The sequence below is a fragment of the Aquila chrysaetos genome, chromosome 5 (genome assembly GCF_900496995.4).
Source record: "Aquila chrysaetos chrysaetos chromosome 5, bAquChr1.4, whole genome shotgun sequence".
Lineage (NCBI taxonomy): Eukaryota > Metazoa > Chordata > Aves > Accipitriformes > Accipitridae > Aquila > Aquila chrysaetos.
In genome coordinates, this window is record NC_044008.1 from 74336563 (window position 1) to 74408651 (window position 72089).

A 72089-nucleotide genomic window follows, 5' to 3' on the forward strand; every position below is an offset into this window, starting at 1 on the left:
TGCCGAAGCCTGGGTAAACATGACGGGCACGGTGGAGGAAATGCCCGCGCGCTGCCGAGCCAGAAGCTACCGCTGGTTTGTGCGAGGGAAGTGGCGAAATGCCGGTTTAATAAGGTAGCGAAACCGGCCTCTGAGCTTCACCTACCCTCACGTGGCTCAGAAGTAAAATATGAAGCGTTTCGTAACATGATATCAGGCACTGAAGATGGTTTCTGTTCCCAAATAGTGACCTTATTGCAAGGTACACCAGCATTTTGTGAGATGTCTCCTCCACTATTTTTCTGTACAAGATAATAATATAATAAATTATCCTGAAATAGAATAACAGATCCTCCTTAAAGCATAACATTGAGATCCTGAATTGTTTCTCAAAAGAAAATTAAATAGCCCATTATATGATTTATTCTCTTTTGCTACACATGCGAGGCATAGCTTATTTTTCCATTAAAATTCAGCTGGTCTACAAGCACAGGAAAGAAGAATGCTTGCAAACACCACATTTTTTAGGACTAAACACCACATTTTTTAGGACTAGTTGAGTTGGAATAAACTTCAAGTGTCACCTTTTTATATTTAATACATATACCGAAGCTGTGCCGTCTCATTTGAGGTCTTTTTCAGGACCATAACACCAAACAGAGGTGCTTCAGCTTTCCTTGCAAGGAACTGACTCAGCCCCGTGATCCGAGTTTTGTCCATGTATGATTTGGGTGGGTGGGTGGGTACATTTTCTGCCCAGTGTATCACACAATAACAGTGCTAAGCCTAAAAACAGTCAGTGAAATAGGCTCTGGTTTTTGCGGGGTTGATTAAGCAAGACAAAATCAATTAGTGTCTGAGACCTCACAGGTTTCTGTAGGCAAATTGTTCCAATTACCAGCACCCAAGAGCAAATTAGGAGGCAATTAAAAGGAGCAGCTGTGATTTCACTAAGTTACTCTTGTCACTGTCATATACATTCCGGCTTAGGCTCATTAAAAAGGTATTTTGTCATTTCAATTTTTCTTTAACAGTGGCGTTTTTCTTTTGAAAACTTGAAACACACACTTATTACATTTGGAAATATTTCCTAAAATTGAGATAGGTGAGAGTATATGGATGTGATTCAGGTAAACACCTCTGGAGGGGCTGTTGCTGCTACTTACTCCAAGACCTGATTTGCATGCACAGAAGTCTCCCTAAAAAACAGACCTCTGTGCACAACATATGCTTTCTTGCAAAGTACCTATCAGAAAGAAAAACAAGAAGAGAGAAAAATCCATTATCTATCCATCTTGTTGCCTGAAACAAAACAATGAAGTCCTGCTTTACTGGCATACATTCACACAAATCATGTACAAACCATACTCAAGAGTCTACTGTTATGAAGTCTTTAGTCAAGGATCTCGGGTCACATTGCAAATACGAATTAATTATGCTTCGCTCTAGTTTTGCCTCACAGTCAGACGAAGTGGGGAATTAAGATTTAAATTACTCAGCATCACACAGGAAATAATAATCCTAACCTATAATACTTCCTAAGCAAATTCACCATCCTTAACTCATTCCAATTGAAAGAAAAATTCACGCTATGCAGCCTTGCACCGTCAAGTCCAACTTTCCTCATCTGACTTTTTTTCCCTAAACACTGTCTGCTGTCACCAGCCATTCTGCCCTGGGCTCTGCCTTTTCCCATTCACATTTCTAAACCTTTTGGAGATTCTCCGCCTTCTGTACCTTCAGTCTCAGGGCACTGGCTAATCCCAACGTGTTTAATGCTTTGGGTGCTGGCTGGTTTCCTTGGGCTTGGAGCTGTTCAGTGGTGAAAGGCTTCATGCCAAGGAGGGAACATTTCTGGTCAGTGGGAGGCAGAATCAGCCCCAAGCGTGGGGAGGAACAAAGCCACTTTCCTTGGATTTTACCCGTCGATTGATCCACCTCGTCTCTTCACCCAGCCCGTATTTTTAGCTGGAGCAGTCCCCACTCACTGCTGAATCCAAATCCCCTTGTAAGAGTGGAGGCAAATCACATCAGGAGCAGAGCCGAGTACAAATGTCCAGAGTGAGTGTTATTTTTGGCGAGAGAGGCATTTGCAGTCATACTGAATCACTGCACAAATCCATCTTGTTTGGGGGCAAGGGAAGGAAGAGTTGGTGGAGATATGGCACTTGGCACTGCAAAGGGCGACCGGAGAGGACACGGGACCTCCTCTCCAGCACTTGAGGAGATGCTTGATCCTGATAAAGGAAAGTCGAGGTGGGAGAGACCCCCACCTTCCGGGAATTGGGAAGGAGAGATAAGGCTGCAGTTCAAAGCAGGAGCAAGGAAAGGATGTGGAGATTCAGAAACATACATTTCAAGGAGCTGGGATGCCAATTGCATTTGTTCTTGACCATTTAAAAGGTTAATAGTCTTCTCGGTTAAACCCCATGTGTTAGTCTGAGAGGTACCACCCAAGGGAAAAAAAAAAGGCAGATTAAAAAATAAGCCTCACACCCACTAGTCTGCAATCAAATCTGCTCCGTCATGCTGAGGGACCGGTGGAGGAGAGGAGAGAAAAGGAAAGCAGCTCGCTCCAGCCCTCATAATTCTGATGATTCATCGCTCCGAATTAACAGAGGTCTTTGGGGACAGAAGCAACAGGATCACGCTGCTTCTTTAGGGACAATAAACACTCCTGGTAAACATGCCTTCCCCATCCCCTAAATATTCACCTCACGCAAATAACGTGAGTCATAGATCCCACCCAACGGCAGGTCACCGGCTGCTCAGACCTTCCTTTAGCACAGCACTTATACCACCCAGCATCAATCCTCCCCGGGCAAAGCTGCTGGAAAGCATACAGGGTTTATTTATTCGGATGGAGATGCACATACGCACATGCACACATGCACACTCACACATATATCTGTATAAGAAAGACTTTTTTTTTTTTTTTTTAAGGGAGCATGGAAAGGCATCCTGCCAAATAAACGACACTAAGCGGCGCGTTCCATTTTAGGTGTTGACAGTGTATAATAAATCCCGGCCCTACCTAACATTTACAGGAACATTATAAAATAAGTGAAACGGCGTGAGCTGGTTCCCAGGGCAACCAGACAAACACAATAAACAGGCCGCAGAGGCAAGAGTAAGTTACACCATACTCCTGGGTCTCAAATATATCACTTTACATTAGCCTTCTGCTGTTGCTGCTCCTGAAAGCTCTTTGTTTTATTACTATTTGAAAAAAAAAAAAAGACGACTGGTATTTTTTTAGTGCAGATCGGCGTGAAATCGATGAGTTCCTTTGGTTGCTTGTCTTTATAGGTCTTTTACTGCACATTAAAGCTTCTGTGAAAATAATAATGACTATTAATAAAACTTTATAAAGAACTGCATCCCTCTCCTGTAGAAGAATATTATTAATAAGGTGTCTAGCAACCCAGGGTCTTTGTTGGCCCACTAAACACTACTTTTGAGGGGTATTTTTCCTCAACACAGATACAAGATTAACTGTAAAATATATGGGGTGGCTAAGCCAGCATCCTCGTGATTCAGCAGTCTTCCTCCAACTTTTCATGTAACCAATCGACAGGTTTGGATCTGGCTGTCACTAATTTTAGAGGACTGTTCGGGACCCAAGCAGATCATTGCAGCTTGGGCTCATCAAGTCCCATGACGAGCTGTCCAAAACAATGACATTTAGTTCTCCTATTAACCAGCCAATACATTTCTCTTCACCTACGTACTGGGGGACTGAGCATATATTAAATCAGTATTTTCACACGTATTCCCTAAATACATGATTTTCACAATACAGACTGCCCAAGAACACGAACAAGGAACTTCATTTGAGATGGGAGAAGGAAGGCGAGATTTTTAGAGAGGCACAGAAGCCGTGATAGGTTTGGGAATGATGTGATAGTTTGGGGAAGATGACCTTAGAAGCTCCTCAGCTTTTAAGACCAGCCACGAGTGATTTATCCATTGATGCATCATCAGTGCTGAAGGAACTGATTTTTGCAATTTTTTCTCTAGTCCTGCCCAGCCACTACTGCAAACCATGTTGTGCTTAAAGCTCTCTTGTTTATGCTCGTCGAGCCACCTTTTTGTGGTTTCCGTAACTGTTTTGGCTTGTCCTGTTTCAGGATGGACAAATATGGGGAGGCTCCATGTCAGAGAAGTGTCCTGGTGATTCTACCCGATTATAAACCGGGTGAGTCAAAAGCAGTGTATGGAACATGTGAATCTGGAAGCTCTAAATGAAGTAGCAGGAGTCACTTGGTTCATCTGCCTCTGCTTCTCCTGACCTGTCCTTGTGCGAGGAGCAAGTAACAGTGACCAAAGGGAAATTGCTGGGAAACAAGTGGGTGCCATTTAATAGCCCCCAAATTTTAAAGGCGCTTCAGCATTGACTGGAACCCTTCTTCGTGTGTTAGCCAAGGTTTTCTGCACAGTAATGACATTTGGAAGTGTGGATACCAGACTGACTTACAAGTGAAGGGTGGGGTAATCACATGCTCCTGGTTTCTTTGCCATATTTAGCTCCATCCTTTCCAGACTGCCGCAGCTTACGGGCTTAGGTTGAGTGGCCCTGCCAAGAAACAAGCTGTTGGCCCGCAAACACCAGGGTGGATGGCTGCTGAGTGAGAACACATCCACCCGCTCCAGCCTGAGAGCAAAGGAGACAGCTTTGTGTGTAATAACTGTGTGTAAAGGCAGGGCTAAGAAAGTGGAGGTGGCTTTTTTTTTTTTTTTTTTTAATGACAAAATCACCACCCTATTGATGACTAATTAGAATGAGTGAGGTCCAGATGGCCAGCTTCTTTAATGAGGCCAATTAAGGATCCAGATGTTTTCATACAGTGCCCTTTTTCCTAGAAAGACTAAGCATCAATGGAGGTCCCACCTTCTGCTCCAGACACAGGCCAGCAACGTGATCCTAGAGGACTTTTAAAAAAAAAAAAGGCAAATGTGATAAGGAAAAAACCAGTGCAGGTTTTCAGCAGGGAGGCTTTGTGTCATGCCTCAGTCTCCAAGACTTATGCCAAAGTCCGTCCCTGAATACCTTGTCAGACGAAAAACCTTTTCTTGGGAGGCTTGCCCAGCTTCATTTTTCTCTATTTTATTATTTTTTGCTGCTGCAAACTCTGCACTCCTGAGTCATGGTCATGAGGAGAAGAGTCGTAACAGTGTGAAACAGAATTTCCGATTTCTAACCTGAGCAGACACAGTGAGTAGCTCACGAGGTTTCCACCCTTGTTTTGCAGGTTTTCAATAGGGTGTCTAAGCAACTGGCTTTGGAGTGTTTATTTGAACTGAAGGAGCTTCCTGAGGCTCTGTCGTGGCAAGAGGTCCTTCTGTCTGGCCACCTGAGGTTTATAGGACATCCATTCCTACATTACAATACTACCTGAGGACCTCTTGCGTTTTTAGCCTGTTTCTCTTCACAAGACTCCCATGAAAACACTTGCATTTTACAGATGGGGAATCTGGGAGAAGAAGGACTATTTGTATTGCACAGAATGCAGGAAATGAAACAAAGAACCGAACCCCAATTTTCAAACTCCGGGCTAGTCTTTAGGCTGCCAAATCAATCTTCTTGCTACCGCACTTCATGGACATTAAGGAAGAAAGCAGACTCCAATTCTATCATGGGTCAGATATCTGCAACCTTTACTCTGATTAAGAAATGCTTATGTACAAAGGCAACCACACTGATGTCCTTTCAGTAGAGATGCTCAGATTAAAAACTCCCAGACCTGCAGCCAGTTCTGCTTCCCAGTGACACTGGGGATGCAAAATTTGTCTCAGTCCTGGACTGGTCTGCAAGCATGAAACTTAAACATTGGGGTTTTTGATAAATGAAACAACCGATTTTTTTAATCCTTCTATTCACAAAACATTTAATTTTTACCAAACAGATTTTTGTTTTTAATAATCCAAAGGGATGAATAAACATGCCATTTTAACATTTCCAATAACTAGAGTAACTCCACCTGATCGTCAGCTTGGTTTCAGGGTAGCTGAGGGCCTGACTGAGATGTTTCAGGGTCACAGGCTCCTCAGGTGAGTGAGCTCTCTCGCCTGGGAAATGGCAGCAGAGGAATGCTGTGCATTCCAAAATGTCTAAGGGCTACTTGGAAACGTACATGTCTGAGTGCACTGGACTGGATCAACCACAGACATTATGAGGTTTGCGGTGTGTCTGAGTGTAACAATAGCAACCCAAGTCTATATGAGATTTCCCGGACGTGTAAGGCTAATATAGATTACATATGTTCCATTAAATACCCTGTGAACTCCAGGAAAGCTGAACTGGAGTTGTAGCGCAGTTAGCTCCTCAGATGTGTAGGAAATAATGTCAGCGTTGCCAGGATTCACGACGACGTGGTGTTATATATGTTTCACTATTATCAGAAACACAGGAAACTTTACCCATCACGTGTTGTCCACTCACCCCTGTTTCGGGAGGCTGGGTCCCAGTCCTGGTAAGGACCGTATAGTGACCACAGCTGTCTCACGCAGAAGGCAGGGAACCCAGTGTTTCTTGTGATAAGAGATCTGGGTTTTTTCTTCCATCAAAACTGGCAGAGATAATATAGGCTTTAGAAAAGTTGGTGCTCTAAAACGTTGGAGGTACAGAGAACTTTTGAAGCCTCTGGCAGCTGAAATTGTCAATGTGTTTGAGGAATGATTGACCAAGGAGCTACTGCAAGCATTGCTGCAGTTTTCAAGGTGTTATTGGGTGAGTGGCAGGAAATATCTGTGACAGTGAATCTTTTCCCCAAATTCCTTAATGAACAAAACAAACAGAAAGAAATATATGTCTGGAGAGAAACCCTCGGGTTGGGCAGCGAAGGGGAGTCCAAATGCTCTACCTGATGTGAATATAGAGGCACTCGCTTTCATTTAGATTAGAAAAATATGAACAAAGTTACAAATTTCTTTGTTGAGTTGATAAATTCATGCAAGACATGTGCCTGGACCAAATGGGCAAACTGAAGCTCCTAAAGGAAATGTCTGAATGGTTTGGGTAGTTACAGGGAGAGTCTGACAGAGACCAAAAAAACATGCTGCCCACTGGTCCTGTGGGTGCGTGAGCAAATGGAAGCTCGAAGGAAGCACAAGGCCATTTAAGGGCAGAAAAGCCTCCTGGGAATTTCTGACATATTTTGGGGATAAGCTGAGGCAAACAGAAAAAGGACTTGAAACACTAATAGTGGGCAGAGTAGAGACAGCCTAAAAACCCAGAGGTTGAGCTCCCTTTGTAGTTATTTGTGGTGCTGGGTAGGATTTCACTAGTGGTTTCTATTCTTTCCCTCACCCTTAAAAAATGTGATGAATTCAATAAGCTTTCTGACTGGCAATCAGGTCCAGCATTGCAAAACCAGCCCACCCTCCCCATTCGCACAGTCCCTGCTCCAAAGTGGGCTTTCACGCTGGGCATCCAGAGTGTGTCAGGGTTATCCAGGTGGTCTTCAAAGGCTGTGTCACAGCACACAGCTTACCAGACTTGTCAGTATTTCACAGCAATCGTCTCAGGTTTTGCAGCATGTCCGAAGAAAACGTTTCTTTCTGCCATTCGTATAGGCTGTCAGTAGTGGGAGTCTGATGGCACTGGGTGTAAGGCTAACAGACCTGATTTCCCAATTTATTTTGTTCTTCCCTGAAATCTTTGTCCGGGTATTATCTTCTCCAACTGTTTCTCCCGTGTCAATGCCTTTGCCCCAAAGCACAGGACTCCTGCCAGCTTAGCCCCAGTCCAGTCCCCGTAATGAGTCTGAATCTCCAGTAGCTCCTGCTGCCCTTTGCTTTACTGCACTCAGACACGCCAGCGCTAGCCGGGCTGCCAGGTCACCTCACCGTGCCACTGCCGCAAGCACGGGCTTCACGAATTTCCAGGCAGGGTAAGGAAGGGTGTGAATGTGCTATAAGCCATGTTTTAAATGATTATCTGTAGCTATATTAAGCAGCAAGGAATGTATTTGTAAAGCTTTAGGGAAAGTTTCTGGCCTTCAGCCTAAACACTTGATTTACCCTGTTTCACGTTTGGGAACCAGCTTAATTTCCTTTAGAATTCAGCTATCGGTCCTAGCCTAGATGTCCCATCCTGCCCACAGGACATGGGCACAACGACACAGAGGAGACCACTGCCTTTGCTCCCCTGCTCCCAGGTGCCATTACCCTGGGAAGGTACCACCGACACCTGCTCAGGGATGGGGGATTTGACCCCAGGGTTTTGGATTCATCATGGGTCACCCTAAATACCCTTCCACTACAGCCACATCACCTAAGCCACGGTGGAAATCTTACCAAATTCCAGTGCAAATGCCTCTACTTTGGTCAGGTACTCTGTGGTTTTCCCCACATTAGTGCAGAAATGATGACTTAACATACTAGATAGAAAAAGTCATTTTCTGTCCACTTGTGTTAATGGTTCAAGTGCAAATCAAAACCTTTTTCCAGATGCATCTTTCCACCCATAATTTAATAAAACAGATCTGAGACTCAAAGCTACCCATAAGCCATTTGCAGAGTGCTATTTACCAACACTACCAAGGCAACCAGGTGTCCTCTAAGCTATTGCTCTGTATGTGGGGGCAGGTTATAAACATCTATTCGGTCCCTATTTCAGAAGCCCCTTCCAGCATCAAGCCAGCTAGCTGGGCCATTTCCCTCAACACATTCCTGGCAGCTTCACTGTACTGCTCTGAGAGCTCCTTGGCCAGGCTGATTTTTTGGATGTTCTCTCTCAGATTACCTTCTAGCCGTACCTGGTCCAGATACTCCACATTTGCGGTTTTGATCCTCTCTTCCAGCTGAGTCTGGCTCTGAAGCACCGAGCAGATCATCTCCTGGAGTATAGTTTTTCTAGCAAGGACACGCTTTGTGGAACGACTCAGCTCCCCCACCTGCTGCTGGACCTGCTTCAGTTTGTCAGGCACTTTCTTCTCCTTTACAATAAGCGAAAAGCTATAGCCCTCCATGTGCACCTGCACCTTGTAGGCACCTGAAAAGACAAAACAACATCTATCATCTTGTGACTTGCATCTGGTTGGAGTTCAACAAAGGGATGTCTAAACACTTCTGTTTCTCCAAAACTGAACACATGATGCGATAACTCTCCGGTGACTGACTCTGAAAAGCATCCATAAAATAAGCTTGTTTCCAGTTTCCTTATCACTGTAGCTGCTCTGTGTGTGTGTGCACTATATAATAGAGGCGTTTGCCAGTAAGAACCCCATAGACTCATATATAACTCCATTAAGGACTTCCTTAAACACACAGGGCCAAAATCATCCCTGATACAGCTGCTCTGCCTTCCCTCCAGTGAAATCAATAGTCTGTCCACCTGGTTAAATTTGAACTATCTTTTCTGTTTGTTCATTTAGTGAAAAGCATAGGGTATTGGGTGAGTCTTTTCTGAAAAGCGTCTTGCAAATCTATCCTAATCTTCCATTAGACACCTCATTGTTCTCCTGATCAGGTCCCCACAGGTTTCGGGCTGGTTCTGCAGAATTGCAAAGGCAGACGTCACAGGGCAGGGCTGGAGTTAGTGCCACGTGAAATAGCACTAGAAAAGCCAAATCTCACGACATGTGTTTTCAAGATCAGTCAGCCCAGTCGGAAACGTTATATTGTACCATAAAGTAGAAACAAGCTATAAAAATGGCCAGAATCTCCATGAAATCTGAAATCTATCTATACTGTGTCAAACAGCATGCGAAGCAGCAATGATGGGGCCTCTGAGCAGGCTCCAGACCCAGGTACTGGGACACAGCAGCACCCATGAGAATGCTGTTAATTCACATGGTCCTCATTATTTGAATGTTGGCCTCAATTTGTTCTTAGCTTTCGCGTGCTTACTGTGCTCCTGCTGCACAGCCTCTATGCAGGCTGTAAGACTAGCAGTGGGAGCGCAGCCAGAAACCTCTTTCAGCTTTTGGGCGCCCTTCATCATGGCAGCGTGATCGTCGTGCTGCTCGTTGAAAGTGTTGGCAATATCGGAGAACAGGGTGTCAATGGCACGTACGTTTACCAGCTTCAGCGTGAGGGTCCCCTCCTTATTGAAGACCCCTGGGGAAATTAAAAATGCAAAGGAATTTCAGATTTAGCAACAGAGTAAATCAAGCAGGGACTTGGGGAAGGGGTAAAAGACAGTGAAAACCTGTTTGAAATGAGCATGGGACCCTGACTTAGATGCTGTGATCAGCTACAGATCCTTCGTTTGGCTTTGGGAGTTCTTTTGTTACCTGAAATCAAAACTTCACAAAAGGAAGGATGGATTCTGAGCAGCTTCTAACAAAGCTGTTTAGAGCAGGAGTGGGGGGGATCACTGAAGCGGTTGAAACAGTCCATATTAATGTTTTCCAAAGTATAACAAAAATGGCAATGACTCTTTAGTTTGAAATGTAAATTGACTGTTGGATCATTCTTCTCACTCTCTGCAAGTTTTGGAAATGCCATATAGGCAAAGAACTCTCCGTAGTTAGCAGAAACACATAATCTGTTATCAGGTCTGAGAGAAGATCATGGTGAAAAGCTCTCCAAAGCAGAAAGTGTGATATCGTTATGCCAGATGCTTCAGGGGGAAGGCGAAGAACCCCTCAGTTCGGAGGGTGGCTTATGTGGCCTCCACAAGGCTCTTCCTTTGCCAGAAGGAAAAAAGACAGTGGCTTTTATACTTCAGGGCTAAAAATCATCTTGGTTCCACTGAAATTGGATAAAAAATGCTGATTTACAGTAGCAGAGGATCTTGTTCAGTAATTTTTCATACCTCTAGTAGATTAAAGTTTTTCTCCACTAAGCAAATCCTTCCTTCTTATACAAAGGGAATATATAGGCCAAAAGTTTCAAATCCTCTTAGAGCATGCTCAGTTCACAATAACTTTAATCAGAATTTGACATTCAAATCCCTTAGGCAGCTTTAGAAATTGCAAAGCAGTTGCACCACTGGAGCCCTAATTAAAAGCTCAGTTATCCAACTGGAAATCAGACCACTGGTTCCATGACAGCACTCCTAGACCATAGTTTGTTTTACAAACCTGCAGAAATCTAATTGCATCTCCTGTGCAATGGAATACATGATCCATTTGCTAGCAATATTTCCAACAAATGTCAGAGAGGTTTGTTTTTTTATAGAAGGAAAACTTCAGTCTCAGTTTTAAACAATAAAATCTGTTTTAGTAAGTTTCCCTGTTGCCAAATTAATGCTGACTGTGCTTTGCTTTGCTTCTCTGTTTTGCTTTTATGTGTCTAAGTTTCCTAAAAAAAAAAAGGGGGGGGGGGGGGGGGGAGGAGGGAACATGGGGTTTTTTCCAACAAAGTGATGGATCCTAATGATAAATAGAAATGAAGAATCTGTTCTCTGGCGTGCCACAGAAGATCAAGATGTTCCTACAGATTTACAATAGTATGAGAGAAGGAAAAATTACTTTCTATCAAATTCCATCTAGTTCCATAAAGTTTATTTAAAGTAGAGTCAAAGAATAAATAAATACTTCATTAGACTACCCTGAAGTGTGTTATACAGTATTAATTTAATGCAAATTCGGAGCAAAGTCTGAGCTAATTATTGATTCCATAGCTTACCCTCTTCACCACTGGTTCTTGGCTCCCTTCCCACTAAACAACTAAGACTGGTCTGAGAGAAAATGGGTTTTTAAGAAAATGAAAATATTCAAATAAAATGCCTTGTTTTCTGGAGAAAATCAGAATTTTATTAAAAAAAAAAATCCTGGAAAACATTAAAGATTTTTGTCTTTACTGAAAGCTAAAACATTTCATCAAAAGTCTGAAAGAGTCCTGTTCAGAAAGATCATCTCAATGTTTCTTGGAAGGGTATTTCAGCTGTCTCCTTTCTAGTCCATGAGTGGCTGTCCTGGGCCCTTGTGCTCTCCTGTGATGTCCCATTTCCCTCCAGTGAGATGGGAGGCTGGGGCTCATTGGGAGGGATGTAGCGAGATAAGCTGAGTTGGCCCATGTAGGAAAATTGTGCTTTAATTCATCCAAACTGCAGCTCCCGCAAACTGAAAAATAGTAGCCTTTAATTTTTTTCAAGAAGTTCAAATTTCATCAGGCTTAATTCAGCCAATTAAATAAAGTTCCTTTTATTTCCCCTTCTGTGACCCCCACTAAAACTTTGGTTATTTGGAGCCTCGGGAACATTTTACATGAGTGAATGGCATAGAGCTGGACTTGTGTTGTGTCTTGTGTTGGAGAATTTATGACTAAATTAGCATTACAAATGGAAACCGTTCTTGCACACTCCTTTAAATGAACCTTTGCATTGACATGCAGTATAGTAAAGTCAGCACATCCAACTTGGGCTGGAAAAAATGTCCTAATTTGCTGTATACTTTTTGCTCATACAATGTTATTTTGATCTTCACTGGAGTTTCTATGTCACATAAATAATCCACTCCACATTCTGTAAATAATCCATTGCACATTCTGCAGCTTCGACACTTTTTTAGTCTGTGCTTCTTGTAAACAAGCTATTTTGGGGGATCCTTGAATTTTCCTTCATTTCTACTGAATTTAGTATTTTTCACTTCCTGTCCTAAATTGTCCCAAAGTGGCTACCCATTAGCAGCCCTGCAGTGACTTTTAGAAACGCTTGGCAATTTGCAAAGCAGTTAGGTTTCTTCTGGATGAAAAGCACTGTATAAATGTGAGGTCATTACCATTTAATGTACTCTTTTATAACTGCATGTTTACAGTCTCTGGCAGGGGGTCTACACCATTATTTTTTGTTTCTACCAATGTCAGAAAGCGGGGTGCTGACAATCTGTGTACATGCGTTTCTTGTGTATCTGTGTACAATCGCAGCGCTGGAGCATTTTTGGATGAGTACCAGAATTTACTAATTATCACTTTGACCACTATCCACAAAGAAGGGGGCAAGGGGTGAAACGTCCAAAGAAAATAGTTAAAATCTTATTACCAATGTTTCGACAGGGCTGCCTTGTATTTACAGGAAGGGGCTCCCGCTGTGAAAGAGAAAGAAAGTTATGATGTCTTTTTCAAACAGAGGAGGAATCAGCTTTCTTTACCCAAGAGTTTTCTATAGATATATTCTCCAGAGGGAAGCGCTGCACTTTGCGGGGAAGGGACTCTTGAGCAGACCAGGAAAGCAGGAGGGTTCGGATGGATCGGACCCAGCTGCCATACAGCTGGACCCGACCACCTCCTGCCCTGCATTAAGTCATAACTCACCGGACCACACGTTCAGAAAGTGTATGAACTGTGCGACCCAAAGAAAGGAAAACTTTACATCAAAATACCAGCAAAAACTCAGATTTGGAAAGTTCTGAGTAGGGCACGATGCTGGTTTCTCTCACCTCTCCCACCGGAGTCTGTACAACTTTCCCTACGTCTTTTGCAGCTCCACCAGCAGAAACCTTGTCATCTCCCCATCCGTCTGTTTCTGAGCCAACATCCAAATGCTTTTCTAACGCTTGGCTACCTTTAAGAAAAGGCAATGCCTGAGCCCTGTGAAGCAATCAGAGGTAATCTATCAGGTGATGCCTGATGGCGTGCTGGCACCAAACTCTCTCACTGATCTTTGGTTAAACGGAGAAGGCCTCTTCTGGTTTTAGCCTCCATTACATGCCCTGGTATTACCACCAGAAGTTGCTACCTGCCTATCGTCACTACACTGCACACTTCATAACTCCCTGTACCAAATCCTACCTCCCGCTTCCCAGCTTGTCCCGAGACGCAATGCTGGAAAAAGCATTTGCCAGTCAGTTCAGGAAGTCTTTAAAATTCAAAAAAGAAAGGTTCAAGAAATTAAGCCTTTTTCTACCTTCTCAGTGCCTACATTTCTGGTTTGTTTTTGGGGCTGGTTTTTTTTCATTGGAAGCTGAGGACACTAACTCTTGCCTATCTGGCAGTGAGGCGTGTTAAACTCAGATACTGAACACTATCTGATTCTGAGAACTACGGATCAAATCCTGCAGAAAAATGTCACATGTTCACTTGACAACTGTGAAATTTCAGGGGTTTACGCACAAAATTCAAAATATCTAAAATAGCTATGTTCAGATTAAAAAGCTGGATTCTGACAGTGCGTTAATAGGCAAGCGTGACAGCAAGTTAAAAATAGCAGTGTTGGCTTTGCCCCTTGATTGGAAAATCAGTGAATAATCAGCAATGATATTTGTCTTAGGAATGCTCTATGTGTTAACATATCAGATGAGTATGTCACTGTTAAAAATGATGTAGTTTGGAACATGCTCTCCCTTTAAAAATGAATGTTAAAATTGCCTTGTAAGTATGAAGAAAGGAGACCAGAGAAAACTTGTTAATCATCTCATAGCAGTAGTAATTCATAAATTAATTTTATGCTGTGATACAGCTGTAACATGGTTCCTACCCCACAGGATTTACCAGGCCAGTTACTCTCTGAAATCTGTCTCAAAAATGAATATAATTATTGCCCATTATAAATTAAGTTACTGTAATCCTTAAATGCACGTAACAATTCGGGGGGCCAGGCTGGCACGCAGCACCCACCCTGCATGCACAGCAGTAAGTTCCCTGTCTCACGTACACAGGTGGGAGAAGTGACCACCACAGCCCACGTCACCTTCACCCACGCTGACCCTAAACCGAGATGGCAGGAGAGCAAGGGACCATCTTCTGCCTCCTTAATCCTTGTGCCGATCCACAGAGCAGGATCAGACCCCTCTGTGTAAGAGCAGCGGCCGGCTTGCTTTGCAAGGCGCATTACAAAATGTTTGTAGAAGATCTGCAGAAAGCTGAGGCTGATGGAGCTGGAGGGCGGTTGTAGATGGGACATGAAAGAAACCCACTGGTGGGATGAACCGGGGCTGGGTCAGCACACAGGGCACAGCTCTGTCGCCTCGATTCCTCCCGTTGAGGGGTACTTGCTTATCCAGGCATCTTTGCATGAGGGCAATCCCCCCCCCATCACTGCCCTGACGTGGGAGACGCGTAAGCCCCTCTCTCTGTCCCCATGCGCAGAAAGGCCAGTCCTTCTCTCAACGCTACGACTCCATAACAGATCTTGTTACGCACCGTGATACAGTCAAAAACTCCTTCCCTTCCCCTTCTACTCTACGTCCTTCCTGCATTGTTGACGGCAATAGGGGAAGGTGCTTTCTTACCTCTTCTGAAGTAGCTGAGAGACAGCAACAGCAAAGGACGGGCATGTTAATCTAAAAAAAAAAAAAAAAAAATCCCAGAAAAGGGGGATTTAAGAGTAAAGCGTCTTACTGGGACCTTTAAAAAGCCTTCTCGCACCACAGAAAAACAACAGCAACCCAATTGCAAAACAGTTGCAGCCCAAATATAGCCAGGACTTCATGTCATGGCATGTCCAGGGACTTCCCAGTGCAAAATGCTCCCTTGCCCAAATATTCACCGACAACATTTCTTTTAAGTCTGCATTTCCCTTTCGGCAATGTAATGGTGTCTGACAAGTCGGCTTCTCTCCATCTGTAAATAAACTTGGGACTATCAAACAAATACTTTGCTCCGGATTTCCTCCCAGCACTCCCTCCCAGTTCTTCTGGGATGGGGAGAGGCCGAGGGCAATCCAGATTACTGCCTACACCAGGAGAAACGAGGCCAGCCCTAGGGACAGCCGGGCACAAAAAGCATTTCCCTGCACGTTGAGCAAGCGCCGTCATGAAAACATGGGGCTGCACCTTTAACAGGATATTTTATTGTGCCAATAAACCTGGTGGATTAGGAGTGGATGTTGATATTTTAAGCAATGCTAACCTTTGATTCCCATGATTGCTTCCATACTGTTTGGCTGCCTTTCTTGAATGACGTGTCACGGCAGGAAGATGATCCTGTATATTCTATCTGACACTGTGGTCCAACACATGTTGTCTCTCTTCTCTGCGGACCCAATTTTTGTGAGTATTTCTGATTCCACCCTGCACATGCTGATTGGGCAATTTGTTAAATATTCTGTTAAACTGGACAAAATTCAGCCTTCCCACTACAGACTAAGAGTAAACTGGTGTTTACGCTAACGGAGCAACATGCGGAGCTGCAGCACACCTAAATGGCTAAATTTGTCAGTGTAGGTAGTGACCTGTAGCAGCAGTGCTAGAACTCAGATCCTGCTTGAGATAAAACAAAAGCTAGAGAGATTGGCATGTCCCTCTTGGCTTTCAGAGAAGTCTTTGATTTTTGGAGGGCTCCTGTAATACAGTTAGACAATCCGTTTCCAGCCAATAACAGGCGGAGACACAGATTCATAAAAACTTTCTGCATCTCATAAAATATAAAATGCAATTGCTAAATTAGAAATTCAGATCTTCCACGTTCTTGGCTGAATGGAAATGGAGACTCCAAATTGCTTATTATTAACCACAGTGTGCTGGGCTGGTTTTGTTTTTTCCCCCCAAACCCCCTTCCCACTCCTGCTATGACATCTTTTCTCTTTTTCATACCAGTCTTTCAACCACGAATCCCAAGTCATAGTCAGATTTGTGTTTCAGTCTCAGGTCTCCTGCCCATTCTCTTACTCATATAAAATGGCGCAATTAATTTATTGCAGTCTCGCCACAGTTGTTTTATTCATCATCACTGTAAAGCTCCTGTGAAGTACGCCCAAGAGAGGTAATATCATTTTAACAAAACTGTCCTGATGAAAGAAAGCTGAGAACCCAGGGAGAAACAGTAAGCTTATATACCTAGAGTGTGTTTCTGAGATAATATTTCTTCCAATAAAACATTATTTCATATGATAATGAGTATACAGCCTGTTCAGTGAAGAAGCCACACAGTAAACAGATGTGCAAAAAGTCAGAGAGAAAAAACACCATTGGCAGACACTAGAATTAAGCTAAGTAAGCTATGGCAAATTCCTTGAGAGATCCACTCTTACCTCGTGTTATGGGTCTGGGGTGAAAATATAACTGTCTTTGAACAGTGCATATCCAACAAGGAAATGATTGCAGCTACTTCATGGGTGCTAAAATGCAGCTGTGGCGGATGTTAGAGTAGTGCCCCTATTCAAAGAGACAGTGAGAGCTCAGGGATAACCGGAGGGGTTTGGATCCCCTCTTGGGAAGAGGATCGTCTGTCCACAGGAAAAAGGCAGATCTGGGTCCTGGGGTTCTCCAAGACTGATTTTGTAATGTCTTTTGATCAACTAAGGCAACTTGATGGGTACTGGCTACTCATGATGCTATTTAAGGATTTACAGGGAAAAAAAGACAGACCAACCTTACAAATCAGCGGTCTGAGCAAGCTGCCATGAGGTTAGTTAGCCTTTTTCATGAATCGAGCTACGTTGTTTTACTTTGATTGAGTTAAGATTGCCTTGACACATGTAGTTGGGTTTTATGGGCTGTAGGCATGCACCTAATTTGACTCTTACTATCTAAAATGGTACGTGTGTGTCTAAATGATGGTCTACAACCTGTCTCACTCAATGATTTCTTAATGCCAAGTTGAAGTGCTGAAATGGGCTCTCCTTTTTTTTTTTTTTTCTCTAATTTTAAGTCAATAACTGAAATCCTCTGAAGTTACATTAGTCTGAGCCATTGACAAATAGCTGTCATTCTGCTTCCAGTCTATCTCTGTAGCCCATCAGTTTTTATTAACAGTTCTTTTTAATGGCTGTGTAGAACATTAAAAGGGTCTGCATATTAAAAAAAAAAAAAAAGTAATAAAAACAACAAGCTGAGATACAAAACTGGACTGTCTCACTATGACATAGTGCCATGAGGTTCCCAGACTGCTGTTAAGAAAATATAGCTCATACGCGTAGTGCCCCTGCCCAGCTATGCTTCATCTGCCAGGCGATGTTGAAATTGTGCCTTCCTGGCGCTGCCTTTATTTACCACAGTGGCATTGACTTCATGTGCTGCAGCCCTTTCCATTTGGGTTGCCTCAGCCAAGGTCATCATTGCGTAAAGCATGAGCCCGCAAATAGCAATTTCTTGCTATTTCTGAGGAGAATTACTAGTTCTGTTTGCATCAAGGACTGTGAGGAATCCCTGCTACACTTGGGACGTGGCAGAGCTGACTTAGTCAGAGTTTCTTGGATTAAGCAGTAAGAAAAAAAAAGAGTTAGAAAGATGAGTCACTGCTGAGTGCAAATGTACTCTGTAGCTTCTCATGGAAATAAAGCTTGCTTAAAAATCATATGATGTGCCCCTATATATACTTTTTCTATATATCGATATAGACGTGATAATATAGACGTACATATAAACACACAGACAAAGATTCAAGTACCATGCACCCAGAAATGTCTGTCTATAAACACGTAACACCAAATTCAGAATAGAGGTGAGCGTATATACCTAGGACATAAAACCTAAATCTACTGAAGGAATTGTACAGCATACCACCACACGCCCCTTGTGCCTACTTTGCAAAAAAATTAATGCTTTAGGAAAATAAATTATCATGAAGAAATGATCCTCTGTGTAAGAGCTGAGGCACATCAGATCCAGATTTTAAAGGTATTTCAATACCCAGCTCTTGATGAAATCACAAACCAGATGTTCTGCTCATCTTCTGTCACATGCCCAGGGCAATGCAGAAACTCTGAGACATTTTGTAAGTGTGAACTTCTGACTTCAAAGTAAAGTGTCTTTTCCTTGTGGTTTTACCTTGAATTTCCCCTTTCCAGGCAGTCAGGTAATACAATATTACAGGGGGATAAAAAGAAATGTCATATGGATGAAAAATACTAATTCAAGATTTTATGACTAGTAGGAGTACTTCTTTATTCTGCAAAGTGGCATTGTGTGAACTCCTATCAGCTGATGAGGTTACATTTATGCACGGGTGTAACTTTCACAATTTTGACTATTGGCTATCAAAATTACCTATAGTTAAGCCTACAGATTGGAGGGAACATTGATGAAAAGGGTAAGGTCATTTGTCTTTTTTCACTTTCCCAATACCTGATTTATCACCTCTGATAATTTCTGGGGCATATCCATGAATGAAAATGAGATATTTTAGCCAATCCTTTAAGTGTTCACAGAAGTCCACTAGATGTAAGAAAATCTCTCACTTCTCCAGGTACTCTCTGAATTGTCCTTTTCCTGTACTGGGCATTTGTCACAGGAACAAGACATACACAAGAGCACTGGCTGCTGAAGAGCTTATCTTTATTCCCAGGCTGACATAGGTACTGCAATGTCTGTCTCCAAGCATCTTACCTGGAAAATATCCTGCATCCACATCGCATAAGGGAGCAGCATGGGCATTAATCAAGATGTCTAAATAACATTGATCCTGTAACTAATTACCATCTATGTGTTGCAGCTGTAACAGGAAACAAACATCGATGTTCTTCTTCCTAATGGAGCTAACTATGTCCAGTAATTAATTCCAACTGAAGAGGTCAGGTGTTAGCTATTTCTTATGGTTGTTCTTATTACGGCTGTTTTGACTCAGAAGGTACAAGGTGATTGTATAAGGAGCACAAAACCTGATGACAGAGTATCGTACCTCCAGCGTGATTTGATTTCTCTTGCTTTGCTATGTCTAATTAAGGTTTTACAAGATGCTGCAAGCCCTGGTCTCTCTCCACCCCCGGAGAACCCCCTCCTGCATGGTCACCACATGACAAAGAGACACCCCCCTATAAAACACAGCTGCAAACTATACAGACACTTTACAGGTCTCAGAGATCATATTTACGCAGAGGTCCTGCAGCAGGGAGATTCTGAATGTCGGACCCTGTTGGTGGAATGTCATTAATCAGAGGATAATGGACAGGAAGGTGGGTGGCTGCTGATAGTTTTGGCTCATTTAAGACGGTTTTGGAAGGCTGCCAGATTGTGTGGAGAATTTTTGAAATGTTTCGAACAATACCGTCTTTACAATGTTATAAAATACTAGGGTGGCTTGAGTGGGTTTCAAACTGGCTCCTGGCCAGTAAAACCTCAGGATTCCAGTCAGCTGTAACCTGGACTCAAATGTGTGTCTGGGGTGGCTGAGGTCACCAGCACCCCTCGCACCCTCCCTCGTGTTTGCGCACCACCGTAAAGCAGACGATGTCCTCGGCGCTTGAGCTTGCGCGAAACCTTAAAGCCTCCAGCTTTTCTCTTCGTGGCTTTGCTACTGCAACTATTTCCCCTTTGTAATTCATGGAGACCCCCTTCCCTTCAAGCAAAGATGTCGTGTTGTGTAACAATGAAATAAAATAGTGCGTTGATGATCAGGTAGGGCCAAATCTTCCATCATAATTCAGGTTGGAGTCCAAAATCTGTCCTGCCACAAAGGTGTGTCATGAAGAACAGACAGATGCCTGCAGGGACATACAGAGTATAATGCTGCCCAATGCTCCAGTAATGTGCAAAAAGGAGCCTTAACCCGAATGAAAATCAGGTCTGCAGTCATCTTGGGTAAAAAATTATTAATGGGTTTCGGTTCATGCTTTGTTTGCTTTTTATTTGCTTTCCAGTGCCTTGCACTCACCAGCTTCGCAGAAGCTGCATCGGTGGGAGGACCTGAGCTGCATCGTCTGACCTGCTTCAGCATAAAAAATGGTCCGGGGCTAGGCAGGACCGCCTCGTCTCCAGTCCCCTCCTCTCCCAGGCAGCCGTGCCACGCAAGTCCCCCCCCCAACTGTACCGGCTCCCATCTTAGACAGCTCTTTATTTCAGTGCCTTCTGAACCACGGGTGTAATTCACACGCGCTGGTGTAAATAACTGCACCCCATGTATGATAAGCAAGGCCACAACCAGAATGATAGGGTTTGTAAATAATTATTGTGCTTGTTTCTGTTGGGTACCACTTGATCGTACAAAGAAGTGAACTAATTGTATTCATATGAACAAATGCTGTAAGTCACAGACCAGGCTCTTTATTCTTATCCACAGGAGGTAGTCACACTTTCATTAAAATTAGGGAAACTTTTCTGGGCTCTCGAGAGCTATAACACTGAAGTCTTTCAGCTTTTTAAGAGTAAAAGTTTCCCATGCTGGTAAAAGTGATATTATTTAATTTTATTAATTTAATATTTTTTGTTTTAATCTTATTTTAGTAAAATATCATCCTGATTTTTTTATTATTTTTGTTACAGAAAATGATTTCATTTCCAAATGAGACACAGTTCAGAAGGCTTTATTTATAGGAAAGTAAAACCTAAACCTGAAGCTATCTTTCCTCCCTTCTGTTTCCATAAACATGATTTCTCCCAATAGAAAAAACAGTAGAAGTAACTTGTCATAATATCATTCATCAAAAGGAGTCTGATAATCCCAGACACTTGAAGCCACGTTTGCAAGCAAAACACACTAAATGGAAACAGAACATTCTAAGAATTAACCAGTTTGCATTGCTTATCCTTCCTATGTTTTAAAAAAAAGACCGTCATGTTGTAAGGCTCTTGGTATGTTACGATGCCTTCTTTGCACTGTAAATCTACAGCAAAATAATTAACTATGGAAGCACAACGCTGTCATTCCAGCCTCACCTATGTGACAGTACATAAGGGAAATTCCACATCTGGAGAAGGAGTTTTGCCTTTCTTCAAGACAGAACCAGTCTCCTCAACAAGCCCATCTTCTTGCCAAGGCCCTCCTTCTCTCTCCATGTGACTGTGTAGTGGCTTACTTATTGCTTGAGCACATGGCAAATGTCAGGGACACACTCTCCCTTTTTCAGCAGATTTTGATTGATACGTGAAATAAAACCCACTGTAATCAAAGAAACTAAAAGCCATCAGCAGTCACAATGGTGAGGACTAACAAGCACCCACTAGTGTCCGAATAAAATAAACAGATATAAAAGCAAATCAGGCAAGACGGTATTCTAAATGCCACTGTCCTATTCCTTGCTCGGAGTCAGATGTACGCTTTCATAATTTAAGGGCCTAGTCTTCCTAGATGGCTTGCCATGTTGTTGGCACTGTTTTGTATGGTATGTGGACTCCTTTCCCTGCGCACAGATTCCCCAGCCACTAGCACAAGCGCTCACACACTCAGTCTAGCGCATGCTGATGTAGGAATGAATGGTATTCATCCTACTCTGAGCGCTACATTTTAGTTTTGATAATTTTGTAGGGCTCAAGTACTTGGAGCATTTGCTCCTTCCAACTACTCGTGCCATTTCAGGAAGGTTATTTTGCACGCTTGCTTTTAATACACAAACCTCAGGAGCAAACCACCATTATTTTAGGCTTCTCTTTCACAAAAGGTGATCATACAAGTTAAGGGTTGAAAACCTTTCGGAGGTCTGAAGAAATAGGAGGGAAGTAGAAAAGAAGGGGGCTCGCTAAGTGTGTGTCTCTGGTGAATAGCTCAGGATAGCTCCACTCCTGTTGCCTGGCCAAATGGCTTAAACAACAGACGTTAACAGTAAACCTGCATTTCTATTCAGCTTTAAAATTGCCAAGGCAGTTTTTCTGATATACCTACAGTGTATCTCAGCCCTAAAAGCCTCATGCACACTTCATTAGCTTTGCAATGACTGCTGCACGTCTCTGAAGTTATGAAGTCTTTTTGTTAATAAAAATTATACTGTGATTATATAGTAGCTTAAAAGGCAGTAACGTTAGAAGTCTTTTCAATATTCCCATAATACTAAAATAAAATGTATGTTATTTTGAATTCCCAGAAATATAATCTTTTCTTGGAAGTAAACTCATGGTATATAATCGCCTGCTCCTCCCTGCCGGTGAATGCACTCCCACCTCTGATTCACATTTATGTTGTGAGTGGCTTTTAATGACAGAACAGGGGAATATATTGTGGTTTCACACATACACAGATTTTACGGTCACTTATTCCTAACTAGGAGATAGAGAGACATAGCAGAGAAGTATTCTTTCTTTCTTCCAAGGTACTCCACCTCTGCGTACAGTAGGTGGTTCCGTGTATTGTAATGTAATATCTTGGAACCAGTTTTATATCGAGAAAGAGAAAGATAAAACAAATAATCCCAAGGGCTAGATGATAGGAAATTGTTTTAGGAGAATTCATTCAGCCCTGATACCTGTGATTTGGGGTAACTGAACACTTGGTTTATTGCCTCACCACAATAATCCATTGAATTACCTCTCTTTCACTTTTCAGTGGGCCTGAATGCCATGATGCTATCTCATTTTAGTGGGTGTGCGAGTGTATAACCGACAAGCTGGTTTATTAAAGCAAATTAGTCTGCATGTTCCTGTGCCGGGCAAATCCTTCCCTGATTTTGCCAGATTGTAGATAGCTTAAATTCGAGGAAGTGAATATTATCTTAGTTCACCTTCCCTTTTTAGTACTTGGTGGTAGTTGGCAGCCTATTTCAGGCTTGAAATATGCATGTTTTTATTCTGTCTTTCTCAAAGCTGATGTATGAAAGGTAGTGACTTCAATGTATGATCTACTTCCTATCAAGCTGTAAGGGCTGTTCTTCTGCATAGAGTTTTTGTGCATATAACGCCTTATTGTGGAAAGTCCTGCTTTCTGTAGTAGCATCAGCTCGTTTCAGCTATGGGATGGGTAACACAGAAGCAATATGACAATGACAAGCTAGTAGAAGTACAGAGAAGATAATCAATGAGTAGACAAGAAATCTGGACTTTCCAAATACTGATCCCACTTAGCAAATCTTTTCAATGGCTCTACATAATTTGGGTAATGATGCTTTCACCTGGTTTCTAGAGGAGTAGAAGTAAATTCAGCACTGTGCAAGGTGGCTGGGACCTATGGATACCATGTGGAGACTATCCTGTAGCGGTGCAAAATGTCCAGACTTGGACATTCCTTCTTGTGTATTTTAATTTTCCAACTTGACATAAAGGTGTTTAACCTTTCTGCTATTCATTAGAAGCAATAAAGCTCTTAAGCTTATGGTTTTCTATGGACAGTGGACTTAAAGTACATGACTAGTGTTAGGTGTATATTTAAGTGCTTTATGTGTGAAAGCTCATTGACTAAACTTTAGCCTTATTACGTGCCTCATTTTACACAGCCAAATTTGAAAAGATTGGTCTAAATATATTTTCGAGTCACTTAAGTCTCTTCTTTCCATGCCCTCCCTGACATTACTATTTTACAGGAATTTGCCTTAAAAAAGGCAATGCAAAATGTATTTTTGAAGTAAACACTACCTAATTTGGCGCTGCTTTTGATTGGCATTTCAGATTTTCTTTTCTTTTTTTTTTTTTTTTTTAACCAGGATATTAGTAGCTCCTTTACAAGCTGCAAAAATAAACAAGGAAAAGTAAATGCAAGCCTTTGTTTGGGAAATTTTTTCTTTTTTTCTTTGGGTTTCCATCTGAATGTATTCGGCCGTCTGGGGTGAATCAAGGCTGATCCTGGTGCAAAACTATTCTCCAACAGATAGCCAAGCTGCTTGAACAAATGGTTCGTGTTAGCTAGAGAAAGACACTGAATCTAAACCATGTGCTTCTGGGTCTTGTGGTTTCAAATTGAACCACAAACACTCAGGCAAGCTGTCAGTCTCTATTCACAATTTCAACCAACCTTGCAGAAAAAAAGGGGGGGTCTTTGCCCACCAATCATGTTTTTAACCCTTATGTGATTAGTGGGGTGGCTTTAATGCTTTGCATTAGAGAGGCATGCTCTTTCTTAGAAGAAGAAGTAAGTAGACTGATGACCTGGGAAAGAAAGAAAGACAAACATTTGATGCAATGGGAATGAAAATAAAGATGTTTAGAATCCTACAAGGTAGGGCTCGAAGGGTTCTCAAGAAATCATCCAGTCCAAAGCCTTTCCAAGAGGCAAGATCATACAAAACCAGCCATCCCTGGCATTTTTTACAGAAGAACTAATTTATAAAATGCTAGATTTTTTTACCACTCTCAGTAAGCAGCTGTGAAAGTGCAGAAAGTCACCTGTGAGAGTGAGCGTGGGACATTCTGCATCAGCGGAATGTGCTGCTACCACCTATGCTAAAGAAATAACCACTGGGGACCTGGGCTGCGTTTACTGCTCTAGACCAGAACACTAAGGTATGGGGTTTTGAAGCAAATGTCCTGTTTGCTCCCACTTACCATTTGTTGGTTTAGATCACACAGCAGTGAGCTTAGAAGATGCCATAGCCTTTACTCCTTCCGTTCCCATTGCTTTGTCAAAAAAAGTCAGAGTACCACGTAACAGTACACACAATCCCAGCCTTTGAGACAGCTAAGCCAAGAAATCCAAGGGAGACATCTAAGAGAAGATGCCTGTGTATGTTGGAGGACATTATGTGAGGCAGCTATTTGCAGGTTCTCTCTGGGTTTTTTTCCAGCATGTAGGTGACTTATGTGCAAGGAAAGAACTGCTTGTTCAGGAACTGAAGCTGCTGGGGAAAACACATGGGGACGAGCTGCATTTATGTTCCAGGAATCACGCTGAGTAAAACCCTGCTGCAGAAAGTTCAGACACACCTGGTTGCAAGCCCAAAATGGAAATGTGCAAGAGTTGAATATTTTGTGAGGACATGTTCTATAACAGCATTGTTTGGGGGGCTAAAAAAAAAACCCCTTGCTGTAAGGCCTTTGTAAATCTATATCTCCCACCTCAGCACTCTTGAAATACCATAAGAATGTTTGCTCCTAGACTGCTGTATCGTATTTGGGACTGCTTAGAGGACTGAAGGCTAAAGAAGGAGAAAAGAGGTAAGGGTTAGAATTTGTAACTTTGAACCTCATTAGTGGTTTACATGTTAAAATGAGTTGCAATCTCCTTCGTCCTTGCTCTTTATTTCCCTATATACACAATGAGATAGCATGATTGAGATCTTCTCAGGAAGCCTACTAAAATTGTAATGAATCAGTTTGTACACAAAATCTTCTCATGCCTTCCTTTTCATTTAGAATGAAAAAGCAATTTTTTATTTAGAAAGAAGTTTCAATGCAAATTTTATCCAATTTCACTTCAGTGGAACAGGACTGATTTCAGCAGCTGAGGATTTACCCCAGTATTGAATGGGAGAAATAATGTCAGTGTAAACTGATAGTTTTAAGTATTAAAGAAGGGCTTCATGAAGATATGAGACTAGCTCCTATGTTTTAAGAAACTTAAGCAATTGAGCGTATTGAGGGTGAGCAGAATTGGGTATATTGGGCAGATAAGTGTGCTTGGAAGAAACTAAGATTGCTGGTTTGCCAACCAATCTGCTTACTGGACAAAGTTGCCTTTGTTAAAGAGGTTACTCCCATTACTACTTTTTCACTAGGAGACACCATTAATGACAGTCTTAAGGAATTACTCCTTATTATATCGATTTCTTATTGCACAACTGTTACACAGTCACAAGGCGGTGTGTGCTTGGGACAAGTGTGTGGCAGACCCCGCTCAGCACCCTCCGAGGAGCTCCTGGAGGTACTGTGCCCTCCTTGTGCACCCACCTCCTTTTAGGGATGTAAGTGGAGAGAGTGGCTTGGGGGAATAAATTGGGGCCAAATTCCATCATTTCTGATACCACTTCAAGGCTTTTCACCAACAGTGCTGAAAGATCCCCTACGTCTTAGTACCAGTCAGAAGGGAGGAGAATGGGAACTGCTTTAGTGTGGGACAATAGAAGAATGTTGTTCACCTTCTCACAGCACATCGTACACCTCCCTTAAGGATATTTAGTGACTTGCTAACTGATTCTGAGGGGTGTCTGGTCAGGGCTTCAACCCATTAGGTTCCTCCCTTCATTGCCATTGCCTCCACTTCTAATTTGGAGAACTTTGTTGAATCCAAACTCAACTTTGTGCAACCAAATATAGTTCTGGATTAACACTGCTGCAGTCCAGAGCTACCTCAGACTGACACTGCTATAAATGAGTGCTATAACTCTTTAAAAAACAACCCTTTCCAACACTGCATGAAGGTTACATGATCCCCTACTTAATATGCACATGAACTGGGATGCCACAAACTTCCCTGGGGTTTCCTGAGGGCTGAAGTAAAACTTAATTATACCAATTGGTTAGACAGACTGTTAAAACTTTTGTTTCACATACACTTTTTATTCCCTCTTCTCCATCTTTTCCCATTTGCCAAAACCTCCTGAAGAGAAAATAGAGATTATTTTACTTTTTACCTTAAAGGGCTCCTTGTGTGCATTTGCCTTATTAAATAACTGCCAGAATATCTAATATTCCATGGACAGCACTGATGAAAATGAAGCATAACATTGGTCAAATGAGCAAGTTTCATGTATAGCATTGTCCCTAATTTGGTCTCCAGCCAATGAAAATTCTGTACTGTGCATCTGTTGGCTATAAATGAGTCTTTGCATTTAAAAAGGCCTTAGAAAATACAGGATTTCTCTTTTTTTGTCACTATTGTTTTGAGCATAACCATAACCCATTCATTTATGCCTCCCTGAGCTTTTTGTCAGCCAAACTTCAGTTGTCTTTCATCTGTCCCTGCATAGGGCTGTCTTCTTTCTCTCCTTGATGCTGTTACTTTTGCCTGTCACGCACAGAGAATGTAGCACATGTTGGGTACGGGAGAGCTAAGTTTGGCAACAGATATTATTACTGATCACAACAGCCTCTAATCTTTACCAGTTCAGAAACAGTAGAGGGAAATGTAGTTATTACTATCTACAGTAAATCTGGTAAGTCTAAGGAGGAAATATGGAGCTTCAGCGTCTTCAAAGCGGCCAGCCAAATATCCGAAATGCCTGTATGCATCTGGCTGAAGTGCACTCTGCAGATTGATGCATCATTAAGTTCTCCTTTAATGATTTAAAGGGGAAAAGGCCTTTTGCTGGATTTCCACAGAAGGTTAATTTTCCCTTTTCTGGCAGATCTGCAAGGCCCTTAATGGTGTATGGAAGGAAACGGTGCTACCTTTCTACACAGACTTTTCTGTAGTTAGACCACTAATGTGAGGACCACCATATTCTTATGTTTTACCTATAAGAAATTAAACACCAGCCATTAATATGTTACCTACTGACGGCAGCTCAATTCCTTTCCTGTAGGTTTGCCAGTTGTTAACTAGGAGGTTCCATTCCCTGACTTCAGACAGGGATTTCTTCCTCCATGGTAAAACATCACCTACCTGAGGCACCAGGATCTTGTTCAGCATTTCGGTCCAGAAACAGCAAACACAATCTAGCTGTGGCAAGCAGGGGGAAAACTGGAATGCCAAGGGCAGGCTGGGAATCCAAACCACGATCTGCTGGAAATAAGGCTGGTTCCTGGAGAAGCCAAGAATTTCCACCCTGTTTGTTTGAAAAGATTTCACTTGTCTGTGAATATGGACAGGCTTGAATATAGAGCTCCAGACCTCTTAACAGCCTCACTGCAAATCATGTTAAACTTCATATCACATGTGGATCGTGAGTTTAAAATAGTTTTTCTCCGAGTCCACCACTGTTAGTACAGTGAGCTGGATTCCTTTCAGGCTTTAAGAAATCATTTCTGGTAATTAGGTTAGTAATTCTGTTCAGAGATGGGGATACCAAAAAGCCTGTAGAAGCTGGAACAGTGATAATGTTATACTAGATGAGAAGACATCTCCAAACCTTTTCAACAGTCCTCTGCATCCAAAAATGTTTTAATTTACTGTCATTTGCCTTTGCCTCATTCTGCAGTTGCTCTTATGCAGCCAGAAACCTTGTATCCCAGACAAGTGAAACATCTCTCTTTTTTTCCATTTCTTTTCCTCTTCAGTTTCTAAATGAATCCCCACCAATTTCCAGAACTTATATCACACTTGCAGCCACCTAGCAGATATGAAATCTAAACCAGGTCTCTCTTTTTGTAGAGTAGTGGTAAAATGAATTACCCATTCAGAGGAAAATGACCCATTAAAAGAAAATTGGACATACAACTGGGAACAATCCATCCGTATGCAATTGTCAGCATTGCATGTTAATACTCATATCAGCATGCTGAGCGGGGCTGGAGAATCATACTTATATTAACATACCAGAGTAACAGTGGGTGTTCAATAAACAGGATTGAGGATTTGAACTAAACATTTCAAAAAACTGTTCAAGGCTAGATTAATCAAGAATATACTTTGAAAGGCATAGCTGAAATTTGGTATTCATTTGAAAAGTTTTAATTAGTCAAAACAATAGCAATTATAACTATTTTTAATAATTAATATAATTATTGTGAACTTTATTCCTGTAAAAAATAATTGATACAACATTTCTATTGGGGTTAAATAGGTTATCTGAGGCTTAAACAAATGAGCAGAGATGGGAAAATGTGTTTTAATAAATTTTGATCTTGCATGAAATTTATGCACTAAAAAACTTTACTTAGAGAACCAAACTGATTCAGAAAGATTGGAAATATGAATGTGACACATTTTACTGCACTCTGAGTAATTTTCCATGGAAATAAAATGAGGGTTTCTTTAATTTAAAAGTAATGTACTTTGTTATCCTTGATTGCTGGAAAGAAAGTCAGCTCTTGGACTGGTACAGAACCACGCTGCCTAGCTGAAGACTATAAAGAGGAATTGTAAAAATGGATGGGGGCTTTATTTCTAGAATGTGGCTTTCTGGAATAGTGTGAGTTTTATCAGGCTGTAGCAAAACCAAAGCAAGAGAGATGCCAAATAGGATCAAATATGTTGCTGGAATCAAGAAATCTGCTTGGAGTATTTCTTACCTCAAGGGCCATGGGTTCCCTATGTATTTCTTTCTGTAGTACAGTCCTTCTCTGAGCTAACTTTCTAAAGGACAGCATGAAACTGAAAGTCATCTCCAAGACAGCAAAATATCTTGCTATTATCCTGATCTCAGTTTCAAGTGGACAGAATTCAAATTGCATACGCACAGATAAAAATAATTCCCCATATTTTGAAAATGAGAGAAACAAAAAATGAGATAAAAGTAAGATTAAAAAGAGTCTGAGATGGGAACTCTTTTAGGGGACAAAAAAAAACAAACAAAAAAACAACAAAACAAAATATTTTACCAAAGTTTAGGTAGGTAGAAATGTTCAGACCCAGGTGTAAAAATGTCATTTTTTGTTGTCAAATGAAAGCCTGCCTCTTCCCTCCCTTTTCTAAAATTGCTCAGCAATTGTTACAAGGAGCTAGTAATGGGTCTTACCCAAAATTCAAGGTATCAAATCCTCTAAGCATTCAGAGGGCAAAGAGAAGTTAGAAACCATTCAATTTCAATCTTACAAATAGTCCCTTTCCCATAGGATTTCCACCAAACCAGGCAGCACAAGTACAATACAAAACTCTATTTCCAGCTCTACTTAGAATGAATTATTTTCTTTCTTTGCATAGGTTCCTGTCTCTTGGCTAATGGTGTATTTTGATTATAAACTATTTTGGACTGACATCCTCTCTATGTGTATACATACATATATACAAATCTCTATACATGTGCTTATATTTTTATGTGCACTGCCAGCAGTCCTTCAGTTTTGATTAAGCTTGTAAATGCAACCCTATTCTACTAAAAATTAAATCCTGAATATAAATAATCTCCAAACTGAACCTAAGTCTCCTCTAGATTCAACATGGAGATGACAAAAATGGTAAATAACAGAATACATTCACAGCTTTGCAGATTAGTTTTCCACATGATGTGCTGGGGGTCTCCAAATTTAGAATAGTGGTACCTCTGGTATATTATTTCCCCACAGATGGCAATGGGAGAATTAACCCCTTTAATCTGGGTGAGAAATGAAGATCCAAACCAAGAATGAATCTAGGTGGGGTTTAGGAGTCAAAAATGAAAGTGACTGTGCAGTGTGAAAAAATGACATTTATATACTCTACCTAGAGATTTATTTTTTTCCACTATGGAACTGTTTAAGTTTACTTTTTTTTTTTTTAACTACAGCCATGGGAAGCATTTTAGGACGTTTTGTACACCTGCTAGCTCCATTTCATTTGTTTAAACACATTTTATAACTGCAGTTTATATATTTTTCCAAGAAAATAAAAATGCTAAAAATATAATGTGGTGTTTGGGAGAATGTAGGTGGGGGATTGGAAGGAACAAGAGGGCCTCATCTTGGCATATGTTCCACTTTATGCCAACTGCAGCACATTCATCATTAACATACTGGATGGGGATTACCTCTATACACTCATTCTCACTCACACACACGTTTCCCCTTTGCACCAAAGAGCAAAATTGTATATGGGACACAATAGACCTATTGGGCATGGGTGCTGCTTTATTGCTAATTACAGTGTTTGCTTCGCCAAGGTGTTACTGCTATTAGCCTTGAAGCAATTTTCTGCTCCATTGGTAGGATATGCCTCAGCCCTTTTGGTGCAGTCATTGTTTTGGAGCATAGCCAGCAAGAAAGGATTTCTATACATTAAATGTTGCAGTATTCACCCCATGGAAAAGTCTTTGCAGGGAGACCTAACTGGAGCTCTGAGAAGATCTTGAGATTACTTTTTAACAAAGGTTCTGTGATATTCTTGTCCTTTAAATGTTTTCATTTTCACTAGCTTTACTGCCACTGTGTTTATCAGATTCTGTGTTTGAAGCAGTGTTTCATTGTTCAGCTACAGTACGGTCTATGTTGTTACTCATGGCAAACAAATAAGAAGAAAGATGTTTTAGTCCTGGACCTTCTCCTCTTCCTGAGAAACAAAGAGTTTGGAAAGACATTTTTCAGAAATGCTGGCACCTCCTAAGAGCTAATGTGACGTGTTTATCCGAAGCCTTTTTTCTGATTATAGAAGAGCAAAGGAGCTTTGGATCCTTTATCAAGTCCCCTGTTGTCACAAGGAGGACATTATCTTTCACAAATTTCATTTCAACAGTGCAATGCTTATGATTTGTTTCCAGACATAACCTCCATTTTACAAAGGGAAGAACACTAAGTATCATCACTGAAATACCTTATTTAAGGTCTTGAAATGAACTATTATATGTCTTGGGATAGAGAGACACACCACCCCCCAACCTCTGTCTGCTGGTCTAAGCAGCACCCATGCTAGACTGGCAATAAATAATGAACCTGTTTCTGTTCTAAGCTCTAGAAAAGGGAATGGTTGGAGTTACTTGAAGTTTCATGGACCATTTTGGACCTACCTATCTTTCAATATGAAAAAGCTTCCTGACCACTGCATCTGTGACTTAAACAATTACATCATCTCACCACAGAACATGTTCCCTGGCACAAAGAGATCTTTTTCCTTCTGAGGGAGTTGGTGTTCTTCGACTCAAGCTCTTGACTAAACTAGCCAGCATGATTCACATCTGCCAAACGACACATTAGCATAATGCATAAAGAGAGGGAGTCTCCATTCCCAACTAACACTGATTTAGCTTGGCATTAAGTATTCCCTCCCTTAAGCTCCCTTCCCCCCGTAAAAGAAATTCTTGACCTTTGATTTTCTTTTCAGTTTTCACCCTCCAGAATACATGTGCTCTTCCCATACTGACCCTCCTCTTTTCTATGAATGATGGGAGAGGTCTCTCACCTCCTAACCTAATGACATCTGAGTCTTCTCCTCCAGTTGCCACTAAGGTGAGAGATAACGAAATAAATAAAAAGGAACCCAAACCAAACAAGAGCATGTTTTGCCTTCTGTATTTGAAGAGGAAAAAGAATAGCCTCAAGACAAGAAGACTCCCTTATGGCCAAGGCGACTGACAAATTCTTGTGGTTTTCTCCAAAAGTCAAACCAAAATCCAACCGCCAGCCAAGCTGAGTTCTGGCAATCTTGCATTGCCTGGAAATGAGCGCAATCGTATCCTAATAGCTATTTGGATAATTGTCCGTATGAGCGATCTGCCAACCAATGTTGGAAACAAGTCTTTATTACAAATATAGCATGAAGTCTAATCTGGAATACATTAAAATGTTATTTCTGTAGCTGCCTTTTCCCAAACTTTAAATAATGGCTAAACCATTTATCAGCTTTTGAGGAGAAAGGTTGTGTATACTGTACTTTCAGAGCAGAGATGAAAAAAAAAGTCTTCAATAAAAAATATTCTCCACATAAACTCTGTAATTTCTGGTCCCCTGTACATTGCTAAAAATTATTACAAACCCAGTTTAGATTTGCTGAAAGGGGCATGGCATGAACATAGTATAATAACCAAACTGTCTTTCTAGGCACCTGCTACAGACTTCTACTGATATCACTAGAAGTTGCAAGTGGTCAAAGCAGCCAGACCCACCCAAGTTTTGTAGACTATATGTAAATAACACACAACACTTAATAAGACATGCCTGAACAACCCACAGTGCACAGCCTATCATCAGCAATGTTAACATGACTGCTCACTAAGGTGATGGGCACTGTATAAGGAGTATCATTGTTGCCTTGTTACCCACTTGACTTTATGAGACCCAATACACATGCATTTTCTACTTGTACACAGTTCAGGAAGCTATTTTATCCTTAGGTTTCATTTGATACCTACATGAGTTCTCCATCTTGGAGAACATGGTTGGACTAGATGATCTTTAAAGGTCCCTCCCAACCCAAACCATTCTATAATTCCATGATCTTTGTCACCATTTTCTGAAGATAATTTCTCAGATGGGGCTGAGTCACTCCCTAGAAATATCTGACTTTCCCTAGGCACTACTGAGACGGTCAAGGTGGCCATAGTTTTGATGGCTGAAGGTAGCTGGGATGAATCCCACATCCACACAGCCCTGAGTTAGGTGAGGTAACTCTAAGTTTTGTAAGCTTAATGTTATGCGACAGTAGTTAAGGCACACAGAACACTCCCTAGCACCATAATTTGGAGAAAATATCAAAACATGTTTTTTATACATAAACCTGAATGGCATCTCAGGCATCAGAGCCCTTATAAGACCATAGCAGGTCTAAACTTTTTTTAATTGGTGTGCTCTCCTGTAGCTCAAGAAGAGTATTCTGCGTTTGATGGATGTGCTGGGACTGCCATATTTCAGTGCCTCCATTTCTCTGCCTTCTTTTTTTTCTTCTTGTTATATCTATTAAAGTGATTTATGACTTTTTCATTGTTCTGCCTGGAGCTTGGCCAACTCTTGAGATCAAAATCCAAAAAATTCTCCTCAACAAAACATTAGGGTGACCAGAATGAAACAGGACCTGTGGAAAAGATTTGAATTGTGGGAAAGGAAATAACCCCATCTCCATGGAAACGCATTCACGTTTTCCAGTTACTCCTGAATAAATGAAGTTTGTGTTCTCTAATTCCTAGACTCCAATTGGAAGCACACCTAGCCTTAAAGTACCTGGGAATACTGTTAAAAACATCAAGGTTTCTCTGAGCAGCATTGCAGTTTCACAGCAATGCTTTTTCTTCTTTTTTTTAACTTTTTTTTTTTTCAGGAAATCACCATCCGAGTTCTTCAGAAAATGTCTGCAAAACACACACAATCCACAAGGTGCTTTTAAGAATTAGCTGCAGTGGCTAAGTTTCTACTCTAGAGTTGCAAGCCCTCCTAATTCCTTAAGAATTGCTGTAGTAGTCAGTAATACTTAACAAGCCCCACGTGTGTGACATTATTAAAAAAATACTTAAAGCCTTCAAGCTTGAATTTACATAATATGAGCATCTAGCCAAGTATTTCACTCAATTTCTCCTTCACAAGACTTTACTGTCTCTCCTCAGCAGTCATGGTGCAGGAAGACACCATGCTGTTTGATTTTTGCATATACAGTTGAAACAAACTCAGCACCTGCCCTGGACTGTTGTAGGCTTGCAACTGGTTTCAGACCATGTAATGTTGCAACAAACCAGGGAGGCAGGATGCCGCTATCCCATATCATTGCCCACACAGGCACGGTTGTAGACATCTTGAGGCTCCATGGCATTCCCACTGTATACCGGTAGCTAAACTCCAGGCTGGGATCAGAGTGAACTTGCAGGTTTCATCTGGTGGAATCATTCCTGACTTTCAGCAGCAGGCCATGGAAATAACTATAATCAAATCTCAGAGTATCTATGGTGGAGGTTAGTTATTCCACTGTGTCATCTCAGAACCAGGATCGATTCTTATTGGGTTCAGGCTGAAAATTATCATTATTAGCAGTACGTATTAATTTTAATTGCTCATGGCTTTAAAGACATGGGTGCTGCTTTATGGTATTGTTTGGTTCCCTTAGCATAAACTAAGAGATCTCATTTTAATGTTTTCAGTCTCCTACATAAGAGTCCCCTTTGCACAACTAGTCCACATTCCCCACTTCTCAGTTAGCACCTTTCTTTCCCAAAGCTGTTGACCTTCCCAAGACTCATTTACAAGAGGAAAAGAAAAACTGAGTTTCAGAACTTTTGAGGGGAAGGCAGCTCTTTACTATTTCCTTACAGAGGCGAATTGGTACCTGCAAATCCACTGATAGGCAGGGAAATTCCTGCAGATGCCTGGAATATTGAGCCCACGTGTACAGCCTTCCCGTTGCCTCACGCAGACGTGCAGCCCTCACCCTGAGCTGCCTCTCAGCCTGACACAGAGCAGTGCTCTCGGCAGCCGCCCCGGGGACCGATCAGCAGCACGGGGCGGCCGTACCCTAACCCGTGTGGCTCAGGCTCCCGAGAGAGTCTGCTCTAAACACACGAGCAGGGGTTGTCAGCTCCTCTGGCAGTTTTCAGTCCTTTCTACTGTCATGCTGTCAGGTTCTGGCTGGCCATCACCCCGTAAGTAAACCACCAGAGACCTCACATGTAGGGCATAGTAAGCCACTGAAGTGAACGATCTTTCCTCTTGTCTTTGGTCAGAGTGCAGAAGTTTTGTCCCCTGTGTCCCCTTCTCTCTATGCACTCCCCTCAAAGAGAATGAACTTACAAACAGAGGAAAGATGTTTCACCAAGAAGCCTAGAGTCCCTTTTGCTGACCACAAGCTGGAAGGTTTTGTATCCCTTTTCCACTCCCCAGAACCTTTTGTTCCCAAGTCTGTTTATTTTAATGTTTCTGTATAAAATTAATGCTTGTGAAAAAGAAGGGATTACTAGAACTACCTGCTGGAGCCAGGATTGGTGGAGGTAGACTCTGTACAGGATTTTTTTCTTAAGTGGCTTTGCCTGCATGCCTAGGTTTTCAGTTGCTGTGCTCTCTGTATTTGAATTTGGCATTCACCCCATTGCAAAAAAACAGATTTACCAATGCAATTTTCACTGCTGACCTGCAACAACCTTTGTTACTCGGCATACCTCCCTTAGCAGAGAAGGGCTGTTACTCACACGTGGCCATGTCCAAATCCCATATAGCTTTTTAGTGACATTTAACTGTGATAAAGATGAGACCCTCTGAATTAATTTTAACTTAACATCTAAACAGATCTGTGAACCTTTGTCCTTAAGAGTTGCTTGTAGCACCAGTGATCCTCCATCTCCAAGCTTCTTTTTGATTTATGGCAAAGGGACCTTTATTTTTAGTGCAAAATTAGGAACTTCCTTTTGTTCTGTGCCCTCACCTGTTAGCCATTCCCAAGTTTATGAAAAGAAAGAACATAATCCTTAAATTCTGTGAAAATAATGGTTCTGTTCTGCCACAGAATTCTTTTCTGAGCTTCAGTAAATAACTTTTAGCCTTGTATGTCCTAGTATCAATCTATAAGTCATGAAGTAAAGATATGGTTCACTTCCCCAATGAGGTTGTGAGGTCCCTACTCTATAGCAGGGATCCCACAGGTGGATTTACAGACAAGCATGTATAATAATCTAAAATGCAAACCCTCTTATACTTAGTAGATACGACAGGATGCCATGGTTAAAACCCTACTGTGGGCCACATTCTGGCCTGTGGACAAACCTTTTTAAAATCACGGTCATGTATATTACCAGAATAGAGAGTGTATAAACAATGTTATTTTACCAGGAAGATTTTCAGGGATGCTTAGCACGTGCCTTCCCTGTAGACTGGTGGACACTAGGGTTGCTTAGCACTGTCAGCCAAGTTATTTGGGGGTCCCCATACAGAAGTGCTTAACATTAGACCTCTAACCTTGCAATCCTGGCTGAGTCCTGCTGACATTTTTCACTGTCATGGGCCTATCGACTATGTTTGTTTTGCATTGCTATGAATGGTGTAGCTGACACTTTCATTCTTGCAATGCTTTTTTGGCAGTTTCTGCAAAAGCTTTAAAATGGATTCAACAGAGATGAATTGTCCCTGGCTGCACAAGCGAACAGGTAGAAGGTGTTTGGTCTTCTTTCACTGTTACACTAGACTCGCAAAGACCCAATAGCTGCGTGGATCAATAACCCCTGTGTTTTCAGTCCGTGCTTATTAAAGGTGGTGCATGGAAAAAAAATAAGAAACTTTCTCTATTTATATCTGGAACTTAATGAAGTGAAATTATCACAGCCGACAGGCGCTAGTGTTGTAATTCAGAGACATGGCTTGGCTTAGAGGGATCTGCAGGCTGTTTTTATTCCAAATAATAAAAAAAAAAAAGAGTGAAACCTAATCCTCTAATCAGTTCCAATTTACATATTCACGGGTCTTATTTCCAGCCTGCTGGAAGAAAAAAAAGATAGTGTTGGAGTCACGAAGCGATTATTTGATTAAGTAATTATTAATCCCAGAGTGCTCTGATTAATTCCAAGCAAGTTAAACAAACGTATTGGAGCTGGGCTGGTCACCTTCACGCCATTGTAACATGTAGGGGCAAAACTTGTGTAGATGTATTTTTACCTGCTCTACACTGAGGAGTTTTGTTCACCGAAGGTCTCCCATTCACTTCCCAAGGGGTTAATACTCTGCTAAATGAAGTGTTACAAATTTGAATTTTATCTGTGGCTAACTGCAATACCAAATGCTGATCTTTATTTTCAGACTGGAAACTCCATCCTGGATCTGTGCACAATTCATTTTTTACATGTTTAAATAAATTAAAAAAAAAACAAAAAATAGGGAAGAAGAAAAACCCTGAATGTATTTTATAACAACTTTTTACCAACTGCCCTGAATCTATCATGTGGATAATGTTGTATCTGAGAGGGCCTCGAAGTAGAGTATATCCACTGATTTCAAGAGAGTTGAGATACATGCTCCAAAATATTATTTTTCTTCTAAAAAAAGAGAAGAGAACACTGAGAGGAAACAAGCCTGGAGCTTACGTTTGCTGGTTGTATTGGAGTTTATGTATTTTATTCCAACATGATAAAACTTCTTGTAGTGGGCCACTGTATTTCTTCAGACACACACACACAAAACCCCTCCTCAAATTCACTATGCTGTTCACTTCAGCTTAAAAGCTGCCCTTCAGACCAGGCCTTTCTCAGTCCAAACTGAAAAAACAGAAAGGTGATGTATAATAACCTCACAATAAATAAACCTGAAGTATACTGCATCAAAGGAAAAGGTGAGAGGCACAGTATGGCACACCTTACCAAAAAACAGCTTGTCAACATCTTGTTACTATGACTGAAGTCAATTTATGTCACCTGGATATGTTGTACTAAAAAGCAGAGTTAGTCGAATGTCTCAGAGGTTCTAACAATGCTGATAAAAGCACTAAGTTACTGACTAGGGACAGAAGAAAGCAATTAGACTTCAACATGGTGGTTGTGTGTCAGATCAATAGATTATGGAATTGTATTTGTTATACATTGTCCATTATTTTACTGCTTAACCGTATCTTCTCATCTGATCCTAGGTCCAGATCCATCTGGTTAACCACGTTACGCAAGTGATGAATATTTGGAATCTAGAGTTTTCAAGCAATTTGGAGGCTGAGACTGGCTTCAGAATGATTTGTTAATGAAATACAGTATTCATAACAAACAATTCTTCCTGTAGGCATTGTTAACGACCCAAGTCTTTCCATCAGCATGGTCCAGCAATAATTCCTAGTAAGAAATCTCAAATCTCCTGAATAAAATGAGTTTTTAAATTTTCTTTACAATTTTTAAATCAGAAAAATGTAAATTATCTTCACTGAAGATGGTTTTGATTTTTTTACTTTGTTTTGGATTTTGTTATTGCTTGTGGATTACAGTAGAGAGCTCCCAACTCACTTTAGTTTGAATATTCATCATCCCTTTTGAGGAAATCATCCAGTCTGCACATTGCTGCAGTGTGAGTAAATGCTTGGTCCCAGGCAATCCTCATGGCTAAAGCTTCCTCAGTGAGTTAAAAATACTGACTAAAGCCCATTTCCTTTGATACAGGCTACTGTATTTCAGCTGAGCACATGGTGGGATGAAAAAATGTCAGATACCCCATCTGCTAGGGAATTCAGCATGGATGAACCAGCAGAGGATGAGAACAGTGACCCAAGGCTACAATTGAAATAGCTCCTTATGAGCAATAATAAGCAGAGTAATTATGGTAAACGACACTATGCAATGAGTGAAGAATAGACACAGATCCAGCTCTTCCCTGTCTCTCAGGGTGGGATGTGAGGTTGAAACAGCTCAGCTTTTAAGGGAAGAAAATATTCAGAGGTTTCATTTGAGAAAGATAAAAGCTTTTCTTTTGAGTGAAATGGAAAGTTTTGCTTCTCCTCTGTTCTAGTGACGTCTTTGCCTCACTCATTCATTTAGTACTTCAGCATCTTATAGCACCGCATTAACTAAAGGCAACCAAAATCTGCTTCCAAAGCCAAAATAATTAATTCAGATTTATTAATCAAAAAATAGCCTAAAGTACCTTAGGGATGACAATAAACACACAAAATCAACCTTTTTCCTGGAAAATGTTGATTTTTATTTCTCTTCAGAAAATATTTTCTTCAAAATGTTTTGAGCAGCTCTCTGCGTGACTGCTGCCTCCCACTTGAGACTTCACAAGAACACAGGGAACCTCACTCTGCTGAAGGAAATCCCTGGATTCAGGAAGGTTGCAGAGGATGTAATTTAGGGCGGACTGTAGCCACGAGTGTAATGTGCTACAAAATCTGTCTGCAACACTGTGGAGAATGTATGAGGAGGGCTGTAAGAATGTAACCAACAACCTCACTCTCTTTCAAAACTTTCCAAGTTTAAAGGAAACCACTAGTCAATGCAGAGATCTCCAAAAAGAAAATAAGAACTTAAAGTGTGGTTTTATTTTTTTTGTTCTGAGATCATGAAATCTTTCTGCTTCTTCGACTTGCTGTCACACTCACGAGGCGCCGTCAAATCCAGTGAAGAAATCTCACTGGTGTTTGGGCTGATATTTCATCCTGAAAATGAAAGGGAAAACAGTGGACAGTTCAAACGCTTCTGAAAGCAGATCTAGAATACCACCTGCCTGCTCCAAGCTGAGCCTGGCTCAGCTCCAGAGCTGAGGCATCACACGTCTTTATGTGATCCCTGTCATACACATCCCATGCTGGATGAGACTACCCATCATTGTCTGTAGATCTCCAAATGCAAAACTTCTTTTCTTTAGGGTTTGAAGGATGTTTTTTAGTAGCTCCCTTGACTTATTTACCATGAACCTCTCTGTTTCATAAGAGAAGGTGGCCAAATAACACAGATACTGTTTTGTAAATATTTTCCTGAAGGAGAATATGGAGCACGATGTATTTTGTTAACCACTGGGTCAGACAATTGACTGTTCAGAAACGTTTGAAAGCCCTTTGAATTCTTATGAAAACTCTAGAGTTAAGCCTTGAAAAAGGCAGGTAGGACAGTCACTAATCACTTAAGTGAATGTAAGAGTTGAAAACTTCAGTAAAACATGGGCATGTGCTACCCTAAAGTCTCATATAAGAACACTATGGCAGCTGAAACATGTGCAAAGGAGGGCTTGGACAAGACAATGCGAACCATACCAGCTTGACCACAGGTGCTCCACAGACAATTAGCAGTGTACCATCTCAGCTGATGAGATCATGGCAGCTAGCCACTTTGAGAAATCAGATGAGAAAAGATTTATATTTGTCTGGTGCTCCTTAATGACCAGAACTGGGAGGTTTCTTTCAGCCCAGTCCCAAAGTAATGTGTATGCTTCTTTAACCTTTTTAGTTTAAAATCACCTCATACCTAATGGACCAAAAAAGAACAACTAATAATCTGAGAGGGCGGAATAGAAAATCTGTCAGCCTGAGTCAGACTATTGGACCAGCAAGACCAGTATCCTGTCTCTGAAATGCTGTCAGTATCTGACACTTCAGGCTTAGTTGGGATAATAAAACATTTTCCTCAACCTTATGTAACATCTCGGCCTGGCAAAGAGAAGATTTAAACATTGATTGCTTTCCACTCCCCTCTGTCTCATGAATGTGAATCTGACTCTTTTCCAAAATGAACAACTCTGATGAGCTGGAATTGGTTTCTGGGCAGGATGGGAAAAGCTCCTCTCTCGTTACTCATTCCTGGATAGATCTGCTAAACCTTTGCCTCCTAAAAGGGGGACTTGAATTACGATACATAAAACTTCATCCGCAAAATTCGGGGTGCCCAAGGATACCTTTTCATGGAAGGTGGAAATGCATGTTGTAAGACTTCATGTCTAGTCACTTTATTTTTCCCCCATCATGTCTACTTCCTTTATTTTTGTATTTGTTTAAGCTCTCCATTAGTTTATTAGCTTGACAGCAGCCCAGTTAATTAGACCGTCTTCCCTCCCCCAGCATAAGTGGTATATTAGGCTCCCCAAATGCACACAAAATTTAGTGCTGCTGCTGGGGCACTTCTCAAAACAAATAAAAGATTTGCAAACCAGCCACCAAACATCCAACGTAATTAAACTGCATTTGTTACTTTTTCGGCACTCACACACAATCGAGGCCTTGTATGAAGCAAGCACTCCCCAATCAGGCTGTTTTTCTTTTGGAGGGAAGAGTGCCAGGAGTCTTACCACCCCAGGTAACATAAGATCTCAACGAGCAGCAAATGGACAGTTGGAGCCAGAGTGAACGGACTGTGGGGAGATCTATATGAATGTGAATATCTATAGAGAGAGCTATAGATATATGCAAACATGCACATACAGGGGAGTATAGTTCTTTAGGGGGAAAAAAAAAAAAAAGCAGTGGAAAGCCTCCTAGAAATTACTGCTCCATGCACAGGTATGTAAATGACTCTGGAGTCTTGCTGTCCACCACCTCAATCAATTACAAGGTTATTCAAGATAAAACAAACACCATTTCAATTAACTGCATATACAGCAGTGGTTAGAGGCACAGGCAGGGAAGAGGAAGTGGGAGGAATTTTTGGAAAATGGAACTTTTTTTCTTCTTCTTCTGTAGATATGCGCAAATAGAGGTTGCCTTGAGGTGCTGTGAGTACAGCCATGAATGTTCTTAAACCCCAACCTAAAGCCATCACGCTCTAAAATAAAAAGAAAATGAAGACCAAAAAAAAAAAAAAAAAAAAAAAAAAAAAAAAAAAGAGTGAGCAAGCCTTGAAACATCTGTTTAGTTTGTACTGGCTCAAATCAACTATTCGTGAGAGCCAGTGGGAGCAGAAATCAGGACAGATGCTCCAGTATCACTGATTCTGTTGGAGTCAGGACTAATGTGTCCCTCAGCAATTCTACAGTGCAGTTCTGTGCGAGTAGAGCTTTCTTACCTGTATGCATGGGAGTGCTTGAAGCCTTGCAGTATTAGGACACAACTGGATGACAGAATCTGAAAACAACCTGCAAATTTAGCAGTTGTTTGAGAAGACAGGGAAGGACGAAGACATGGGGACTGGACATATAATATCAGGGGTCATTTTCCATCAGTGCCACATACTTCTTGCCTAACACTGAGCAAACCATTTTACCTCTTTTCTTCATTTTTCACACTTCCGTGCAACAGGCAACTCTCTCAACCTTTACCTGTCTGATGCATTTACAATATGATCTTTTCAGTCCGCCAGCAGTGTTCTACTCAACAGAGGCTTCATTCTCATTCAGGTATGCATGTGCCATTGGACTACAAATCAGGTACTCTGATCATAATACATCATGTTCTACATGACCAGAGGCATCCGGTCTCCAAGGACATGGCTGTTTGAAAACAGGGCACATAATGTCTGGCACATTATTGATCAAATGAAATTTCATTCTCTATCTTTCTGGGAATTGGCCATGATTATATTTTGATTGTTATTTGTCAACTGAAATTATGGACTAAGAATTTCTGGTCAAAGGTCTGTCTTACAGACTGTTCACCTGCAATCAATACAATACTCAACATGAGAGTTACATGATTTTTCTACTTCTCTGGCTGATGTAGTAAAACAGTTATGATCAACTGGCTTTTTGAAAAAAATCATTCTTTATTAATCAAATATTGCTTTCTAGATGAAATACACCCAGGCCAGGAGATAGGAATAAAATTTATAGCCGCAACACCATAAATCACCATCCAGTCTCTTGCAGCTATGCTCATGATCATAAGCAATAAATTTATTGCAGTTGCACAGTTTTCATGGGTGACTTCAGACACAATAGCTGACTGTGAGCCTGCTCCTAGCCCAGTGCAACAACAAGGTAAAGCAGGTGTATTTGAAACACTTTCACATTAGTTTTGCTCACCCCCACTTGGAGGGTATTGGAAGTCTGTTACACTTCCGTGCCTTCTTTTACATCACTTTAATTTCTACTTGTGACAGACCAGAAACACATACTTTCTCACTTATTGTGGTCCCACCTAATAAGCAGTAACTTCTTGGGAGCAAACTCCACACTTAAGCCATGTCAACCACCTCTTGGTTGACAACAAGAAGTGAATAAAATCTTGAATTTGGGGAGGAACTGAATCAATTCCAGAGCTGATAACTAGCACTCCTTATGTAAATATTCAAACCTCAAACCCCTGAAATTTAAAGAGGTAGTTGCATGGTAGACATATTTAGGAAGACAAGGTCTAAATCCTGGCCTTGATTTCAATGCCTAATTAAATTCAGAAAAATCAACTCTTCCTGATCCCTCTTCCCTTTGAAAAATGTTTTTTCCTCTTCTCCAGTACACTCACTGCCAAGAGCCACCCTAAACATCAAGTTAGAGATCCTTGCTGGAGAACAGACACAGCTTTGGGTTTTTTGTGTATTTCCCAGGACTATTAACAGAGTAATATAATGAGAAATGAACTGAGGTTAAAGAATTCAGTACCTCGTGTATTTTCACTAAAAACACTGACTGCATCAGGGGACCTGCCAAGAGGAGAGTTTAATATCGTATGAAAAGGAAGAATTTTCATAATGATACTTGGCAGTGCCTGCATCCCCCCCATGAATGAAGCTGCTGGTGCTTTCCTCCTCTCTCCTATTCTCTCCCTGCCCTCAGCCCAATGGCAGGGTAAGTTATTTTCATTTTGAAGTAACTGGGAACCACGAGACCTAAGCTTGTTTCCAGCACTGGCCTGCTGGGCAGCCTCGGGCAACCCTTCAATGGGGTGGGGGGACTCACACTGCCTACACTTAAGCATCTCAGTTAGGAAGGTACTTTGGGAAAGCAGCTTTTCAGGCTACGTAGTGTGTGTGTAGTCAAAAGGGAGAAAGTGGATCCAGAAGGCTCCTTGGAGTACCTAAAAATTTTAGTCTGTGTGAACCTATCTCCTTGGTTTCCAGATCTAGACAGTGGACCAAAACAATTACTTCCTTTGTAAACAGATTTAAGGCTTTTTAATGAAAATTACAGATGCAGGAAGAATCACCTGAGCCATTAAGACCCCTGCAGCTCCAAGCAAACCAGCTATTAATGCTCAGTCCAGAAGGATACAGCAAATCATACACATTCTATTCTATCACTCACATGCCATATATATCCTGATACCTGGTAACAAAAATAAGACTTTTGGTATAAAAGGCCAAAGACCTCCAAGATAATAATGTGTTGAATGAAGAAGTTCAGGAAAGATGAAAGCAATCAGTAATGTTTTGAGCTTCTAAAAAAACTATCAGTTTGTAATAGGAAAAGATTTACATCTTCTTCAGAAATTAATCACTTGCTGCACCTCAGAGGAAGACCAAAAAGCCCTCAGCAAAACAATATCCAGCCCTGAAGGCAGCTTCTCAGACTAACTTGGTGAAAAAATTGATTCCTGGCCTCAAACCTGTCTGCTACTGAGCATATAAGGCAGGTGCACCAAGAGGGCACCTAGAATATCCATAAGCTCTGGTGATCCCTTAGACTTCCTGCTCAGATCCTGCAGAGAAAGTCTATTCTCTTAAGCAGACCTCTGCTAGAGGAAAAGTGCTTCAAATAACCACAGAGAGGACTGAATGGGAAAGGTGCTCATGAGATTAGAAATCGGGAACGTTGTGTTTGGCTCCAGAATTTAAGGGATGTGCCCTGGACAAACAGAACTGCCAAAATACTTCCTGTGAAGGAGAAACACATTGATATGAACTTTATGTTTCTGATATTTTGTGTTAAAGCAACCAATGGACAAACTGGGTGAAATGCAGGCCAGGTTGGCTTCTTTTCAATTTAGCCATTAATGCTTCAGAAGAAGCTAAGCTTGTCTGGGTCTAATCATCGATGGGTAACACTGTACCCCATAGTGCCTGTAGAGACAGAAACCTGGATATTATTTTAATTATGTTATGCTCTATGCTAGATAAAAATATCTTCAGTGCAGTCTCCTGACTTCCAGATTAAAAGATAAACCCACACAACAGAAGCTGTGACTGCAATGCACTGTCCCACATATTCTCTTTCTTCTTATTTGGTTGCAACAGGAAAAACCAGAAAGTTTCAGCCATTCTGACTTAGGGCATCTCCACATTTGCTACTTCTTTAAGCCCCTCTGAATATCATTGGGTTAACTTAGGTCAAACCAGATGGCAAAATACTCCAAGCGAGTCAGGGGTCAAAGTCTTAATTCTTGATTTCCGTTGGATAGGAAATCTCTCGGGAATACTTTCTGGAAAAGTATTGAGAACTGATGGAAAATCTTTCTTTCTCCTTCTTTCTCTTTTAATTAGCATTTTCAACTTCCACTTCAGTTTCTGATTAGGAATAACTGATTCTTTTATGTCTGGTGACTCTTCCTGAATTGCCCAATTCTGATTATATTCAGACATGCACTCCAATAGTGGTCTGTGTTATGTATTCTCTTAGTGCTGCTTGTTCCCTTATTGCTCACTCCCATCTATTCAGAAACTTCATGCCATAAAAAAAAAGCAAATAAAATACAAATGAATGCTTTGAAAAGAGATAATAATATGTTTTCTATAACATAGATCAAATGTTCTTGATCTATGATGTTTTCCTATGCAGTCGGCACTAGTTCTCAATGAAAAAGTACAGGCTGCAGCAGAAATCGAGCCCACTCCCTAACGATGGACTGATCTCAAATGGTTTTATCATTTTTATTCAGGCAAAACTTGCTGTAGAGTCAAAGTTTTGTCTGACTCAAAGCAAGCTAAAAATTGACAGGCTGCCCCGGCGTAGATTTTAAGTGAAACAAATCACACAGCCAAACTCTCGTATGAGAAAGGCCCAACATCAGGAAAATGATTCCTTGCGGTGACATGGGAGAGCAGTGGTGAAATCCCACTCGCTTCAGATGACATGTACAAATTAAAACAATCCCTTCGAGATTTCTGGGGCTTAACAGCCACCCTCAGGGAGTCACTCAAATCCTGGGGCGATAAAACCAAGCACACTTAGTTCATTTTCACTGAGACTCCTAGTATAAAGTAAGCAGAAAAGTACCCTGGAATAAGGATTACAGAAAGTAACTCTTCAGAGATGACGGTAGGGCCCTCATTTGCAAGTGATAAATGTCAGGTTTTTAAACCATTTTGAGGGACTACGCCAGCACGTGTAATGAGGCTACGCAGCCCGCGGTGACTTGGAGGGACGGGGCAGGGAGACAAGAGGAGCGATCTGAGCTTTACTGAGTGTGTCATGGGGGAGTTGTCTTTTTTTTTTTTTTTTTTTTTAACAAAATGAGGTGCCCCAGGGGAAAGTCAGCAGTTAGAAGCGGCCCCACCTGAGTGTGTCTTGGGAGGAAGCCTACTGCCTCATATTTTTTAAAAGGAAAAAAAAATTATAATAATAGAGCTGAGCCAAAAATATCAAGCAGTTCATAGCTGTTAAAAAGCCAGGGAAAGCTGAGTCGCACCCGTTCAGTGTTGTTCTTCCAAACAAGCTGACCACCCTCCCTTCATAACATTTTATTTATTAAAGCGAAAGTTGCCCCACTGGAATAAAATTATGCTATAGTCATATGCATATACATATGCGCACATATATATATATGCATGCACGCACACAGACATATACTTATTTATGACTGTGTTTCTACACAGCATTCAGCCAGAAGGTGCCCCTACGTTTTCTGCTACATGCGAACTGCTGAATTCGTTAAAAAGACAGAAATTTAAATGGTGTGGAAGGGAATGAGTTGTAATTCAGGCCGGGCCCCCAGGCCTCTCCCGCGCAGGGCCCGCACTCCCACACGCAGGCCGCAGCAGGCCCCGCCGTTGCCACAGCAACAGGGTGCCTCCCTCCCATTGGTCCGTGCTCCAGGGGGGCGAGGCGCGTAACGCGTCGCCCAATGAGCTTCCGCGGTTTCGCTTCCCTCAGGAGAGGCGCGGCGGCCGGCGGTAATGGCCGCCGCTGGCGGTGGAGCGGGAGGGAGGAACGTTCTCCTGAGGGAGAAGCCGGGAGGCAAGGCGGGCCGCCGGGAGAACCAGCGCTGTGGTTTTGTGTGGGTATTGCAGCGGCTGCCGCCTCTGTTCGTCGCTGCGAGCTGCCTAGCTCGGTGGCTGTTTTGATGGAGCTGTTCTAGTAACTTCATCCTTAGCTGGTCCTTCAGAGCGACCTGCTCCTTCTCACAGGGAACAAGGCCATGCCATGCCTTTAAATATCTGACCAAATGCTTTAGAGGGTCAGGCCAGCAGAAGCAGCATCTTGGGTATTTTCCTCTGGCTACGTATTTATTTTTTATTTTGTCCTGTGTATTCATTCCCATTTTAAAGTACCCTGTATTTACCTGCAGGACAGTCTAGACAGCTAATGAAATAGTAAGAGCCCAGTGGATTTTTACAAAAACGTAAACAAAAAGAACATCAGAAATAGGTATATTTGAATAAGAGTTGGAAGGTTGATGTCTGTGTACCGAGCGTGCCATAGGCAAGGGTGTCCCTTGATTACTAGGTGCATTGCTGTCATTCCTAAAAAATCCCCAAAGGAGCCACCTCATTGTTCTAAGGACTGTACAGGAACAGCAGGTTGAATTTATAAAATGTGCTTAAAGATGCGGATAAGATCCCAAAGGGATTTTTCCAGACAGTTCATAAAACCAGGTTGTGAGTCACCAGTGGAAGCTAATGGGAGTAAGGCCTGGAACTTATCTAAGGTGCTTTTAATAAATCCTGTTCTTTCCATATCGACATGATTAAATGCTTAATATGCTTTTTAAAAATCTGACCCGGTGTTTATATACAGTGCCAAGAGCAGCAATCTGAGCATTAAAATACTCCATAATTCTGGAGTATAGTGCCTACTCTGGAGAATCTAAAATATTAATGAGCAAGGTAGTGTACAATCAGTCTGAGAGAGAGGAATAAAGCTTACTCCTCGATGTCTCAGCAGGCTTTTAGTGTTTTGTTTTATTTTATGTTGATGCTTATGTTTAGACCCTAAATTTCAGAAGTTGCCTCTGAACCGCCAAGGCCAGATTTGCATTCCTTATGTTCACTGAAGGTAATTTCTTGTCAAGTGTGCTGACAAAAATGGTAGGCATTGCTATATTACTTTCACTCTTGCCACAGAAGGTATAAGAAAGTGACTGAGGGATCATCTGGAAAACCTAGTTCTTACATTCCATCTTCTCACAGAGGAGAGAGATACAGAGAATAAGTTTCCCCACTGCCGTTACCTGTTTCTTTTCTTGCTCATTGCTGACGCTCATCAGTCACCTTGTTACCCATCACTTTTTCCAGACCCACATAGGGTGTTGTCGTGTGGTCCTTCCTCCTGTGTTACTGCTGCATGTTGTTTCTGGAGAGCACAGTACTACTGCTTGGCATGGGTTCTGGCGAGTGACTCGGAGGTGGTGGCAGGCAAAAGTGAACCGTGCCCAGCACTTTCCCATGAAGGCCTGGCCTCCTCACAGAGGAAAATCAGTTAAGCCTAGTGAAGCATGTCTTCCAGTCTATCGGGAAGAAAATAAAAAGTCATTCAGCTTATTTTTGTTTCATCCAGCTGTCTTACAACTAACATCCCCAGGAAAGGGGAACTGTTGTGTTTCTATTTGAAACATGTACTTCACTTACAGCAGTGATTTTCTTTGAATGTTAATTGTTTATTTATAATTCCTTTCTACGTATGTGGCTGAATAAAAAGCCCTTTTCTTTTGAAGCATCCTGTTAACTGCATGAGGAACAGGGGAAGGTCAGTAACTTCTGGTGGACTGCTAGAGTCTGAATAAAACACATTCAATGATAATAAAATCATAGAAGTTTGGAGCCACAAGGAAACTAAATAGATCGTACAGTTGGACTTCCCGCACTGAGTCAGGATGAACTACACCTGGACTTGGATGTTTGTCTGACCTGTTCTTAAACATTTTTAATATCTCCAGGTAGTTTCCACAACATTGTTAAATGGATCCTCTTAATGTTTCACCTCTATGACAGCTAGAAGCTGTTGATTAACTTGGCAAAATTAAGCATGGAAGAAACTTAAATTGCTCTGAAGTGCCTTCCTTTAATTTAAATAGCTTAGAACTTGAAGGGCATTGTAAGAAACAGGAAGAAATTTGGGGTGTTAATTTTTCTGAGATGAGTTCTTGTTTATTTAGGAACTTTAAACTGAAAACTTCAATGGTGGAACATGAAAAAAGAGAACTCCGTAAGCTAATAGGTTTCCCTAATTGTCCTTGTCTTATCCTGGTTTATTGGAAATAGACTCATTTATTCCTTGTGGCCTGCAAAAATACAATTTTTAGTATACTGGCTCTTTTATAAGCTTGGCTTTTGTATCCCTCCACCATATCAGACAAGGAATAGCAACTGCCCACCCCTTTTCATACTGTGCCTGCAGGTGAGGTGCAAGGAGCAACCCAACAAACTGATGGCTCTTTCAGATGAATGCAGGAGAAGTCTTACACAAAACAGAAATATGGGGTACTTGGAAACAGAATGGTAAATTCTGAGAAATTCCCTGAGAAAAAGCAGGGAAATCCACTAGACAGATTTTAGGGCTATTGCAGGCATGAGCTCACTTTCCTTATTTCAGAGAAGCCATTCAAGGTTGTTGGATGCATAGGAAGAAGCCCTCATTGAGGTTAATTTACAAACTTCTGATATTCAACCTATTTCCTGATAATCTGCGTCACAAGATTATGCCTGGTGGGCAGTTACATAGTATTGGTTTTATACCTACTCATTGAAACAGTCTGCGTATTTTTGCATGCATAAATGTATACAAATGCACTCGGAATATTTTTGTCCCAGGCAAAATAACAATTGCATATCAGTAATATTTTTAGAATGTTCTTCACGTCTTTTCACACCTGCCTGAGAAGATCTCTTATCTTTGCATAATAATAGTTGATGTATTGGAAGTCAACGATAAATAGGTTTCTAAAGGAGATTAAACTGCTGTCTGATGCCAAATGCTTTAAACCTATTTGTTTCTAGAATTACTCTGTAGCTGTTGTTGCACCTGCTTTTATATTTGGTGGAGGTTTTTTGGCAACTACTGACAGTGACTTTGCATTGAAACACTACAGTGAAGGTTTCCTCAATGTTCAGTAAAATTGCTAAAGACATGTCACATTTTTCAGTGTGGCTCTCCAAACAAGCCAAACTTTTGTAAGAAAAAATTATTCAGATTTTCTGTTTCATCCATATTGCTCAGGTTTTTACAGCAAAATAATGTGAAAAGCAATAGTTTCTGGTGATGAATTCCTATAAAACTTCCATATCTTTTAAAAATCCCCTTATCAAACAAACAGTCAGTGAAAAAATGTCCAGAAAAGGAAAAGCAGGGCTTTTTTGTCATATATTCTCGGGGGTGGGGGAGTGTAGAATAAGAAACAGTTTTAGCTGGGATGATTTTGAAGCTTCTTTTTTAATATATTGGCCAGTAACCAGTGTATTGGTTCCATACCACATTTCTGGAGGATAACTGAGGATCAGGAAGGAGGTGGGTATATCATGAAGACAGTTGAGCAATACCATCTTATGGAATCCTGGATGACAAGATTATTTCTTACACATTTCGCAAGCTAGATACAGAGGAAGAATTCAGGCCCAAAATCAAGTCTTACCTGAGCTGAACAGTTTTCACTATCAGATGAAAGTTGTTGCATCAAATTCGATTGAGACTCAGTCAATATGCTGTAAGTGGCTAGAAGAGGAAATCCCAGTTTATATGACTCACCATTTTTGTGCAAATATTAACTTTGGCTGATACACATTTCTCCTTGTATCTCTTTTCCACATCTGAGCGGAATTATACCATGTCTCAGAGTAAGTTGGCTTGCCTATATTCAACTGTAGCCTTTGTTTATTTGAATAGCTTCCATTTTTAACTGTTTTATCTATTTATTGTTTCTGAAAGATAAAGAAAATTTCATTTTTCCCATGATTCTGCTTCCTGTGATGCAGTGTTAAATTCTGCACCATTGAAAAACTTAGATTTAATGATGGCAAAAAGCACAATGCTGAGGGTTTATTTTGCTGTGCTAAAACCAGCGGAAAATCCTAGAAGCTAGCAATCTCTGCTTCCCAGGATCTACATGCACTTTTAGCCCCCACATTCTCACTATCTTATTTTGTCAGTAGGGCTCCTTGGAACAAGAAACATTGGTGGACACTGGAGTTAGTTAACCTTTCATTTTGACAAATGTTCATATCCTCTGTCAAAACACTCTTCAAGGTTGCTACCACCAACCAGATTGTTGCTTCTATTCAAAATTAATGACAGGTGATGAGGAGAGAGCAAACTCATTAACAGATGTCCAGTATATTGCTTGTGCTTGGATTCCTGATCATGCAAACCAGATGGTCAACACCTGCAATAGAGGAACACAGGAATGCAGAGTTTGAATCTAGAACCCCAGGTCTCTATGGGTGTTATCTAACTTGGAGCATTATGGGGAAAAAACAGTACTGAAGTTAATGAGCCGTGGCTATTAAGCATTGTTAACGCATTTGGGCTTCCTGAAAACAGTCTGGAATTGAAATCAGTCACTTAAGTATCTTTTTCAGTCTGTGGATGTTAAAGTGCTGATGTAAGATGATAAAGGAAACTATCTTCCCAGGACTTACCATCCACTGGGACACGCTTCCACTGGCATTCCGCACTGGGACACCATTCCACTGGCATTCCACATGCCACTGTTGAACCTGCATCATTGTGCGGTTCCAGACAGAAAAGCAAAATTAACTTTTCCAGTTGAAACTCCAAGCAGTATTTTAGGGAGGCTGAATATAAATAGCCAAGATTGGATTTGGACAGTATACCAGGGCTAACACCCATACTCTTGCAAAATGTGCCCTGGGATCTTGAATGACCACAAGTGGTCAGAAGCTTGGTTTTGGCATCCCAAATTGACATATTTTCTTCATGACATCAACAGTCATCTCCCCTGTGGTCCTATCTTCCGCTCTCAGTGGCAATAGCAGCCCTGCAGACTGACAGCTGTGACTTGGGGAGGCTCTAAATAGCCAACGTTTTTTTCACCTATTCTGTAATTCTGTTACAAAGTGGATAAAATAAACTGCCAACTAGATAAGGAACAATCGCTCCAAGCCAGTATGGAAAGGAACTGGGAAAGGTTCCATGAGCAGCATTAACTGAGCAATGCAGAATTTCCAAGGCATCATTTGGTAGCTCTGTCTTGTTTTGCTAGTTTGCTTAACATTTTCAAGTTTTGTTTTGTTTAATTTTGGGTCCTTATATTGTCTTAATTTTTGACTTTTAGGCTGATGCAACCTTCATAGTTACCAAGTCCCTTTGCACTTATCTTATCTAGGTTTCCTAATTTCCACCATTAGGTGATGTCTGACACCTTCTTTGCTCAAATCTGGCAGTCTGGACACACAGTGAGTCATTTATTCTCCCCCCCCATCTTCCTACCTCCCCTCATCCCCACACTGAGGGTGTGACCGTTTGCAGTGTCAGATATGCAAAAAGCAATCAAGAGAATTTCAGGAGATGGGTAACATTAGTCCTTCACTGTGAATACTACAGGCAGCAAACCCCACTGAGAGGATAGTTTAATAAGAATGTCCCTAGATTTTGAACTGAATTCTAAAATTCAGTTCATAAGCACTCAGAGCCATAATGTTGTACAAGAGGACAGATTTCACTTGTAACTGAATTCTGTAGTATTCAATCCCCCCAACAGTGAAAAAAAAAATGAAATGGTAATGCATGTATGATTTTTTCCCCACATTCTTTATTAATATCTCTAACCAATCCCAGCAGTTAGATTCTGGCTTGCGGTGAACTGGCATAATGACAGTGAATTCATAAGGCTATTGAAAACTTCCGTCAGGTTATGTTAGTCCATTGAAATGAAGGGTACAGCTGCATATAAGTGGTTAAGATAAAACTCTCATTGATAAAACGTATTCTGTCAGTAATTCTTCAGGAGGGAATAAAGTCTGATGATGTACCTTAGGACATAGGAAATATGCAGGAGATGTTTTCAAATTGCTGGAAGAGTGGTTCTGTGTTGGAAGGGTGGGTTCGTAGCAAAAACATGCACTCTAGAATGCATGTCACTGTCTCCAGAACAAGAGGATAACTCCAAATAATCAATAGGCAAAAAGCTGTGATGAGAGGGATGACAGAAATCCTGTGAATTCATCTTTATTTATCTGCTCAGATATGATTCCTGATGATTTTTATCAGCCCTGAGGCCCTGGACACAGTACCATACTCTACTTCCTCTTCACTTTCTGGTCTCCAACATCACAAAAAAGCGAAGTGATCTGCACTGAGCAACTGCTTGGTCCTAGGTGCCAGAGTAATGCCTTGTATTGCTCAACGGTAGCTTTGATATACCATGAGCTGATCCCATCCACAGCCTTGGTTTTGTAATTGCATTCCAATGGGTATCTCTAATTCCCCCTGAGTAGAGAGAACAATCCAGTGAAGTCAGTTGCCGCTTCCTTTGCATTGTAACTACTGGCTAATGACCAGTGTTTACTAACTTCCAGTGAGTCATTTGCAAGTGTGATGCTTGGCTAAAAAAATTGTTTCCAAGAACCCTATCATCATTAATCATTAATTCATGCATTGGTTTTCTACTGCTAGATATGATTACCCATGGTTTGAATTGAGATGGTAATAAGGCATGTATCTCAGAAAGGACTAGAATAGCATGTGGTAGATAGAAGATCTAGGTTGCCCCCATTCACATCCCTGCCAAGTGATCCAAGTCATCCAACAATGGCAGAATTTGGCATGTGTCCGTGCCCCAAGGAGTTTGCAATTTGAAGAAGTGCTGCTTTATTCAGACTGCTTTTATAGCTGTTCCCATGTCAGTCAGTGGGATGAATTCCCATCTTACTTTTATTGAAAGGTAAATGAAGTTTGTCAGGACTTTACCTAATCTGCATGAGTAAAGTTTCATTTAACAGAACATGCCAGGTCACTGAGATGTGTTCAAGGCTCTGTTCTTCCATCTTTCACCCTAGAAAAATGCTGAAATTATAGTTTGGGGGGTTGAGTGGGGAGGAAAAGAGGAGTATGAGGGAGGCTGACAAATGCCAACACTAAGATCATAAGGCACAATGCCAGAGTAGAGACCAGTGCTGGACCCCTGCGTGGAAGAAGCCAGTTTGAAGGGGCAGCTGTGGCTGACAGGCAGTGTTGATAGCACGGTTGGCTACAGGGTAGGATTAAAATTATAGCTGCACATATGACTCAGAACAAGTATTCCTCATACACCAGCTGCTGTGAGTACTTGCTGGTGGATTTATGTTGGATTTGAAGAAGCAGTTAGTGTGTGAATAACAACTACCAGGTTCCTCAATGAAACTTGCAAAGTGGACGATTAAATTATGATTAGTTTATTGCGGGAAAGACAATTAGCGGGAATGAATTGATGGATGGTTTGCTGCTTCATTTGAGAGCCCCAGAGACTTTGTGTTCTGAAGTCCCTCTTAACACTTCCCACTTAGCTGTTAGACCAGAATTAAAAACTGTTAATGCATTAAAATGCACTTAGCCTCAGTGTATTTTCCCACACAATTTAGATTTTATTTATTAAGCAAAAAAAAAGTAATACTATCACTATTCATAATTTCAGCCTTTTAAAACATTTTTACTCTGATATCAAGGGTGATAAAAACATCTTCCAGAGCAAAGGAAAGAGCAAGAGAGTGATGGAAGTCTTTAGTTCCCATAAATTTAGTTCCTATAAAGTCTGGACACCCTGGGCGGATGCCTTGGCTCAAAAATGACCTCCTGGCTCCTCCTTTTCGTCTTGGTTTTTAATTGGAGCCAGGAGAAGGATCCCGTCATTTGCCAGGTGAATGCGAGCTGTACCCTGGCAGGATGCCTGCAGACCCATTACTGTTTTGTAGATTAAAATAAGGACAGCAAAAGGGGTGGAGGGGAGCTAGGGGGAGGGAAAGAGAAGAGAGAAAGAGAATAGCGAAACACTTTGTTCTAATTCAGGTGAAAAAGTTAATCTCAGTGTCTATACAGACAGTCTGCCACGTACGGGGTGGAGGAGGGAACAAGTCCTTTTTATGGATGTGTTATATTCTCTAATTATCCCTGTGTGCCAGCCTCTAGGAACAATTGAAAATTGCTGCCAAAGTCTATGCCTGCTCAGACATCATTCTCATGGGGAAACTCTGGGAACGGCTTGGCTGCCACGTGATCAGCCAACCACTTCCAGCTCGGACTCATTGGAGCAGCTGTTCGTACCCGCAGAGTGTGGTCTTGTGGTTAGAGGGGAGGGCGGAGGGCCGGGTGGCAGGATTTGTGGGTTCTATTCGCGATGTTGTGACTGAACCGCTGCAGCTTTGGCCCCAACACTTGATCTCTGGCTCAGTTTCCTTAGCCTTAAGATGGGGAGGATACTGATAAGAGTATTTACTCAGTTATGAGGAGCTTATGAATTGAGTGATTTCAGGTCCTGGGTTACAAAGCAGTAGCAAACAGATGGTATTACCCTCTTCTTTACTGTGTGGTCCAGCCTAGTTTTGAATGAACTGCATTTTTTGTGGAGTTTTAAAGGTAGTGGACTTCACCGTGAGGACCAAATTTCCTCTTATATTAGGCAATGAATTTCTGTTACTAAGCCTCTTGATTCTCAGGGTTACTTGGGCATGATGGGGAAGACTGCTTGTTCACTCTAATGGCAAAAGCAGCCTTACAACAAGTCTACCTGAAAGACTGTAACTGCTTATTTAATGTTACCACACGCACTGAATAGGTCTGCTGGGCAATTTTCCATCAGAATAATTTTCTGATAGAAAATGGCTATTTGCACAATCAAAATTTGTCCTGGAGAGTACTACAGTTTTGCCAAAAAAATTCAATTCACCAGTGGGGAAATCAAAATGACAGCTTCCTGGCTGCCCACCTTGAAGCCGCACAATATTTTTTTTTGCTCTCTATTGAAGACAAAAACTGAAATCAAATAAATCTTTAAAATTTCAAACAAAAAGACTTAAGAGGGCTTGGAAATCCCTCCACACAAATTAATTTATATTAGGTTTATTGTTGCCATTTTATCTTTGTCCTGGTTTTGGCTGGGATGGAGTTAATTTTCTTTCTAGTAGCTGGTATAGTGTTATGTCTTGGATTCAGTATGAGAAGAATGTTGATAACACACTGATGTTTTCAGTTGTTGCTAAGTACTGTTTAGACTAAGTCAAGGATTTTTCAGCTTCTTATGCCCAACCAGCAAGAAGGCTGGAGGGGCACAAGAAGTTGGGAGGGGACACAGCCAGGGCAGCTGACCCAAACTGGCCAAAGGGGTATTCCATACTGTGTGATGTCATGCCCAGTATATAAACTGGGGGGAGTTGGCCTGCTGGGGGGTCACTGCTCGGGAACTAACTGGGCATTGGTCAACGAGTGGTGACCAATTGCATTGTGCATCACTTGGTTTGTATATTCCAATCCTTTTATTATTATGGTCATGTTATTATTATCATTATTACTTTCTTCCTTTCTGTTCTGGTAAACTGTTCTTATTTCAACCCACGAGTTTTACCTTTTTCCTTCCGATTCTCTCGCCAATCCCACTGGGTGGGGAGGAGTGAGTGAGCGGCTGCGTGGTGTTTAGTTGCTGGCTGGGGTTAAACCACGACAATTGTTCATTTTTTGTTCCTGTCAGAATAATTTCCATCATTATTTTATAATGAAGGTGGCTTTTTTCTGAAAGGGAATTCCATTTTCAGCCAGCATTTGTACTAAGGAATTAAAACTGATGGGGAAGACAAGATAAGAAACAGAGTGGGGTAGGAGTTAGAGGATATGCTTGGCCTGGGAAAAATTACTTTACCTATATGACAAAAATGATCCTTTGGCCAAGATGGAACCATTTTCCCATGAAACTGAGTTGGTTTCTAATTGATTACATGCAAGGGCAACTCAAATGTCTGAAAATCAATGCTTGTACATTTTTATACTTTCTATTATTGAAGACATCCCAATTTCAAACTAAAATTTTTTAAGCTGCTATGTTTTCCATTATCATGCTGATCAATTACCTTGAATTCTGTTCTGGCATGAATGTTTGAATTTAGAACCTCAGAAGAATTTAGGTGCCTAATAACCATTAGGAAATACTAAACTAGAGTGCAGTTACATCTCCTGAAGTGGCTTAGACAATTAAACCCCCTGGGAGGGGGACCGTGCATATTATCCTTCTTTTGGTCCCATCATTATTTCAGTTATATGATCTCCTCCTAAAATACAGCAAATTTCACTTTGATGTCAAATATATTCTATAATTTTATGAATAGTTATATCTAATGTCTTATGAGAATTATGCCATCATAAAATCCATCCAAAGTTACCTAAAAGATGTATCTATATTCTGGTATTATGAAGCTTATTGGAGAAACACTAACTCTCTCAGGACTGCCTTGTATTTATTTGACATTGTTTATGCTGTGTAAACTCCTTGGAGACAAGGAGCAAATTCCTCTGAGATCTTGTGGTCGGATCAATTTGTAGAGCTGTTTCCATGTTTTCTGATGCAATCGAGTGTAACAATGTTGTATCCCAGTAAACATGGAAATGGAGCAAGGAAAACATTTCTCAATCGACTTCCTAAAAATACTGCTCTGGGTGGGGAGGGGCTCAAGTTTTATTCCAGGAGCTCATTCAAGCCCTCATCAGTTTCCACAATGTCTCAGATTTTACTTAGTCTTATATTTCATGTACTTATAGATTGGGAAACAGAGTGCTATATGGGCCAAATGCCCATGAGCGTGACATGCAATAACCATTATGCATTCAAATGTACATATTCATGGGTGGAGAGTTGCCAAGCATGGCTGGAAGCAAATTCAGTATTTGGCAAAGTGGGCAGATCATCAAGGGTGATCCTGGGAGGGGCTATTCTGAATTGCCTTTTCTGACTTTGTATTTGAATATTCTAATGCTTCATTCTGTAGGAGGGAAAGAAAAAAGGTGATGTCTTTATTGTGTTAGTTTGGTATTCTGTGATTTGTTTTGTCTGGGCTTTTGCTTTGTTTTAATTATCTTCCTTCATTGCCCAGTGACTAGTGTTGAGCTTTCAGATGGAACCCGATGAAAATATAAGTTCTTACTGAGTTCCTGGAGAGGAGGGAGAGAATATGACAGGGTACCAAATTTACCAGTGTCCACATTAGGAGCAGCAGTTAGATGAGGGTTGTAAAACTCATTCGTGCTCTTCCCTATGCCTGTGTCCATCATATCATAAGACACCATATTTAAAGACTTACCCTGTTTAGGACCCTATTTTTCAAAAAGTTTTTCATACAGTGATATTCAGAGAGGAAGACAGGCACGTATATTCCCCATTACTTATACTGTTATCACAACAGCACACTGCACTTGTGGATTAGCCATTTGCACAGGGGCCTGGCCGTCTTGTGGGCAAAAATACCTGCTCTGAGTGAGCATCTGCAAGAACTATTTATGCACAGGAGGCAGACAAGGCATGGAACAATTGTGTGTGTGTGCATTTGTGCATGTTTTTTACACCCACAACTTCCAGAAGTCAGGTCCTGAATCTTTGGTATGCCTTTATCTTTCCTCTCCACTATCCAAATATGAAAAAGGTAGTATTAAAATGCTCTAAAATAACCGCTTATAATCATTGGTGCTGTGTTCCTTTTATGCCTGTATTTAATTTTGTCTTTTGTGTATATACCCCATGTGGCTTCAGGGACTATTTTGTTCCAGAAACTGTTGCAGTGGGACATGGTGAAGAATTGTCTGTGCTAGGGGAAATTGGGTCAGTTAGATGTATAGCAGCAAGGGGTATAGCCATGTTAGGTGGAAGGTGTGTAGAGCTATGTCTCCAGTGGAGTTGTGCCTCAGCTTGCCCGTCAGCAGACACCTCGCCATGTAAAAGTGGATCCAAGCACCACGTAGGACCTCCCACCCTGTTCAGAGCTTAGTCCAGGGTCTCAGCTCACAGCTCAGTGCTCTTGGCCTCATCAGATTTCAACAGCACATTTGCATCTGTTTTCTGATTCCACTGCTTTTGTTCCTGTTTTCAGGACACTTGAAAGAGAGCATCTCCCAATGGCAAAGATAAGAGCCCACGTCCTGCATCCTGTGGCTGTGCATTCTCAGCCACAAGAGTCACTGCAGCCCCTTTCCGGAGGGAGGCAATTCGGACAATGACATCTCAGACTGATGCAGCTAATCCAGCTTTACCCAGGGTAATTATGTGAAGTGACATTCAAATCTGAGTGGTTTTTCTAGACACAGAGATTATTACATTATGAAGAAAGTACACCAGCTACTTTCCTCCCCACATGTCTCTAGTGCAATCTAAAAATAGCCCTAAGCATTTGAAAATGTGCCTTAATCTTTTGACAGGGAAGTGGATGAGGTCACAAGACTGGGAAAGGACTTGTTTGCTGTCGGGGGGGATGGTGAACTTGACACGTCAAATAGAGCTGAGTGCTGCTGTGGGTGAAGAAAGGTAGGGAAATGGGGCCCAGCATGCCCTTTTTTTCTGTGTTTTTTGTATATATCTTTGGTGCATGTGAAATGCTGTGGGTTAAAAACCTTTTGATATATAGAGGGCAGGATGTGACAGGATCAGCTGTTCTATTTTCAGTATAGTAAGCTGCAAAGAGCCTGTAAAGAAAAAGACAAAACAGTATATTCAAGCACAAAAGCCAGTGTAGACACATCCAGGGTACAGCTCTGCTCTATTCCCTGTGGCAGCTCACTGTCTGCATTAAGAAATTTGGGACTTCTCTTTCCACATGGTGAACCTGCTCCAGATCAAGTTAATTCTCTTTGGTTTTGGAAAATGTGTTGTCTTTGTTGGTGTTTGACAGTATCTCAGACCTTGGCCCTCCCTTGTTACTGGAGAAATGCTAAGGGTACATAGCCAGGGTAGTAAGCTTGTAAGTACAGGTAAGTTAAATGTTACGAAGTCCAGCTTCATGAAACAGGCTACATCAAAGCTGTAGGTTCTCATAAGAGTGACTGAAAAAAGTATTAAGCATCCTTCTAACACGCCAGCAGAGATTGCATGGGATAAGTATTCTCTGGATTCTCATTTCCTGCTCGTACAAAATGGACCCAGGCTATCACAGTCATTCATGCATGAAACACTTTTCTACAAATTTGCAGCCCAATAGGAGCAGTTCTATTCGAAGTCTATTATTTGCATAATTGGGTGCTAACAAAAATAAAGCTAACAAATTGCTGATAATTGCAAAATGTCAACTATATTGGGATAGGTCAGAGGTGAAATATAAAGGTGAAGTCTCCAGGTGTGTTGAGGTCAAAAGCAACTTGTTATTGAGGGGAAACTTGTTCAGGGTAATAGCTATCAGAAGAAACTCAACTGAGTAATGTTAAAGCCAACCAAACCTTAAGTAACATGTTGCTGCAGTACTCCAGGAGATAGGGACCATTGCCAACATGAGTAATTGGTTAGTTCTTCACATGTTACTTGGCAGGGGGGGCGGGCTGAAAAGGGGAACTAAAGAGAACTATGAACACTCTTGTTGTATAGCAAGTGGTACAAGACAACTGCACGGAAAGACTTTACCCAGAAAATGTTATAAAATAGAATGGAGGTCCCAAAATCTTTTTAGTACCTGAACAAATTGAAAGTTGTTTCCCAGAAAAATCCCAATGGCACTCCAGATGGCTGGGAAGAGAAATCTCAGTTGGCTGTGGTAAGACTTGAGAACCTGAGGGTCAAAAGGGAGTGAAATTGCATTGATGCTTTGGAGTGATCCAAAGCCCATTGCATTTAGCTGCCTTCTTCCTACCAAATTTGCAGAGTTCTCTGATATTTTTAGAAAAATGAAAAATTATGGACAGCCTGAGGAAATGCAGTTCTTTTTAAAATGGCTTTGGTTTTAACTACCATACTGTATTGCTTCAAAATCCTCTCAAGAACTTCCTTATGTAAGTGAAAAACAGCCTCACAAATTGCCAGAGTGGTTTAAATCAACTTCAGTGCAATAAAAGGTATATGTGCTCCCTTAGTCAGGGGAGTTGGAAAAAGAGCTATCAATAACAGTATGTCAGATAAACACTGAGGGCAAAGAGAGGACTTTGCTGGGACATGACTTTTTTCATTCTCTCAGGGATTCTCTTTCTCTTCTGTCTTCGGTTGCTTTTATATCTCTAACCATACAGCAGCCAAGGCAGGAGAGGAACTGTCTGACAAAGGTTTCATTGACAAAAGTGTATGATTTTTGCTAGAAAGCACTTCCTTCTCTGCTGAAGGCTTTGAAGTATCATCTTTGTTCTTTCAGGCTTGGTTTTTTTTTTTCTCTTTAAAAATGATAGACAAAATACTTGAAAGTCATCTTTTAGTACAGACAGAATAACAGGAGCAGCAACAGAAACCCTTCATTTAAAAAGGTATCATCATGCTAAAATGATGTACTTGAAATATCATTTCTAATCCTTGTTAAGAAAACAGTGCCTTAAATAATTTAAAACTGCTTGTTGAATTTTAAAAACATGTATAATTTGCTCTTCAGGTTGTCTTCTTCCTTCACTGACTATCTCAGTGTGCCCTGTCTCTGCTGACTCTGATCTTTGTACCTCTTTCATGTGGCTTGGTTTTACTATCCGCAAAATGGATTAATGGAAATGAACTCCTTTGTAAAGTACATTGAATCAGCATCAAAAAGTGCCATTGTAAGGCAAGGGATTATTAATGTAGTCTGCTTTTTAATATTTGAACAGTGTGGTAGATTTTCATTTTCTAAAATCTAAAATCCTAAATTATTTCTTTTTTTGCTTGTTAGCACCAGGTAACCTCTTTCACATCCATACCAACCTACATCCTAGATCCTACATCCTGATACCTAAAACTGAGATCCTGTCATTGCAAACATGCAGCACTCTCACTGCAATTCAATAGGTGGCTCCAGTGAATCCAGTGCTGTTAATCCCCTTGTGTGAAGACGTCATTCTCCATTGCTGAATAAATGGAAATTTCACTGTTGACTTCATTAGTAGTAGGGCCAGATCTGTTTCAGACACTGCAGGATCAGGTCCTACAACTGGTCCTTAAGGTTACAGGTGGGGAGAAAGACACGTGATAATACTGCCAGCAATGAAGTTACTGTTCCTAATAATTGCAGTTCAGTCAGACCACAGAGATCAGCAAACCACCAGAGACAACTTCCTGTGGTTTGACACTATAATCCTGTAGTGAAATATGACTGCGTTAACCTCTTTTTTTTCCTCGTGATTAACTCACTTTCCTAACGAAAGTTTTAAAGTCCATGATCTCCAGGTTATTATTATCCACCAAAGAGGGCTTCCTTGGCATGGGTTGGGGAATGAAAGTTTCTTGGCACGTAAGGATGGATGATTACAGCAGTGGTGCTTCCAGACTTAGCGTCCAGATGAAAAGCTGTTTGATACACTTAACAGTGCCTGTGTGCAAAGCACAGCAAAGCTCCATGCTAGGGGAGATAATGGGGCTTTCTGTTCTCCCACTCTCCAAATCAGTAGCTCTTCTGCATGCACTTCTGCAGGAGTGCTTGGCTGTGTGTTTTGCTCTTTGCTCTAACTTGGCAGTCAAGGGAAAACTGGATAGAAGCTTAGAGCTGAATAGAGTAGCAGCAAGACAGACTGCTGTTAAGTGCACTCAAACCCATGGGTTTAGAAAAGAAGTGGCAAGAAAAACAAGAGCCTGATAATGCCATGAGTCTATTAGTCCGTAGATGGTGTTTTCTATATCATAGGTATTTCTTATCATTGGCAAAAAAACCCACAATTTGCAGGGCTCATGCTACCCAGAAGCCTGCTCATCCAGCCTCTTCTCCATCAGACTTTTTTTCTTTGGCAAACACAGACCAGAAGCAGGCTGAGTTCTGGGTGCTGCCCCCCTCCAGCTGTTTTTCCCAGGATCCCTGGCAGTATCACATACTGCACATCTGTATGACGCTTGCACTCATGAGCACATTAAACAGCTCAATGCCAAACTCCTGCTAAGGGAAGAGCAACCTCGCTGTTGATGAGATGAACTGCACTGGCCATTCCCAGTAACCTGCCACCTGGAGTGGCCTGAGGGTTCTTTCTCCTACCCTACAGAGACAGGTACAGGCACATCACTGCCTGTACACAGCAGCTCAATGTGAGCCAGCATTGCTGCACAAGCACAGGGCTGTTCCTGAGCTGATAAACCCTTTAAAGTGATAAGGTGGCTTAATTCAGGGAAATTGTCACAGTAACACCATAAACTGCCCTTGTGTAAATACCTTAAAATCCAGACAGGCTAATTCTGCCTCTTCAGCCATCCATCTGCACAGACATCTTACTCCTATCTCCCTGAGCTTAACAACTGTGCTAGGTGAAATTTTATAAACTGTGAGTTTTCAACAAAACGTTTGCCCAGAATTTCCTAAATATTTTATAAAAATAAAAAAAAGGAGTATTTTTAGTGGTGGCTGTTACTGTTGGGAAGTCCATCTCATTTCTGCTGAGCTGAATTTTCCTTAGCTTTCATAATTGGGATAGCTTAGAGTTCAGTCTTTATGATTTGTAAGTAATCACAGTTACTGGGATTTACAGGAGAAAAAGATAATTTGTTGTCCCCTGTCCCTCCTGCTGCTCCTCCCACTCCTACAGGATTGCAGTAGCAGCGTCTTAGAGGAAATAAACCCCAATAAACCAGCCTAAACACTGGGTTTTTTCAAATCCCCATTCTTAGCATAAGCAATGCTCAGCTGGAAGCCTAATAAAACCTTTGAACTGGTAATTTGTGCCCATTCTTTTAAAGCCTTTTCCCATTTTAAATATTAGTATAAAAAAGGGATTTGAGGAATCAGTATCGCCAAAGCAAACATTTGACACACTGTTACATTAGACTTATATAATATAAAGCTTAGGCACATGAACCCAAGCTGCTGCTGCTGTTCTGCGAATCAGTGCTTATGTCTGCAATAAGGACAAAAGTGCTGGAAAAAAAAATCTGTTTCTCTGTTTGTCTATGTGTGCATGTGCACACTGTTTTTAAACAGTAGGAGGATTGCACCATGTTGGTATGGCAACAAACTGTAAAAAGAAAATCCTCCTATTTAAGGCTCTGAAGGATATTGACTTATTTCTATCTTTCATGATGAAAACAGTAACACTGACACACTTTTTCTTTGCTGTGCCACAGACATTTATATTTGGATGTTGTCATGGAAACTAACTGGGCTGAAATGTTACTTTGGGTTCTGCTTCTGAAAGAATAGAGCGTGATACCAGATTTCACACCCAGATCTTCTAAGTGTGTGTTTAACTTCATGGACCAGAGCATATAAAGCTAAATCCCTATGTGTTTCTAGGACTCAGCTCCTGGAGCTTGGAAGTAGAGAGATGGATGTAAAAATTCTCATAGTAATAAACAAGTAGTTTTGTGTGCAGAGGGTCTAATGAAAGCTACTTTTCAACATCTCTCCCTCTCTTTTCCTCCCTTTAATGTGTTTTCTGCTGCTTTGGGGGTGGGGGGGCTCCTCAGCATTTGGGAGCTGTCTCCCCTATCCAATTCCCTGTTTCATGAAATCTGTTAGAAACTTATCTTTAGGGTCTTTACTCCTTTGATAGATTGGCTTGAAATTAGTCAGTGATCAAAAACTTTGGGGATAGAAGGGAATGGAGAAGAAATCCATACAACACTAGCATATAAACCTTGTTTCTTTAGGCATCCAACTAAAACATTTAACATGTTCAAGGTGAAAAGCAACATGCTGGTCTGATGATCTGTATTTGTCATCTATACTTGCAAATCCAACACTGTAGCTTTATGTTTCTGCTGGAAAGAAAAACAAACTGAAAACAATAGGAGAAACCGCAGAGCCTTGCCTGGAGTTCAAGGATTTGTGCAGAGACAGGGCTGGGTCCGCTGTGGGGAATTAAGTAATTTCCCATGCACCAGTTATAAAAGGGATGGCCCCAGTACTGGGACTGGGGTTATGTGTGAGCTGGGGGCAGTCTGCTTGCTTTGCTTGGGAGCAAAGTGGTGAACTTGGTTTAGTGTCTTCTCCCTATCACTACTAACCTCTCTGCAGTGTGTTCAGTTGTGCTGGCACAAAATATGGCTGACAGGAAAATAGAGGTATTTAAACTCTTAATTGAGTTCACTTAGTAGTTTCCAGGCTCCCTAGACTCTACTTTTACCTGAAGTAGTACTCTTAATGCAATCCTAGAGTAGAGAATGAAGATGGGGGAAGGTCTAAATGTGTTTGTTTCTGAAGACAGTATTTGGAAAAAAAACACCTAGGTAGCTAAGAGCACCCGAGAGCAGAAAATACTGTTTTACAGAGGAATATCTTTGGTTTTCTGACTCTTCAGGGCAAGGGAGAAGTTTTAAAATAAAAACCTGAGTTTAATGAGTGATACCAAAAAGTGCTGCCTGACTGCTGCACATGAATCTTGCCAGGTTCTCCTCAGCAGCACATCAGCAGAGGCCCAGATTTCCCTGGGCATTAAAAAGAAAAAAAAAAAAAAGAGTTGTTCAAGTGCATGTGAGATGCTGTTGCAAAAAAAACCTTGGAGCTACCGTTCATCTGCTTCCCCATCCTGCTTGTTCTAGGCCTGTCTGCTATGTATTTCATACTGTCCATCTCCTTAACAGGACACTGTTGCTGCAAGCATGGAGGGGCCAAATGAAACCTAGATTCACAAGTATGTCACTGTTTTTCCTTTGCTCGTGGCATAAATCAAAAAGAAAAAAAAAATCTGTTAGCACAGAGCTCAGGTTTGTTTATTTTTTTGCCAGCTGCAACATGCTACCCTCTTAGGGGATCACGTAAAACCAGTCATGGTTTAGGTTGGAGTGACACGTCAAACCCAAACTGTAGGCCTGGCCCCTCTCAATGAATTACAACCTTGTCAGGAACCTATTATATATATACATATATACATACATATATGTATTTTTTTAACATTAAGGTAGGTTTTTTATCAAATCAAATACCTGCACACTAAATTACATTTCTGGTGCCAGCCTGACTCTCCCTCTCTCTCCCCTGGTCTCTTTTCCTCAGCATTATGATACAGGGGGTTTTGTTCCAAGGCGAGAGTGAATGGTAAGGTCCCATGCTGCTGAGGAAACGCTATTTGACCTTGCCACATGTTTTGTTTTTGAATATTTACCACAACATGTCCCAGCGCTGTTGCCTTAATGATAAAAATATTCAGAGTCAAAGAGTGGAGGCCCGGGGTGGTGGGTGAAAGGAAGGAAGGTGAATCAGTAATAGAGTACAGCCATCAAAGATGTTTACTCATCTGTTTTCTGAAACAAGTTTGTTTTGTTTATTAATAGGGCTTGAAATGCCAAGGGGAAAGTTTAAGGTGAACTAAAAATGCCATATGTTCCTCTGGCATGGAGTCTCCTTTTGTACTTGCTAAAATTAGTTGGGTGCTGGCTTTTCCCTTTTTATCCACCTCCTCCCTCTGAGGAATAGATGCTATTGTTATTTTAGAGGAGGCCAGAAGGCTCAGCAAATGAAAGTAGTAAAAGTTCACTGGAGGTCTGTTTAACCCATGGCCCAACAGTTTCTGTAGTCAGATGCATAAGCTACTTCAAAATAGTACACACAATAATTAAGAAGCTTTCGACTCATCATCTTTTCCATGGAGGAAAAGGGGAATAATTGTTATGAACAAACATCATCTTTTATGCACAACTCTGCATACAGCCTCTGCTGTAATTATGGCCTTACAGGGGAAGAAGTTACACAGAGGACAACATTAGGCAAATTAAGTTGATATACAGCATCCCTGTGCCTAATAGTTTGATCATGTAGTGTATCCTCATGAGGGGAAAATCTGTACCTGCTTAACAATACATCCAGCTAAACATTGGCATAAAATCCTTCCTTTGTGTGCTTCCAAGGAGCATTGTGGTTTGGTTTTTATAGAATTGAATTCAGAGCACACTTGGGGGGGGGGTGAGTAGAAAAGTTTTCCTCAAGGGGACCTCCACAAACCGTGACCATTTCTGTTCAGAGAACATAATGAAAAACTCTTACTAATCCTATATCATGCATGTCTGGGCATTGAGCTCATGTGCAAGCTGAAAGAGGCTCGTGCTTGTAGGATCAATTGCAAATTTAATACAGGGTGATAGAATACGCTAGTGTCTGAGCATACCAGCACTGCATTAACTCCAGTCTATGTTCAGGCTGCTCTACACTCAAGCAATTATTTGTTATGCAAGATGAGAGGGTGAAGGAATGCTTTGGAGGAAAGACCACATTTCATAGACCATTCGTGGAAGTGCCTGTGCTGATGGACACATGGAGGTAAAGAATAGAGAAGGACCTCAGAGCAGAGCTGAAAGAGAGATCTGATATCCTCTCTTTTCCTTCTAGCTCAGGAAGGGACATTTGGATTTTCATTATTAAAAAGCTGCAAAGGAAATACATGGCATTTCTTGATATTTTAGGTTGGTAATGATGAAATAAGCTGAAGTTAAGATAAAAGGGAAGTAGAGCTATGAGATGAGAAGAGGAGAGAGACCCTAACAGAAAAGACTGGATGTGTTAAGATACATAGCTGAAGGGGGGGATCAGTTTCAAACAGGAAAAGCTACAACGTGATGGAGGTGTCAAAGGTATAGGGGTCCATTTCTGATGGTTTGGACACTTTCACTCAGCACTGAACCTCAGTCTCTTGCTCCAGCTGTGTAGTATGACCAACCCTGCCCTTGTAAGCATTGATCTCGGGACCCTAAACCCCAGGCTAAGTCACTCTAGTTCAGGCTTTTATCATCTGAATAGGAGCTGGTCAGGTCAGAGTCAAGCACCAGTTCAGACTGAGATTTAATATGTCCAGGAATCTCAAGGCAACTAAATCTAGCAGGATCATGATGTTTCTGTAGGTCTTGTCTGAGTACTAGTTCATCAAATCCAAGAAACAGAAACGCGTTCCTTAACGTTCGAGGTCGTATATTGTCTCCCCAGTAAGTACATATCCTTCAGCATAGGGTAACCTCCCAGCTGCACTGTCTGCTGAGGACAGATGAAATATGTCCTGCCTAACTCCTCTGTTGCCTTATTGTACTCAATGTCTGAAGGGGGCAGAAATCAATTACTCCAGGAAATGGCTCAGAGAGAAAATGTTAAACGTGTGTAGTTGTTTAATTGCATTATAGCCCTTATTAAATAAAGGTACAGGAGAACATAAAGGTGGCCTGCTTCTATTTTTGATGCAGATATTATGTAAATTTATGTACCTGATTATGCCAATCTTGTGAACCCCCTCAGGTTTCTGAACAGTTTCCAAGCTGTCCCCCTTACTCAGTGTGGAATACTTTGTTGTTTTGTTCTGGTTTTGAAGTGGTGCCTGCTAAACCTCCAGTGTGTGTCTGTGTGTGCAAATGTGTTTGTGCTCCCTTGCTTTCCTGCAGGCCATGGACTAAGTCTGGCACTGAGTTTTCTGGCTGGTTGAAGAAAAGTGTGTTTCTGAGGTGAAAAATTTGCCTTTTAAATTTCTATGTAGCTTGTACCAAGATTATAATTCATATCCAGGGCTGAATACCAAATGACCCTGTTACTCATTTCCACAAATATTCTGAAAGGCGAAGAGTGAGGCAAGGGAAAATACTGGCCTAAATCCAATGCTGTTAGGACCCAAAATCAATGGCATTTATATGAAGGTTGGATTTGGCCTCCTCCATCTTTCACTTAAAGCTATAACATTAACAGAATATAAATATTGCATGATGCCCCAGAGCTGCACCAGCAAATCTGCTCAAAGATGCATCTTTCCTTATTGAACAAGGCAAATATTGTAAAATGAAGTCTTCATAACAAAGACCCCGTCTCCTGGAAAATCTGTTGGTAACTGTTCTTGATATTGTGTGTTACAAGGTACTTGTGAAGACTAAAACTTGGAGGATAAGCTCTCCAAACATGAAAAAGAAGCTCCTCTTTGGCAATAACAGAACAATCCACAGTGGCTATTTACATGATACATCATTAGTAAAAGTTGTCATCAAACTTAGTCCTTCTGGTTCCATGCTGACAGACCCATGTATTATCCCAAGAATTTTCCAGAACAAAGAAGGAGAAGGAAATATGAACCTTATTGTAAGGGAGATAAACTCAGTGGAAAATGTACTGAAGATTTTTCAAGGATCTTGCAGTCAAACAGGATTTACTTCGACATCTACTGTGAATTATGGTTTATTTCCACTCTGTTCTATGTGGTGGACAGTATTGTGGAAACAACTGAGAGTTTTTAATCGTGAAGTAATAATCTTTATATATGACACCAACAATGCTACATGTCTGTGCCAGGTCAAATGCTAACGGTGATTCTTGTTGAAATGCTAAGCAGTGTGATATGTCCTTGCAAAACCCCATCCCACCATCAGTGCTCTTCCATGCCTGGAGCATTGACTAGTGACATTCTAAATCTTTGCACGTCTGATGCCAGTTATTCACTCACACATGAAATCCCAAGGAGGTGATACAGCAAAATAGTGACAAAGCATATTGTCCTCTTAAGTTAAACACATATGTTTGACTTCCATTTTGGAATCATTGCTCTCTGGGATTGCAATTTTATCATAGAATCATGGAATTGTAGAATGGTTTGGGTTGGAAGGGACCTTAAAGATCATCTAGTTCCAACCCCCCTGCCATGGGCAGGGACACCTTCCACTAGACCAGGTTGCTCAAAGCCCCATCCAACCTGACCTTGAACAATTCCAGGGATGGGGAAGCCACAACTTCTCTGGGCAACCTGTTCCAGTGCCTCACCACCCTCATAGTGAAGAATTTCTTCCTTTAATCTAAATCTACCCTTTTTCAGTTTAAAGCCACTACCCCTTGTCCTATTGCTACATGCCCTTGTAAAAAAATCCCTCTCCAGCTTTCTTGTAGGCCCCCTTTAGGTACTGGAAGGCTGCTCTAAGGTCTCCTTGGAGCCTTCTCCAGGCTGTACAACCCCAACTCTCTCAGCCTGTCTTCATAGGAGGGGTGCTCCAGCCCCCTGATCATCTTCATGGCCCTCCTCTGGACTTACTCCAGCAGGTCCATGTCCTTCTTGTGTTGGGGGCCCCAGAGCTGAATGCAGTATGCCAGGTGGGGTCTCATGAGAGCGGAGTATTTTGAGATAAAACATATGGGTTTTAGCTGTGTCTCTAGGGATGCAAAGTTATAGTCCTGTAGAATACATATTGTGTATAATGCATGGTTGTTATTTCTACATTAGCACTGCCAGTGCTGGAGTTGGCTGTTAGCGTCTCATTCTCCTGACACATCATTAATAAACAGGTAATTTCATACCTGATTTCCACAGAGTGTCATGCTGAAAACCACCTGGGTTTCAGTTTTCATCGACATTTAAAATTAAAAAAAAAGAAGACGCAGACTGAAAATTGGTGGTTATATTTGAACTAGGACTGTTCTAATTGAATAATGGATCAATCAGGTTTGAACAAGCATACATGATGGAAGGAGAAAAAGTATAACTGGACCCTATGGGGCTCCATATGCCCAGCTGTTGTGAAGGAGATTTCACAGCATTAGCTTCACAGTTAGGAGCCTTTTACTAAACAGGGATCTTACCCAAAAATTTGTTGCTTCAATAGTATATGCAGCGAGCCATTATTATGTCTTATCCCATGGATATGGAGAGCAATTGTAGTAGCATTTTGTAGGAGCATTTCATGTATTTGAAGACCTGATGTATGTTCCTTCTGTTTTTTCTTACTTTGGCTGAATAACTCCAGTTTCTTCCACTTTCCTGTGTATCATTTCAGAAAAAAACTGACCCGTACTCACTAATCCAAATTAATTTTGCAGTTGATCCTTTTCCAGAAGTTGTTACAGGAGTCTGCATTTGCCAGCAGGTGTCACCATAAGAGAACAATAATATCAAGCTCTGGAACGCAACTGCATCTTGCAGGAAATGCAATTTCTCTCTCTGCAGTTATCTCTATTTTGCTTACCATTGAAACTCATTTATTCCATAATGATTTGTTACTGTTTTAGAAAATAAATATGTCCTGAAAGCAAGAGACCCCCAGCCAAAGGAAAACACACCAAGTTTTGAAAAGGAGCTTGGCAAAGTTATCAGGGATTTTACCAAGTAGTTGCTGGCTGGTGGCAGCAGGGAAGTGTGTTAGGATTCAGGATGGCATAAGCCCCTGGGTTTAGATGTCCCATAAATGTAGACTTCTTGAGGTCCAGCATACTGACAGCATAGGCAACTTTCCTCTACAGCCTGTCTGCTGCACTGAAGCACTCTTTATAAATACGTTCATCTGTGTTTAGCAGGCAGTAGCCTCTTCAGATACGAGCATTTGCACAAAAGCTGAGGGAAACACTCAAATTTGTGTTATGACCTCTGACTGTAATTTATTGCGTGGATATCCATGACATAAGTGATTATCTCATTGTTTTCTTTTTCTTCCTCTGTTCCTCGTCCTTGGCTTGCTGAAGGATTTCTGAGTCAAATCTCTGCCTGCTTCCCCAATTTGAACAAACCAGTGTGAACAAGTGTCCATTCAGATGCTATATTCTGATCGTCAGAAGACAAGAGGCTTTAACAAAAACTGGTTTTCTCCCAAAGGTTCATCATGATTTTCTGTGATGGGGACAGGGCAGTAATACACATCTGTAACTCTGCAGAGGCTTTTAAGGGTGTTTCTGGCTGAGTCAGTAATTTTTGTGCAAGCTTGGGTGACTGCAGTACAACCTGCATCATATGAATTGGAACATACTATTGAAAGGGTTTGAGAACATGTTTTTTGATTTTTCTTTTCTTGATTAAACCAGCAACCGCCACATAAATATTAGAAATAAAACCTGCTACAAA